The sequence below is a fragment of the Adiantum capillus-veneris genome, chromosome 30 (genome assembly GCF_014529385.1).
Source record: "Adiantum capillus-veneris isolate H3 chromosome 30, ASM1452938v2, whole genome shotgun sequence".
Taxonomy (NCBI): domain Eukaryota; kingdom Viridiplantae; phylum Streptophyta; class Polypodiopsida; order Polypodiales; family Pteridaceae; genus Adiantum; species Adiantum capillus-veneris.
Genome location: NC_140960.1, coordinates 114124556 through 114196644, shown reverse-complemented (window position 1 = coordinate 114196644; position 72089 = coordinate 114124556). Strand labels below are relative to the sequence as shown.

At 43.6% G+C, this 72089-nt stretch overlaps 1 protein-coding gene and 1 long non-coding RNA gene across 5 annotated transcripts; one reads left to right on the top strand and one right to left on the bottom strand.

Annotated features, from left to right (window-relative positions):
* Positions 1-18708: 18708 nt before the first annotated feature.
* On the bottom strand, positions 18709-42837 carry LOC147418634 (uncharacterized). 3 transcript variants are annotated; one of them, XR_015187342.1, is made up of 7 exons: positions 40561-42837; positions 39851-40049; positions 39197-39760; positions 38358-39006; positions 38168-38243; positions 19465-19712; positions 18709-19335 (listed from the first exon to the last, which is right to left on the bottom strand). XR_015187342.1 is itself a non-coding variant. In XM_086507364.1 (6 exons), the coding sequence occupies exons 1-6, from the start codon at positions 42472-42474 to the stop codon at positions 19599-19601; spliced, it is 3516 nt and encodes a 1171-aa protein (XP_086363490.1). In that variant the 5' UTR covers positions 42475-42837; the 3' UTR covers positions 18710-19598. The 3 variants fall into 3 exon arrangements, 1 of the variants encoding a protein (XP_086363490.1); XR_015187343.1 differs by having other exon boundaries at positions 18709-19332; XM_086507364.1 differs by having other exon boundaries at positions 18710-19712.
* A 10534-nt stretch (positions 42838-53371) lies between these two features.
* Positions 53372-54757, top strand: LOC147418633 (uncharacterized). 2 transcript variants are annotated; one of them, XR_015187311.1, is made up of 3 exons: positions 53380-53842; positions 53914-54318; positions 54521-54757. It is a non-coding gene; the product is annotated as an uncharacterized LOC147418633 (long non-coding RNA). The 2 variants fall into 2 exon arrangements; XR_015187310.1 differs by lacking the exon at positions 54521-54757 and having other exon boundaries at positions 53372-53842; positions 53914-54368.
* The last annotated feature ends 17332 nt before the right edge of the window (positions 54758-72089 follow it).

Below are 72089 nucleotides of genomic sequence, written 5' to 3'. Positions count from 1 at the left end.
TCTCCTAGCTGATGATCATCCATCGAAGGTTTCAAACCAGTTGCAAGAAAGTGGTGACTTGTGCAACCCATTGGCTCTAGTGTCATCCAATTTTCCTCCGTTTTAAGATAGTTTCTGCTCATCTCACCCAATTTTCATCCTTAAGGTGAGTTTCATGGACCGTACTGCCCCATTGACTGGCCATACTCCTAAGCGATGTTTTCTTCGAACCAACTTTTTAATCCATTTCAGGTCTCAGTTCTATAATCATGTCCTTGATCAAATAGCCATGATATTTGATATGTTCTCCCTTTCTAGGAGTCATTATAAGAAAGTTGTTATTTAAAACAATCCCTAAAAAGGTGCATGAAAAAGTTTGGCGATACTTTTACGCTAATCTTGAACATATACATGATCTTCAAACATATTGAGTGTCCTATGAGCTATCCACAAGTCTCTAGAATTACTTTTCTCCCAACAATAGACTCTTACTCACGGGTTATCAGTTGGGATAGGTTTTAGAGGCTTACTATCTACCGAATCACAACCTTCCAACTCTAAGTACATGTGGTCCCTCCTTGGTGGTCGTGTCTCGACTCAATCTATCAACTTCCAATCCCCTTGTATCCATAGAGTCTAGAATTACAATTTTCAAGTATTGCACTCCATTTCTATCCATGTAGACAGTTTCATGTTTGTTGGCTATAACCTCCTTTCATCTCAAAGGGACTCAGAAGCTCTCTCCTTGCCTGGCCCTGTAGAGCCTATCATTCGACTTGCTCTCTCACCGCCAGAGCAAGCGAACCTTGCAGCAAAGGTGGAGCGCCTCCAGGCCACCTATGTCATCTGAAAAATTATCGGCACACGACCTAACAAAGGCGAGATGCACGACCGCCTTCACGCCCGCCTTCTTTCGGAGGTGGGATAGATCATCGACATATAGATCCTTGGGCGCGGCTAGCATCAGATTGAGTTTGAGACTCAAGATGGCAACCAAGGTCATTACAATGAGCCCTTTCACCATACGAGTAATTAGAACCCATTTTCCACAGTGGCGCCATGGCTTCCACCCTGCTCCCGGCCTGAGAAGAGTACCTCCCACTACTATCCAGGATCCGCTTTGAGATTCGGCCCGTCTTGAAGACACCATGCACAGCAACGACTATAGGCATCAAGTATACCTACAATCCACGTTCTGGTTCGTAACACCCCCATTCTCTGTTATAGAATTGATATTTTATTATCTATTGCAGCTGACAGGTGGCAAGAGCATCAGAAGCAGATAATGGATTATGCAGAAGGATGTTACATTTTATGTATATTTGATTAGTCAAGTGCTCTTTGTGAGCTTTGGCCAATTATGTCCGGCCAGCCAGTTTGTACTCACATTGACCATTGAAGAAATCTATAAATGAAATATGTGCAAGAGGGAAATGGTCACTCTTGCACGGGGGGAGATTGCACCCAGTGTCTGCGTTGCTCTTCTCATATCTCTTCTCTTCTCTCTTGCCGTGCCGGCGTAGCACTCCGCTCTAGGAGGTGCGTCTGCACGTGCTCTTCTATTCTCTCTCGCTCTGTGTCTTTCTCTGTTCGCGTACGCCGTTGATTATGTGCATGTGTGACGATTCAGGTATATCGATTTATCGTTTTATGGTATGTATTGTGTTATCATGAGTATTTTGCAGGGCTATCGCGCATCCGTTTGTAGCAGTGGTATCAAAGCACAGGGCGTTTTTCTTGGTGAGCTGTGGATCATAACAACCAAGGTTTCTATGTGCGATAAAATATGGAGCTAAGTTGTACTTATCACGATTCTTGCTACTTTTCTTTTGTTTATTTCTTTCATACAAATATTAGGAGAAAGATCTTTTTATTAAAAAAATCTTGATGCTTATATTAGGTAGTTCGTGCATATTTGTTTCCTTGAAAATGTGTTTATATCATGAATCAGTAGTAAATAATCTTTTCCCTAAGACGAGAATATAACTGGAAGCTGCAACTACTACTATCGAAGCAATCAGAGAGATATTTTAGTTTCAACCACAACATGCATAAGAGTATATCTATTGATTGCATGCTTTGGATATGTATATATATAATAAGAGGAAGAATTTTTTTTAGTAAAGATAAATATGGAGAATTAGTAGTGGGAGAAAGAAAAAAGGAGCGAGAGATGATGTAGCATATTAATGAAAAGAAAAGAGAATTTTAATATGGTACAAACAACTCCGAGGCAACCTCAATGACTTATCAGATGAGTCTCGAACTCAAGACCAGATATTCAGGAGGGATGAAATTTCAGCATCATAGGAAAAAAAATAAATTAAAAAAATCCGAAGAGACCTGATAGATCTCTTTATTGAAGGCTTGCAAAGCGGAATAAGGATGTAGATTTGGGGAACTTTGAATAAATAAAGGTCTAACACCTTGGGGGATAAAAACGTCGATGGTTGTTTCGACATCAGGGCAGTCACTACTAAGGCTCGCTATCACCATGGCACATCCTCATTCAATAGCTCCAACCAGCGAGGCTTGTTTTTTTTTCCTCCTCCTTTTTGAGTAGGCAAAAGCCTGCATATTGCAACTTGCAATGCCAACTCTCACTGACTTCACAAACTCAGACCCGCCTGTAGACATGACAACCCACCCCCCCCTTCCACAAGCTGCCCTCTACGGCCCACAATTGTCCATGCAGCCAGCGAGGTTGTTTCCAACCGCTACATGGTGAGCCGCGTCCACAAAATTTTCATTTTTTTTCTGATTTTTGCTACTTTCGCCAGCATGCAACTGTCACTGTTGCGTCGTTTTCTTCTTGGTTGGCACACCATAGCGACCACAGAATCTCTGGCTCACCTACTCTTGACCACTTGCAAAAGTAGTAGTCTCGCAACCGGTTGCTCTTAACTGCACGACTCCACCATGCAAACTCATTTCTCTCTCTCTCATGTCGGACACAGCAGTGGTGTCCACCCACCAGCGTGTAGCCCACTCTCCTCCTCTCTCATCCGTTGCCCACACCTCGTAGATGGAGACAATCTCTCCCTCTCTCTCTCATTTGGTGGTAGACCACCCACCCAGCAGTTCCACTGCACGTCCTCAACCCCACCAACTCCCCCGACCGCCGTTGCTGCCTCTCATGCCATGCAACTCCTCGAACTGCAGCTCTCTCTCACTACAACCACAAGGCACTTCCACCCACTATGCATGCCTCTGTTTGACACCCACTGTCCTCTTCGTCTCACGAGCCGCCACTGCAATTCATGGCTCGCTGCAGTTGATTGGAGCACGAGCCATCAACATCTCTTACTCTCTCTGTATCCCTATACAGTAGCCGCCCGGATTTGCCTACTCTCTCTCTCTCTCTCTCTCTCTCTCTCTCTCTCTCTCTCTCTTTGGTCTACTGGCGGCCACACAAATAGCGCCTATTTTACTCTCTCTGTCTATTTTATTCCCATGCAACGTTTCAACTTTCTCTCTCTCTTCAGTGACCATCCGAAAAACTCTCTCCGACTCTCACTCGCACTACATGCAGCGCCTGCCAACCCAATATGCAGCACCCACCAATCCTTTGCATGCAACGGATTTTAACGAGGGCCACCAACGACTTGAGTCGTGACTCTCTCTCTCTCTCTCTCTCTCTCTCTCTCTCTCTCTCTCTCTCTCTCTCTCTCTCTCTCTCTCTCTCTCTCTCTCGGCGCAACCCGCCATGCACGACTGGAGCTGTAAAGCCACTAGTGGCACCAACCTCTTCAGGCTTTCAGTGCGTGGTAATTTGTTCTCCCTTGGATGCACTGGCTTTGCCAAAAAAAACGACCACACACAACCCAGAACCTCTTTACCCTCTCTCTCTCGCGTGCTGTGGACGGACCCCCCCCCCCCCCCCCCCCCCTCTCTCTACTTACAGAGACTTATCGACCACCATCCAGACACCCACACACACCAGACACACTAGCACAATATGCAGCAGCCACCTACTCTAACTGTAGGTGACAAGGGCTAATACTGTTATTAGCTGTAGGTGACAAGGGCTAATAATGTTATTAGCGGGTGAAAATCATGTGTCGGCGGCACTGTTTGTAGCTGATGCAGGGCAAGAAAAGCCAACAAGGGCATGTGGTTGTTTGGAAGGTGCAACTGGCAGTAATATTCTAGCCAGCCTTTCTCTCTCTATCGCACGACTATCTAGCACCATCGGGCATTGACGACAATGCTGATGATGATTTTAGCATGCAGATTTTAGGCTTTTGACTTAGTTGCACACTTCACTTCATTTTATTCTATATTGTATTAGATCCTTATGACATTAAATTAGATCATTAAGGATTGTATCAACAATATGGTCTCCTAGGCTTTTGAACACAAGTAATTTTACATTTCATTTCATTTCGCTCTCTTTCTCCAGTACGCCTACGTATAGGGGTGGACATTAATGACGCTCTTCAGTGCTTGCTGTAATATTCTATCCGACACACATCCATTACTGAGCATTCTCACGCATTGGCGATGACGATACTAATTTTCATCACGATATTAGGCTCTAGGTTTTATGCTTTCAATGGTACTTCAATTTGTTTGATTTTTATTTGTACACAGGCATTGGAATAGATACACAAAGACTGTATCAGTTGTTCTCACACTTAATTTTTACATTTTTAAGACGGTTAATATAACATTTCATTTTCTTTTCTCTCTCTTTTCCCCCCATAACCAAACTGTGGGCCCTACCTTTGTATTCAATTGTCCACAACCGGGCAAGTCAATGATTTTTTTGGCACCCACACACACACTCACTTGTCAATTTTGAATGATATACATCCAACACACACACACACACATACTGTACGTGTTCTATATGGTCTTTCATAGCTTGAAGCTAATGTTTGTGGCGACGTGGTGTACGATTTGTGTGTCTATACTTAAGGTGGCGATAAGTGCTGCTATGTCTCTTGGTATTTTAGTGTTATTGTATCCATTCAAAGATGATCATCCAAAGTAGTTCCTACGAAATTTTTGACAAGAAATTCCCTTTGGATCAGAGTACTATGTTTGTCGATCGAGTTAGGGCTTACCAAAAACAATTTTCCTAACTGAAGACAATGAGGACACACCTAAAGCTGTTTTGTTTTTAGATCAAAATTCAAAGATTTTCAGGTATTCACACTAAAATTTGAAAAACTTTGCTGATTTCCTTGAAGGAAATCATGGACTCTAGCTGAAGTTTTGCTATTTTAGCTAGTTTCAATAACACGGGTGAAATTTTACTAGCTTCTAATTTTCTTGTGACAACAATCAATGGTTTAAAAACTTACTCACATATACAATTCACCTCACTAATATCTGATACCCATTTGTATGACTTGAACTTTATGGCATTTGTACTTTGGGTTGTTCTAACTTGCATAACATTACTCAAATGATGAATTTTGCTGTTACCTTTGTTTTCAAGAAATTATTTAGCATTTGACGTTTTGGATACTAGTCACTTCTTCAAACCACCTCCAGGTACGTAATTTATCGTTGTTTTTCACGGTATTTTAATTCTCCTAATGCATCCATTCCTATAAATATATCTTTGGCTATCATATTTCTTAAGATCTCCTCAATTACACAACATATCTCATCTGCCTATACCGCAATGACATCCCAAAATATACTCCTACAATATTACTCACTTTCTCGACTTGCTTGGAAGTTTATTGGTGCATATATTTAAGGACACAAAGTCGAGCAGTTTGCAATAGGGATAATACCATTAGACAATTTGAAAGCAAAAAGATTTTTTTTCTTCTTCTTTGTATTTTCTTATGGCACATGCAATTAAGCATCCCTAAAGTTCTGCGTCAGTGTGCTTGCACTGCATGTACTTTCTATTGAGCGGATTTTGCATTAAGCTATGCAACTACTCATATAAGCCGCGGTGTTTTGAGTTAGTGAACAACAATTTGCAAGTCTAGCGCAGTCCATTGGTCACCAACACACAGATTCGCCGATTTAGGCAATGTGTAGATACTCATCTTGGTGCAGATCCGTCGATTTAGGCAGCACATTGAAAATTAGAGATTCAAGATTTTTAAACAATATCAAATGCAGATTCGCCGATTTAGGCCACACGTCATATTGGTGTAGATTCGCCGATTTAGGCAACACCAATCACAAAATCATGCTGCAGTGGCTGGCCACCACTATAACTGGTATGATTTTGTTACCCGGGTACATCATGAAAGTGATTTGGATTTTGACTTATATTGTGGAATTGGAATTGGATTGGGATTTGGTATCTGATGATTATTACAACAGTGTTTATGTGATGAGACTTGACATTATGAGATTGATGATGAGTGTGACCAATGATATCCTGACTCATCAGGGTATGACATATACTGCTTATTCTAGTGGTATGGGACACTAGAATAGGTAGTATGTGGATGACGGCGACAGGCATAAGCTAATGTTTTTTAGTTTCATAAATTTTTATTTTATTATGTGATGTTTTTGACACAACATACTAATCACTGTTTTTGACAAGTATTGTTTGCAGATTTTATCTTCGCAACTGAGGACAGTTGCTTTCCAACGGAGAGGTATGTTATAGAATTGATATTTTATTATCTATTGCAACTAACAGGTGGCAAGAGCATCAGCAGATAATGGATTATGCAGAAGGATGTTACATTTTATGTATATTTGATTAGTCAAGTGCTCTTTGTGAGCTTTGGCCAATTATGTTCGGCCGGCCAGTTTATACTCACATTGACCATTGAAGAAATCTATAAATGAAATACCTGCAAGAGAGAAATGGTCACTCTTGCACGGGGGGAGATTGCACCCAGTGTCTGCGTTGCTCTTCTCATATCTCTTCTCTTCTCTCTCGCCGTGCCGGCGTAGCACTCTGCTCTAGGAGGTGCGTCTGCACGTGCTCTTCTATTCTCTCTCTCGCTTTGTGTCTTTCTCTGTTCGCGTACGTCGTTGATTATGTGCGTGTGTGACGATTCATGTATATCGATTTATCGTTTTATGGTATGTATTGTGTTATCATGAGTATTTTCAGGGCTATCGCGCATCCGTTTGTAGCATTCTCCCAAAGGTAGTCCTAATTTCTAGGGTCTCAACCTACCAAGGTTGTCCAGGCGCGCAGCAAACAAAGACCAAGCATGCTCTAGTTGGCACCTCTTCAAAGACTCGTGCACTCGCAAATGATGGTTGGTAGCAGGTACATGGCCGTCGTCGCTAAGGACAGGCACACCGTACAACCCCTATTGGTGGCCGACCTACGACAGGCCAACAACATTGGGTTCCTACACGGAACCGTTTTGATCCTCTGCAAGCAGGATACCTCTGAGGAGACTCCTTCCACCCCAACCTCGCCCCCGCAAGCTCCCCCCCCCCCACCCCCAGGCCCCCTTCCCATCTCTCCTGCTGGACCCACAACCTGACCTCCCAGTCCCTCTCATACCCCTCCATCGCCCAAGGGGACAAGACATTTCTCTACAGTTAGGAGATCTCTTGGGAATGCCTTTGCTACGAGCCAACTCGCTGGGGAGGGGCATCCCTACTTGAGGACACCACTTTTGGTGGAGGCTTCCCCTTTTGCATTAGTCCTACACGAGCTGACCAATTTGACACTCATCGGCGATGCGGTTTTTTTAACTACGGCTTTACAAGCTTTCGTGGCCACCCATCTTCTGACCTTGGCACAGCTTGCTTCCGAGTTACATGTTCTTTTCCTAACAGCCAGAGGTGCAGGCGCCTTGGACACAACAATTGGTTTCTCTCTAGTAGATTGGCTCGATGCCGGGGTCCTCAAGTTCTCTCACCACATGGGTAACTTGGGAGAGACTGATTTGATACAGACCCTTTGGCCGCTCGTCGACTTTTTGGTGACGTCTCCTGATGCAACAAGTTGTAGAGACATTGTGGTATACTTCTTTGCAGACACCCAAATTGCGCCTTGCTATGTATAAAAACATCCACATTCTTGGACAGAGGATGCACCTATACGCATTGCACGCTCATCTTGGGCTTGGGCCTCTTCAAACACACCGTTCTCCCAATCTCTCACATATAGACTACTCTCCATCCAAGCCGGCCTCGAAGATTTCCAGGTTGGCAAATGGTAGCATCAGTTTTCTCTCACTAACCCCATGAGGATTGTCTCATGAAATGTCCAAGGGCTTGGTGGACCCCATTTTGTACGCCAGAGGGGTAGTTTGAGATGAGCTACAGAGTTGCCTTGTGGGCGGCACGATAGATATACTCATGCTTCACGAGCATCACCTTTGTGATAACCGTATTTGGAATTGTTGGAAGATATAACTGGGTCTCTAAGAGACATTTTCTCCGCTGCTTTTGGGCCTGGAGGCATCAGGGAGGTGTATGTATGACTATGCGGACTCATGGCAGCAAGCCATTGTGGGCAAAGGTACTAGTGTGTTAAGCAAGGCATAGTGGGTTACTATGCAAAGTTGATTGGGCCTTCCTCAAGGGTACTATGCGTCAGATGGGATTCTCAGATGCGTGGATTAGATAAGTGTCAACTCTCTACAAGTGTGCGCACAATCAGATGCTGCTAGCAAGGGGAAGAGAGAAGCGCTTCATGGTCACACAGTATGTACAACAAGGGTGCCCTCTTGCCCCCTTCCTTTTCCTTGTCTATGCCGAGGTAATGAGTAGATTCTTGGCATCATAGGAGGTGGGTTTGCGTGGGCTACAACTACCTATTCGGGGAGATGAGATAATAGACATTTGTGTTTGCTGATGACTCATGCATGTTTCTAGAGGGCTAGGAAGCCATTTTGTAGAGGTGTGAGTAGTCTCTTGAGGTGTTCTCTTGTGCATCAAGAGCATTGCTTAACTGGCTTTCTAGTTTAGTCATGCTTACACCCCCAATTGGTTGCCTGTAGAGGGATTTAGGTGGATCCCCCAAGGACACCGATTCAATACTTGGGTTGTCAGATTAGTTTGGATCTATCAAGAGAGCAATAGATCGCTCCTTTCCTCCTATCCATTAGGAGGAAACTCCTCCATTGGAGTTCGGCACATCTTTCTCTTACAAGCAGGGCTGTAGTGGCCAATCAGGTGTTATTGACTACTATGTGGTACATCACATCTTGTTGGATCTTCTCCAGTTCTTGCATCAGCAAGCTGGAGAGGTTGGTCATGAACTTTTTGTGGTCAAGGTGAGAAGCACAATTCACCCCGTCCAAAGTTTCCTTGCATGCCATTACTTTACCTTGCTCCCAGGGAGGGCTAGCAATCATGGATCAAGCACGGTAGAGTAGAGCTCTCCTTGGGAATTTCATGGTCAAAGGTCTCCGTCCAAGGGAGGAGCCCTGGAAGGAGTTGTTGCTTCACCGAATTCGTGCCCGAGTCCCACAGATGGGCGGGCAGCGCATGGAACCCTTCCACTCGTTGGATATTCACATAGTTGCACAGAGTGGGCTTGAGTAGGAGATGGAAGGATCGTTTTGCTACGAGCCTGCTTCGGTCTCAGGAGCAGGAGCAGCAACAATGTGGCCTTGAGCAGCACCATCCTACATGCATTGAGGAGCACCTGAGACAGCCACTTACATGGAACCCTTGGTCAGCACACAGCAAGGTCACATGGTTGGTAGCCGACCTCACGTCCCTTGGGGCCCCATGGCAGAAGGCCGAGCCCGTACTTTCGGTAACTGGCTACAGTTTACAGCACTTCCTAAGGAGATTCAAAGCTTTCAGCTGCGAGACTTGGCTACAATTTACAACACTTCCTAAGGAGATTCAGAGTCTTCTGCTCCAAAATTGAGAGGAGTGCAGAGAATGTGTCAAGATATTACAGAGGCTATACCAACAGAGTGGCACACCCATCTTGAGCCTACGGCTCCATGCTAGATGGGAACCTTCTTTTGACTAGCGGTCCTCATGGCAGTTATGGCTTGTTCAAACACATGTCCTGCATTTTTGAGGTTCAGAGAGACTCACTACCGAGGCAGTAGAGATAGCTGAGTGTTGTTTTCAATGGATCGGAGTATGGGTATCAATGGGAAGGTGTGTGATAGACCCTGACCCGTCTACTCTTGAGTCAGGACATGTAGGAGCCCCGTACAATTAAGAGTGCTTAATGCTTAAAGAACTTGAAAAAATATTAATCACAACACTTCAAAGAGACAAGAGGCATAATGAGGGTTGAAGATGGGCAACCCCCCCCCCCGCCCCCTCCCCCCCAAAAGGAAATAGATTTCTACTCAACCCAAGTACCTTAGGATTGAGCTCAGTTACAATCAACCCGAGAGTGAGTTTAAGTAGATTCACACTTGTACATCATGCAAGATGCCATGTGCACATGCATAAAAGTAAACATAAGTAGACTCTCAAACATATGTACAAAGATTAGATCATACAAGATTCCATGTGCACATGGATAAAAGTAAACATAGATAAACTCTCAAACATATGTACAAAAATAAAATTTAGTTGCTACATATGCTAGAGAAGAGATCTAGTGTCTTGGTGGCTTGTAGGATGAATAGAAGAGCGCAAAACTGAAGGGAAACAACAAAATTTGCAGATTTAGAAGTGTGCTGCCCTGGAAAACAACAAGCTAGAGAGAGAGACAGAGAGAGAGAGATGGCTTCTTGAGGATGAAGGAATAGTAAGCGTAGAGAGAGATGGTGATGGTAATGAAGGGGGTTTATTTTGGGTTGATGGTAGAGGAAAATTCAGCAACTAGGAGATGGGAAAATGAGAGGGAAAGGGGCTTTATTTATAGAGAAGTCGCCTCAAGAGAAAAGGAAAAAGTTGAAGAGGACTGTGACAAGTATTTAGTAAAAGATAATGTTGGCATGACAGGTATCCACACACTTGTCTCTTCTTCTAAAAGCTTTTTGACAAGTATCCACACACTTGTCTCTTCCTTTGAAAGATTTTTGACAAGTGTCTCATCTTTTGGAAAGTTTGTGACAAGTGTCCCGCCACATGTCCTCCTTCTGGAACCTTCCTTATGGAACCTTCCTTCGAGAACCTTCCTTCTAGAATCTTCTAGAAGCTTCCATCTTGGAACTGCTAAAACCACACATTAATATGGGTATCAATTGAAAGTCTTTCTGAGTACAATATGGTTTTTGCTTCAAAACATAGATTTAACATCTCTAGAAAGAGATAAAGGATTCAATGCATTCAGTTTACATATGCATAATGAGAAATCTTCATGATCATGCCATCTTGTTGATTGTAACAGTCTTTTCAAGCGGATCTAGCCCACACTCCAAGGCATCAGCCCTTTCTATGTGCAAGAATGATCCCGATATGCATGAGTTACAAGTCACAGACGCCCTATTGGGTTATCTAAGTGGAAGTGTGCACTATCTATGTTCTAACCCATTGGGAGGTCCATCTTAACCTGTGATTACTCATCGGTGATCATACTACGGTGCATTGTTCTAGCTATCTTGTTTTACAAAAGAAAAATACACTTGTAAAATTTAAGAACAAGATAAAAAGGATACAAGTTCTTTTCTATTGAGGTGTGATAGCCCACCCGCTCTTATTCAGCTATTCTCAGCCGAAAAGCTTCGTCATATTGTTTAAGAATCTCCGTGTAAGCCCGCATGAAATTTTCATCCGCCCACTTCGCGTCGGCTATGGGTAAATCTTTAAACTTCAATAGAAATTTCCGTGTTAGAAGGCCACTTCTTGTAGTTCAATCCTTATAAAAGAGGATTTGTTTGAGTTAACTGAGTTGCTCTGTGTCTTCAACTTTTGGGGGATCCTCTGTAGTAGGCTCCTCTGGTATTGGCCCCATGTAAGGCTTTTAATAGGCTTACATGAAACGAATTAGGCGTCGTCTTTCAAAAGCTACTGCATGGCCTTCTTGATTGAGCACAGCACCAATGCAATTGCCACAAGCATATGCTTCGACTATGAATGGTTTTGCACAGTCAGGGCTGATGAGAATTGGGCTTGCAGTGAGTGCAATTTTCATCTTTTGAAAAGCTGTCTTCTCTTTCTCCTTCCATTGAAAAGTGCTATTCTTCTTGGTTCTAGGTCATGTAGAGGAGAAGCAATGTGGGCAAAATGCTTGATGAAGCGGCGATAGTAAGAGCATAACCCCAGAAAAGATCGCACCTCATGCACATCACGAAGATCTGGCTATTCTTGGATTATTGTGATCTTCTCTAGATCCATTTGAATGCCTTCTGAAGAGATCACATGCCCAAGATAATTTATTTTATGCATGAAGAACTCACTTTTCTTACAATTGATGAGAAGCTAATTCTCATGAAGAAGTTGCAAAACAATTTCCGGATGTTGCCGATGCTCTTCTTCATTCTTGCTAAACAGAAGAATATTATCAAAGAAAGTGCCAACATATTGGCGATGACCCCTAAAGATGCACTCCATCATGCCATTGAAAGTTGTCGGTGCATTAGTCAATCCGAAAGGAATCACCAAGAATTCGTATAAGCCAAAAGAAGTATTGAAAGCAGTCTTGTGGATATCTTGTGGAATCACCCTGATCTGGTGATAGCCGCTGAAAATCTTGGCGCCACCTAGGCGATCCAAAATGTCATCAATTTGTGGAATGGAAAACCTATTCTTCACAGTTATTTTGTTGAGTGCCCGATAGTCGATGCTTACATCTGTTAATCTTCTCATTCTCTTTATACTTCTCACGACCATACAATATTTGAAACTGATGAACAAATTTAAAAAGAAGATTAGGATTTCATGAATCATTATACTACTAAACTTGAACTTCTTCTCAAGTTGCGAGAGTGACTTGCTCTTCTTCCTCTTGTATCTTCTTCCATACCTAGATCTCGACGTAGAGGAGGACGAACTTGTCTCCAAAGATGAAGAAGAGGGTGAAGAATATCGATGTCTTTGCCTTCGATGAGATTTTCTGTATGAATGAGGTATCTCCTTGTCGCTTGATGATGACACTTTTGAAGATTCACTAGATAGATTTGATGAAGAGGATGTACTCCAGCTTCGATGGCTTCTCTTCTTTGAGATAGAGCGTCCTCTTTTGCCTCGTCCATTCTCCTACTTCACGGCTAACAAGCTTAGTGATCGGCTCCTTCCATTAGAATTGCGTTGCTTTGCTCGCTGCTCTTTCTTAGCTTCATTGGGCTTCTCACCCTTGTCGAGTTTGAGAAGTTCTCGAATGGAGCGGTTCTCCTCTTGCAAACTTTGAAGAGCTTGTAAGATAGAAATGTTTGTGTCTTCCATTAGTAACATAAGAAATGATCATGCAAAGGTGCACACAATCAACTATAAGCACTAGTAGCGTAGGGGTGAGGATCAAGCCAAAGCTCTGATACCACTGTAAGAGCCCCGTACAACTCAGAGTGCTTAATGCTTAAAGAACTTGACAAAATATTAATTACAACACTTCAAAGAGACAAGAGGCAGAATGAGGTTTGAAGATGGGCAGCCCCCACGGAAGAAAATAGATTTCTACTCAACCCAAGTACCTTAGGACTGAGCTCAGTTTCAATCAACCCGAGAGTGAGTTTAAGTAGACTCACACTCGTAAATCATGCAAGATTTTACGTGCACATGTATAAAAATAAACATAAGTAGAATCTCAAACATAAGTACAAAGATAAAATTTAGCTGTTGTGTATGATAGAGAAGAGATCTAGTGTCTTGGTAGCTTGTAGGATGAATAGAAGAGCGCAAAACTAAAGGGAAACAACAGAATTTGCAAATTTAGAAGTGTGCTGCCTTGAAAAACAACAAGCTAGAGAGAGAGAGATGGCTTCTTGAGGATGAACGAATAGTAAGCGTAGAGAGAGATGGTGATGGTAATGAAGGGGGTTTTTTGGGCTAATGGTAGAGAAAAATTCAGCAACTAGGAGATGGGAAAGAGGCTTTATTTATAGAAAAGTTGCCTCAAGAGAAAAGGGAAAAGTTGAAGAGGATTGTGACACGTGTTTAGTAAAAGATAAAGTTGGCATGACAAATGTCCACACACATGTCTCTTCTTTTAAAAGCTTTTTGAGAAGTATCCATACACTTGTCTCTTCCTTTGAAAGCTTTTTGACAAGTGTCTCATCGAATGTTTGTGACAAGTGTCACGCCACATGTCCTCCTTTTGGAACCTTCCTTCTAAAATCTCTGTTCTATAATCTTTTAGAAGCTTCCATCTTGGAACTACTAAAACCACACATTAATGTGGGTATCAATTGAAAGCTCTTTCTCAGTACAATTCGGTTTTTGCTTCAAAACATGGATTTAACATCTCTATGAAGAGATAAAGCATTCAATGTATTCAGCCTATATATGCATATTGAGCAATCTTCATGATCATGCCATCTTGTTGATTGTAACTCTCTTTTCAAGCGGATCTAGCCCACACTCCAAGGCATCAACCCTTTCTATGTGCAAGTATGATCCCGATATGCATGAGTTACAAGTCACAGGCGCCCTATTGGGTTATCTAGGTGGGAGTGTGCACTATCTATGTTCTAACCCACTGGGGGGGGGGGGGTCCACCTTAACCTGTGATGACTACTCATTGGTAATCATACTACGGTGCATTGTTCTAGCTATCTTGTTTTACAAAAGGAAAACACACTTGTAAAATTTAAGAACAATAGAAAAAGAATATAAGTTCTTTTCTATTGAGGTGTGATAGCCCATCCGCTCTTATTCAGCTATCCTCGGCTGAAAAGATTCCTCATATTGTTTAAGAATCTCCGTGTAAGCCCGCATGAAATTTTCATCCACCCACTTCGTGTCGGGGCTGTGGGTAAATCTTTAAACTTCAATAGAAATTTCCGTGTTAGAAGGCCACTTCTTGTAGTTCGATCCTTATGAAAGAGGATTTGTTTGAGTTAACTGAGTTGCTCTGTGTCTTCAACTTTTGGGGATCCTCTGTAGTAGGCTCCTCTGGTATTGGCCCCATGTAAGGCTTTAATAGGCTTACATGAAACGAATTAGGCATCGTCTTTCAAAAGCTACTGCATGGCCTTCTTGATTGAGCACAGCACCAATGTAATTGCCACAAGCATATGCTTCGACTATGAATGGTTTTGCAAAGACAGGGATGATGAGAATTGGGCTTGCAAAAGGTGCAATTTTCAGCTTATGAAAAGCTGTCCTCTCTTTCTCCTTCCATTGAAAAGTGCTATTCTTCTTGGTTAGGTCATGTAGAAAAGAAGCAATGTGGGAAAAATGCTTGATGAAGCCGCGATAGTAAGAGCATAACCCCAGAAAAGATCGCACCTCATGCACGTCACGAAGATCTGGCCATTCTTGGATTATTGTGATCTTCTCTAGATCCATTTGAATGCCTTCTGAAGAGATCACATGCCCAAGATAATTTATTTTATGCATGAAGAACTCACTTTTCTTACACTTGATGAGAAGTTGATTCTCATGAAGAAGTTGCAAAACAATTTCCAGATGGTGCCGATGCTCTTCTTCATTCTTGCTAAACACAAGAATATCATCAAAGAAAGTGCCAACATTAGTATTTCGTGAATCGTTATACGTACGAAACTTGATCTTCTTCTCAAGTTGCGAGAGTGACTTGGTCCCCTTCTTCTTGTATCTTCTTCCATACCTAGATCTCAACGTAGAGAAGGACAAACTTGTCTCCAAAGATGAAGAAGAGGGTGAAGAATATCGACATCTTTGCCTTCGATGAGATTTTATGTATGAATGAGGTATCTCCTTATGACACTTTTGAAGATTCACTAGATAAATTTGATGAAGAGAATGTACTCCGGCTTCGATGGCTTCTCTTCTTTCAGATAGAGCATCCTCTTTTGCCTCGTCCATTCTCCTTCTTCACAGCTAACAGGCTTAGTGATCGGCTCCTTCCATTAGAATTGCGTTGCTTTGCTGGCTGCTCTTTCTTGGCTTCATTGGGCTTCTCGCCCTTGTCGAGTTTGAGAAGTTCTCGAATGGAGCGGTTCTCCTCTTGCAAACTATGAAGAGCTTGTAAGATAGCAATGTTTGTGTCTTCCATTAGTAAAATAAGAAATGGTCAGGCAAAGGTGCACACAATCAACTATAAGCACTAGTAGCGTAGGGGTGAGAATCAAGCCAAAGCTTTGATACCACTATAAGAGCCCCGTACAACTCAGAGTGCTTAATGCTTAAAGAACTTGACAAAGTATTAATTACAACACTTCAAAGAGACAAGAGGCAGAATGAGGTTTGAAGATGGGCAACCCCCACCGAAGGAAATAGATTTCTAGTCAACCCAAGTACCTTAGGATTGAGCAGAGTTACAATCAACCTGAGAGTGAGTTTAAGTAGACTCACACTTGTAGATCATGTAAGATTTTACGTGCACATGTATAAAAATAAACATAAGTAGACTCTCAAACATAAGTACAAAGATAAAATTTAGCTGCTGTGTATGCTAGAGAAGAGATCTAGTGTCTTGGTAGCTTGTAGGATGAATAGAAGAGCGCAAAACTGAAGGGAAACAACAAAATTTTCAGATTTAGAAGTGTGCTGCCCTGGAAAACAACAAGCTAGAGAGAGAGAGAGATGGCTTCTTGAGGATGAAAGAATAGTAAGCATAGAGAGAGGTAGTGATGGTAATGAAGGGGGTTTCTTGGGCTGATGGTGGAGGAAAGTTCAGTAACTAGGAGATAAGAAAATGAGAGGGAAAGGGGATTTATTTATAGAGAAGTTGCCTCAAGAGAAAAAGAAAAAGTTAAAAAGGATTGTGACAAGTGTTTAGTAAAAGATAAAGTTGGCATGACAAGAGTCCACACACTTGTCTCTTTTCTTAAAAGCTTTTTGACAAGTATCCACACACTTGTCTCTTCTTTTGAAAGCTTTTTGACAAGTGTCTCATCTTTTGGAAAGTTTGTGACAAGTGTCCCGCCACATGTCCTCCTTTTGGAACCTTCCTTCTAGAATCTCCCTTCTAGAATCTTTTAGAAGCTTCCATCTTCGAACTACTAAAACCACACATTAATGTGAGTATCAATTGAAAGCTCTTTCTCAATACAATTCGGTTTTCGCTTCAAAACATGGATTCAACATCTCTATGAAGAGATAAAGCATTCAATGTATTCAGCCTACATATGCATAATGAGCAATCTTCTTGATCATGCCATCTTGTTGATTGTAACTGTCTTTTCAAGCGGATCTAGCCCACACTCCAAGACATCAGCCCTTTTTATGTGCAAGTATGATCCCGATATGCGTGAGTTACAAGTCACAAGTGCCCTTTTGGGTTATCTAGGTGGGAGTGTGCACTATCTATGTTGTAACCCATTGTGGAGGTCCACCTTAATGTGTGACTACTCATCGGTGATCATACTACAATGCACTGTTTTAGCTATCTTTTTTTACAAAAGCAAAACACACTTGTAAAATTTAAGATTAATAGAAAGAGGATACAAGTTCTTTCTATTGAGGTGTGAGAGGATACTGGCGGTTATAGGATTGGGAGTGCCGCCCTTTGGTGCAAGTACAGTGGGACCCAAGGAAGTGGTTTTTACATGAACCCTTTGCCTCATTCGATCAACCGAGGACCCCCTTCTTAGCACGACTGGACGTCACATACTTGCAACAAGGAGAGGCTAGTCCTGCTACAGTGGATCATTGGCAAGAGGAGGCTCTCATGTCAAAGTTCTTGGTAGATTTTTGGGGGCGCTTGGGAGACAGCAGCAGACAGCCAAAGAGAGCCACCATGTTCCAATGGTTAGTTGCCCATCAAACTACTACAGTTGGGAATTGGCTGGTGCAAAGTGCCACTGTGCAGCTAGTACCACGTGTGACCACCCTCTTGAGACACAACGTGACTTTGTCGGACTCTCCCACGGCACAGCAGGATTGGCTTCGGATTCTTCGACTGATGCTCACACTTTAGGCAGCTAAAAAGTACACCTGGGGTGCTGCAACCTGGTCCACCCTCGCGGGCCCAGCACTTCATTTTGAGATGGCTTCAGTCACTCAGAAGATTGTTATACAGGGAGGCCCGCCTACTCTTCAGACCACCATAGCGCTTGTACCTCAAGAGTGGAGCAAAGATGGAGAGTGCAGTTGGGATCTAACTGACACTTTGGTTCATCTGGTGCTTTTGCATCTTCGAGACCCGTCTCACTGGCGGAGACTATACGTGACATCTCACTAGAGCTGATCCATACACTAGTTAGAGAGACTTCACGGCAACTCCGACCGCATGCGGGAGCCCAGTGAGGCCTTCTTGTGACTCGAGCGACCAGGGCCCTTCTTTACCTCTGTGGCTTTCTCCTCCTCCCATCTCTTGATTTAGCCGTCATTGTACATATCTTACCTTTCCATTGGGAGAGTCTTCCCCCAGTTTGATTTACCCTCTCTAGTAGGAGCAGTTTGTAGCCCATTGGGCAGTTTTCTTCATCTTTTTCTTGAAAAAAAAATATAAAGATAATACTTCCTGACCATCCACCCCAGTTTCAAATTTAAGCAACTGAGCCACTACAGTCTACAGATCAACTACAAAGAGAAAACAGTCAACTATTATCCAGTTGAAGACAATTGCATAGCAGTGGTCAATGCTCTTAACGATTTCTTGCTGGTATGTGGGTTTCATAATGCATGCTTACAACATCATATAAAAATGCTAAACGACCAAATTAAGTTCCATCAGACATATAGGGAACTTAGTAGGACATTCTCAGGAAGACCATAATCATATAAAGCCTACACAAGGGCCAAGGCTAAGGATGTAGAAGTTGATACCCAATTCAAAGAAGAATGCACATGCTAGAAAAAGAGTGAGTGGACATTCACCCAGCGGTTGGTGAGGACAATCCTGCGCTGAATTGGAAAAACATTTCCAGCACCACAGGCAAGATTTACTCTCATCCATCAGCTCGAAACTATAAACTAGCACTAATATCATAATAGCTCAAAAATACAGGTTTACTCATGGTGTCCTTGGTACATTGCCGTGATAAATGAGCAGTGTGCATGCATTTAAAGCCCCAATAAGGAGTGCAGGCACCACATTCATTGAATATTTTAGTGAACCGCTGGTTTTATGAAGGCAAAAGGGTTTCAAGAAATGCATGTGTACTCCATTTATCATAAGCACTGGCTTTGTTTGAAGCTTAACTTGCCCTTCATTGTGACACTACCAAACAACGGTAAGACATCATGGAATACTGGGCACCTCACAAAGAAATAGAGGCTGAACAGGCCATATACCAAAATATGGACTCAATATGCCCAAGTCAACACACTTTTGAAAGGCAGAGTAGGCTACTTTACTCTTTGCACATTCAGCACACAACCAACGCCTTGAATCACTTTCAAAAGAATCCTCAAATTGACAAGAGACACACTTAAAGCAAAATGCTCGAACCTCGTTTCAAATGAGCTGGCGTATTCTACTCCAATGATATTATACAATGATTGAACCTGCTGCAGATCCAATGTAAACAATCTATATACATTACTGCTGTATAATTAATCATACAAAGAGCACAGTAATCCCAAATAATAGACAAATGGTAAGTGGTGGGAAAAAAAAGAAGTCTATGGATAACTCACCGAGCAGCCTGATACATCAGCAAGACACCATGGCAGTTGTTGATTATCCTTATAGGAGAAGAGAAAATGCCTCCAGGATGCCTTGCAAGTAGTAAGATGTAGCTGACAGTAGAGGGTGCTGAGAAGATCCCTCATCAGAGATGGGTGTCCGCATGCTGCTCTCGCTTGGTTCCACTTCCTTTTGCACATGGCACTAGTCTCAGCAGGAGCCTTCCTCTTCTTCTCCTCCGTCTCACCTGATGCCTCCCCTTTTGTCAATTCACAACACTAATTTAGTGGTACTATTTTAGCAAGAAAAAACTTTTAGAACAGAGTTTGTATATAAATCCACATGAGCACAACTTAGACAAAAACAGACAAGCCTAACTTGTCGCTCAATGTACAAATCGATGATTCTAGTTCCCAATATTCAAATTATTAAGAACCTGATCAGTTGGGCACAGAATGGTCAATAGCACATAGAAAAGATTTTTCCTTCAGCCTAGACAAACACACATCAAACCCAGATTCACCTACAAAAGGAGTGGACTCATCGTAGTCATCCACATGACAATATAGCCCACAGTTCCATCATCCAATGAAATTGATACTACAACTTCACTAACATCAGTACCCAATAGTGGGCTATAGAACTAGGCATCAATGTATGCTCCCCAACACCACATACGCACAAGAGCTTACATCAACACAAAGACCTGGCATGATCAGCTTCTCTAACGATTCTGTAAATGCAGGGTAGACTCAGGTCAAGTGTGACATGAGACGTTTCATGGTTTCATCTGTTTCGGGGTTTTGAGAAGTTTGGTTTCAAACATAGAAAAACAAAACTGCGTGCATGCCTGTGAGGCTGATGCAAATAGTTGGTTCTTGGCATTTGGGAAGGCACCATTGACCAATATGGAGAGCTATAATGAAAAGTTACTTTCATATAAAAAAATGTGTGTGTGTGTGTGTGTGTGTGTGTGTGTGTGTGTGCACGCGGGCGTAGGTTGCAAGCTAAATACATCAGCAGGCTTCACTTAAGAAATAAAACAGAGGGTGAAAAGCTACAAAGTTCAATAAATATGACTATGGTTTGAAATACAAAGCAGGGGAAGAAAAGGGAGGTGTTCCATCCTTAAGCCCGTAGAGCTCTTTTTTGCAAAAGCACTTAGTGCAAGGCTGACTTCTTTATTTGCCACCATCACAGCCAACAACAAAAGGATGAGTTATATAGTGGAAGGCAGGTGTCAACAACCCACATGTTATAGATGTCAACTCTAAACATAGTGCAAATTTTTTTTCTTAAAGTCTTGAAGGGGAAAACTTGAGCAGAGTTCTCCATAGCTGTCCTAGGTTGTATGTAGGAGTAAGGACCGAGAAGCTTCTCTGTGAATTCCATTGTCATTATGTCATGCACTACTGCTCTCAAGTAATAAGTCTCTCTCTGCACTAAGTCCAAGAACCAGACTTCCTTTAAAGCCATGGCCAGGCATGCACAAGAAGGTGGTGAGGTGGAGCCCCACCCTAACTACAACTACAGGGTAGTGGGGGTTGCAAGCCACGGGGTATCCTCTCGTGTCTTAAGCTTCATTTCCCTCTTTCTCTCAAGAGTCAAACTCCATCCTGCTCTCTCAAGCTCTTGAGATCATAAAACATGCCTAAATATGGCTCTAATTAGAGTGGTCGAATTCAAAAGCTTAGCTTTTAGTTTTCCACTAACATTTGAGCTTCAAATACATATAATATATATAGTTCCTTTAGTCTACGGTTCCCGCCCCGTTCCCGCTCCCGTTCGGGCCCCCCTCTTCCCTCCCGTTCCCATCCCATTCCGCACCCTTCCGTTCCCGTTCCACGTTCCCATTCCGGGTAACTTTTCTTTGAGTCAAACTAAGTGGGTGTTCTCTAGATTAGAGTAGATTCTTATGTCAGGTGATGCTCAGTCCAAGGTCCCTGAGCCTTAGAGTAGAGAATTAATGAGTTATTTGGGCTCAATTTTTGTATCCCTCCATCCATGCCCACACTAGGGAAATGAGAGGGGGCACTAAGCTCCTTCTCAGGGGCCCAAGTGCCCATCATTAAGAGACAAGTGGTTCAAGCAATCTTAAGGATCATGGGTGAAGATGGAGCAACCGTACCCATGTAGAGCCTGCCTTATAAGTCTCCACACCTTTGCATTTTCAAACCCATTTTTACAAAATGGAGTCACCAATTGATGGATGTCTTTAGTAGCATTTAGGGCATTGCTATTGCAAAACAAGATAGGTTTCAATTGTGAAAGGATAACCTTGTGGGCCCAATTACTATGTCTATTGCTAGCCCTGTGAAATTTTCTTATAGGATAAAAAGGTAACAGGGTATCTTTTTTGGTTAAAGTTTTATGCAGTCTCCCATTTTTAATAGTCAAGGAGAGGTTAAGAAAAGTAGCCTCTGCTGTTTTTTGCCCCTCAAGAATAAGTTCAGTGGGACAAATTCTCAAGCTAGTCAAAAAGAACTCCGGATTGTGACAGTCCATCCATAGAATGTCATCAAAATATCTATAACGGTTACACCATATAGACGAGCAAGCCAAGCCCATTGGGATTCCATTAGCTTGTTTGTAGAAAGTTTGGAAGCATTGGATGTACATGTGGTTAATTAACCACGTGTCTATGTTGATTACCTCATCAAGCAAAAAAGAGAGCCCATTCTTATATCTGACTTTTGAGCAAACCCCATCCTGAAAAAAGGTGGGGAAGGACTTGAAAAAGATAAAAGGGGAATCCCATTGTTTAAAAGGCATAAGTAATCAGGTTATTTATTAGGGGTATTAGCCCAAAATCACCAACATGAGGAATATTCTCATAACATATTTTTTTAATACCTGCTGAGAAGAAAGAGGAGGTTTCCGTTGGGAGATTCATAACACAATCATAAATAGATTCAACAATCCACCAAAATTGGATCTTAAGATTATGGCAAAGAAGAGCTTTTTGGTTAAGAATTCTTGCTCTCTGCTTTAGTTTTGGAAGGAAAATTTTAAAGATACAAGCCATGAGTAAAGATAACTCAGAGTAAGCACTCTTAGCACCACATGTAAGCCATCTAAAACTATCTTTGTGGATTTTGTATGAAGCCATAAGGGAAGGTAGAGGAGATGTGTAGGGTAAGTTCATCCTCTGCAGTATATCTCTCACAATAGAGGTGGGGTCCTGAGAGCAAGGAGAGAAATCCTTGCTAGAAACCCTTTTTAGAATTTTTGATTGAATAAACACTTTACAAATAAACAGTGGGTTACTCGGGGCTTTATCACTGCAAGTAATCAAAAAACGATTCTTGAGATTATGAAAAATCACATTCATATCTATGTCAGGAACATATCCAAACTTCTTAGGTAGCCAAACCAGACAATAGTCATAGAAGAGTTTCTAGATCATACCCATATCAAGCAAAGGAGGTGAGAAAATTACCTTTTCAGAAACAAGCTCTAGAATCACTGAAACAATTCTTCACACACTTTTTCCAAAACACGGAGCAAGAGGGAATACGATTTAAACCATATTGGAGAACCTGCTTAACTTTAGGCATTATCATCAGATTCGGTAAGTGCATGTCCAAGCTAAGATACAAAACCAGGTTCAGAAGATAAGACAAGAGCAGCAAGGGGCTAAGGGAGCAGCAGTAAACACATCCTTCTGATTACAAAGGATGAGCTTCAGGGAGGGCATAAAGCTCCATGTGAACATGCAGTTATCCCATAAAGGTATCAAAACAAAGTTCAACACAAAAAGAATAGACCAAAAAAGGATTTTAAACTAGGCAAGTCCATAAGAGAGTTACAATACTTGACAGTGATAAAGAGCCAGCAGTTTTTTCTTTGAGAAGGTAGTTGGAACCAGAGAAAATCTCCTAGTAGCATCTTTTTCCACCTGTAGCATTGTGGGTAAATAGTGGGCAAGCATCATCATCTTGTGGTGTGTACGGGCATGTGTGTGTGTGACCTTCTTCCTGCTGCTCCTAATGGGGTCTATGTGTGTGCGCGCACGTGTGTGTGTGAGTGTGAGAGAGAGCCGGGTGTGTGTAGCGCAAGCTGCTTTCTTCTTCGCTTCTTCTCTCCCGTGTGATTTCTGCCAGCATTCGTTTTCTCTTTGGAGAGCCTTCATAATTTTGTATTATCAGTTGTAGCCTTAGATATCACCAGTTTTAAGCCACATTTCATCACCATAGCTCTGCTCTATACATCATTTGTTTTCTGGAATCTGCTAGTGTGTTGCCTGTGTGTGCGCACGCGCGCGTGCGTGTGCGCGCATATCCAGAACTTCAGAAATTCTGTGCGCTTAATTTTCAAAACATCTCCCTTCAGTGCATGACGGATTCTGCCACGCCATCCATCTGCTCTTACAAACGCAATAAACAGATCGCCGCAGAGTCTTCGGAAATGGGTGAAATCCGAGCTTGCTTATTGGAGGATTTTGAGGATGCGCCGGATGCCTGGGAGGGTCAGGAACCCACCACCAAGGTGCTCATTCCATTCCAAGCTCTCATGGACCCAGTGGCACAGTATGCTCTCAATGCAGTTATTTTGTTCTTTCTGGGTAAGATGCCTATTGCACGCGACGTGGGCCAGTGGGTAGATTTCCTTCTAAAATGTCAAGCAATCAGAGGGGTCTACTTTGGCGCCAGAGGATTCTATGAAGTCTTGTTGGCAAGCACTCACGCTCGCAATATGTTGCTTTAATTATCCCCATTGTTTTTTGATACTCAGACAACGCGTGTATTGCCATGGGCTCTTACCAAAGACTACCAAAGCCTCATCTACCACAAGTGTCCAGTATGGGTGGAGATAATTGATTTCCACGCACCTGGCGACACTTTCTTTCGATGCTTGCTTCTCACTTGGGGAAAGTGATATGTCCTCCCAAACTTAATGCCAATACATATCAGTTTTGTGTGCTATGGACACGGATGTTCCCACCCCTGAAGGCATTATTGTTAAGTTGGGGGACCCTCTCATTGGGAAACGCCACTTCAAGCTCAAATGGGTAAAATTTGCAAATTCAAGCTTTTGTTGTGGGAAATTTGCACACACCCGATCTGAATGTCCTGAACCTAATTTGCAACCTCCTCCTTCAAATGTTCCTCAGTTTCCTGTTTCCAATGAGAAAGAGGTCTCTAACTCTAGATCAACCTCTATTGGGGCCTCTACCGTGCCTGATACTCCACGTTTTGATAAAGGCAAAGTTAAATATGCTAATTTCCCAAACACTCCGAGCAAGGAAAATCTTGCAACTGCACATGAAACCCGGAATAAGGGAAAGAATGTGGATTAGGCTAGAGGATCTGTCACGAGGATGTGGCAACTGCTAACCTTAGTTGTTGGTTTCTTTCCAATGGCAGTGGACAGTAAGGGAACTGTTTGGGCCTGAAAACAGGGCAAAAACCAGTAAATACAGCGTGCTGAATTTACTGTTTTTGGGCAGGAATCAGAGGGTTTATGCCGGTGGAAGAGAGTTCCAGCAGGGGAACTGGTTTCGCACAAGTTTTGGGGCTGTTATGCTGCCGAAATTTGGCCAAAGCAGGTGGTATCTAGCTCGATACAGATAAAGGATTCCCAGGACTCTTCTTTGTAATTTACCCTCCTAAAGAATAAAGAAATACCGAAAGGGGCGCCAATTTGGGACCTAAAGGTTGTCGGCGTCTACTCGGAGCATTCTAGCTTCCGAGCCGTGTGTGTGATTGAGTGTTAATTCCCATCGCAGGTTTCCTTTGCAAAGTGTGTGTGTGTGTGTGTCTAAAGTAAAGAATTTCGGGTGAAGGCCAAAGCCTACCGCCCTACAAGCCGGTTTCAAGGTTCCATTGCCGGGACATCAATCACTTTTTCCTCAAAGAGTGAGCCTCGGTTGTTTTGGATAAAGACACGAGTACAGGAACGCGGGATTACACTATGGCTGACAAAGGGAAGGGCATTATGGAAGAGGGTTCCTCTTCACAGGACAGACAAGAAATTCCGCATGTACGCCCTGCTAAAAAGTGGTCAAATTAGGGCTGATTTTCTACTACGTTTTTAGGGTTTGCAAGTATGAACCAAGATGAGATAGGGAGAGGTCTCACGGTGGTAGATTGGCCACTAGATCTCTTGCGAGAGTGATGTGGGTCTGTCAAGTGACACGCTGCTTGTCGATTCTCTGAGGCGATTGCTTGGATTCTATGACGCATTGGTAAATCATCTTGAAATTTGAGCTTCCTTGATCATGGGTGGTATGTCCGTGTTGTGGAATTATGCTCGTTTGCAGAGGCAAGAGCCTCTTGCACAGGTAAAAAGTTAAGGGACAGGTTGCAAGATGCTATGTGGTGAAGTTCAAGAACTATCCACCTATAGATGCAAAGTGGATGGAAGAGCATGAACTGTCAGAGTCACCAAATGTATTGCAACTTTACCTTGAGGCCTTTGGGTTACAGCCTACGTATGCCCCAACCCAATGTCTGCAAAGGAGGGGTAATGATAGAGCTAGCACATCAAATGTACTCATGGATTCAGTGCAACAGCAGTGTACAGTTTGACAAAAGTATGAAGGTCTCATTAAGTCATTTGTACATATGTTTTGACAGTCTTTCTTGCGGATACTTGCGATGATAAAAGGGTGCTTACCACACAAGACCATCTATGGCATGTATTTATGGTATGCAATCAAGGACGTTTGCGATTTCAAGAGGGAGGTATGTCCCGAGGACGTGGCAACTGCTAACCTTAGTTGTTGGTTTCTTTCCAATGATTTTTGTTTAATTTTTGAGACCCTCTTTTTGAAGTTGCAAATGGTCGGACATTGTATGGCAATGTGAACGGTAGTTTCATCCGCAGACGGGAAGTTGGTCGGCACTGGAACTCGTAAAGTAAAAGGATGTCTAGATCATGTAGGTTCCCCCGTCGTACTTAGCAAGTTGGTGGATACTAGGAAGTGAACTCAATAAAGGCATAAAGTCAAGGTGGGAGCACCAACAGAAAGTATCCGATAGTTGGGCCACATTGCACTTTTGGATGCGGTCCCAATGAGGATAGATGGTCAGATAACCAATGGGAGTCCAACGGAAGCATCCCCTAAAATTTAGGGAACTGCTATTTTGGGCCGTGACATGTGTTCGTGTCATTACCTTCGGTATGACCAAGAGAACATTTTATTACTCTTCTGCAAAGTCAACTGATGCACCAGTTGAGAGATTTTTAAGCATAAGCAGGAAGCCCAATGCAGGGAAATTGCATACATGAGTGCCAAGTGGCACCTTTTGGCCAATTTACCAAGTTTGGGAGAACAGATTTTGTAACTGATTTTTTGGAGGAGTTTTGGAGGCTGATAACTCTGATTTTCAGCCATTTCTCTCCATTTTTTAGCTTCCCATGACTTTGCCTAGGTCCAAGGAGCTCATTTTCAGCATTGGAAGGCATTAGATGCGTGTTTACAAGGCTGTTTTGCCGCGTTTTCAGCGATACGCAGGTTTTGGCAGCCATGGAAATCTTCCCCTTTTGCATCTATTTGTTCACAGATGCATAACAGGTCAAAGGCAAAAGAGGGGGCGCTCGATTTATGATGGGGGGATGCTTCATTGAGAACCTGTTCACAGGTTAAGAGCTATGGAGTGCTTTCTTTCCCTCTCATGTACAGTGTGGTGCTAGGAGTGATGCCCTGCACGCTACACACTGCTCTCTCTCTCCCCTACGTGCAGTTATGTGATGCCCCACAAGAGGACTCTTCATTTGACTGATGTACAGCTGTGTGGGTTCATGCTTTTGTGTTGAGGCAAGCGCCTCCTTGAGCAGGAACAGGGGTAGCTAGCTGCTACTCCAAAGCAGGCACCGGTGAGGGTCATAACCTCACCGTACAGGTGCAAATTCAGCGTTGTGTATGCGCAGAAAATTGACTGTTTTTCAGCCATACGGACGTCAGAACCCTTGGGAATCGTGCCCCAATGGCAAGACAGTTAGGGAACTGTTTGGGGCTGAAAACAAGGCAAAAACCAGTAAATACAGCGTGCTGAATTTACTGTTTTTGGGCAGGAATCAGAGGGTTTATGCCAGTGGAAGAGAGTTCCAGCAGTTTCACACAAGTTTTGGGGCTGTAATTTGGCCAAAACAGGTGGTACCTAGCTCGATACAAATAAAGGATTCCCAGGACTCTTCTTTGTAATTTACTCTCCTAAAGAATAAAGAAATACCGAAAGGGGCGCCAATTTTGGGGCCTACAAGTTGTCTACGTCTGCTCGGAGCATTCTAGCTTCCGAGCCGTGTGTGATTAAGTGTTAATTCCCGTCTCGCATGTTTCCTTTACAAAGTGCTCTGTGTGTGTGTCTAAAGTAAAGAATTTCGGGTGAGAGCCAAAGCCTACTGCCCCACGAGCCGGTTTCAGGATCTCCTTGGGTGAACCCCAAGAAGACCACTAAAATACGCATTTTAACAATGCCCCCGATTTATCTGATACCACCACAAGGCAATCTGTTGGGTGTGTAATTGCCAGCTCGGACAGATCTTATTGCATGTACATAGGATCTTGGATTTGTGGAGCCTTTTTTCTTTTTGCAAGAAAAAGATCCTTCCATTAATTAATAAAACCCCCCAAAGGGCTACAAACAACATCTGCAAGAGGGCTACATCAAAAACATGGGGGGACTCTCCCAATGAGAAGACAAAGTATGTACAATGAGGAAACAAGTTACAACCACATTGGTCGTCGGTAGCCCCTAGGCACACCCTGAACCATGTTGAAGAAAGACCCCAAGTGCCAAAGCCGCAAGAAATCCTCGGGCCACTCCTGCATGCGGTCGGAGCTGCCCTGAAGTCTCTCAAACCGACCCCTAAGTGTATGAATCAACTCCAGCCACATGTCACGAACAATCTCTCCCGGTGGGACAGGGCGAGCCTCGAAGATGCAAAAGCAGCGGGCCTGCCAGATGAACCAAGAGTGTCAAGCTGCAAATGAGCTCCCAACACCACTCTCTATCATTGCACCAACCCTGGGGGATGAGCTCTTTGGCAAGCTGAAGTGTAGGTCGACCCCCTTTAACCAATATCATCCTACTGGTAGAAGCCATCTCAAAATGGAGCGTTGACCCCCAGAGTGTGGACCAGGCTGCAACACTACAAGTGTACTGTCGGGATGTGGAACGTGCTGGCATCAACCGAAGAATCCAAAGCCAAACCTATTGTGCAAAGGGGCAATCCCACAAACAGTGACGCTGACTTTGAAAAGGGTGGCCACAAGCTGCACATGCAGTCGAGAAGCCGCTGTGTACAAACCAACTCCCAGCTGCAGTAGCTCTATGCGCAACTAGCCACTCAAAGATGATAACTCTCCCCGACTTCCTGCTAACCCGCTCTCGGAATCGTGACAAGCACTCGGCTATGAGACCCTTCTCCTGTGAGTGAAGTGCTGCAGCAGGGCGAGCCTCGCTCCGTATTGCCAGTATGTGTCGCCCCAAACGAGCAGTGTATTGAAAGAAAGGAGTCCCTCGGTGATCAGTCCACTCTCCTAGGTCCCACTACACTCGTACCAAAGGGCGGCTCTCCTAAGCCTAAAGCCGCCAATGTCCTCACTCAAGATCTGCCGGGTCAAGATCTATGACATTAGTCCTCCCACAGATGCCCACAACTCGGATCCTCTCAAAACAGCACTATGCAATCTGTGGTGCCTTAAGTGCTCCTCCATGCATGTGACTAGTGTTGCTCCAAGCCATTCCGCACCTATCCCAGGACCTAAGCAGGCTCGCAGCAAAGCGGTCCTCCCAGGTCCTACTTAGGCCAACTCGGAGCATCCCTGTAAAAATCCACTTGATGGTCGGGCTCCAAGGACCGCCCGTATGAGGGACTCGGGCACGAAGCTGGTGTAGCAACAACTCCTTCCAAGGCTCCTCCGTTGGAAGAGCTTCCCCAGGAGGGCTCTGCTCTGTCGTGCTAGTTCGATGATCCCAGCCCTCCCTGAGAACATGGTAAGGTGATGACGTACCAAGACACTTTGGCCCGGGCTTACTGGGTGTCGTGCCTTGACCACAAAAAGCTCTTGATCAACCTCTCGAGATGGCTAATACAAGAGCTCGAGAAGATTCAGCAAGACGTGATGTACCACATAGTAGCCGAAAGCACCTGGTTGGTCACTACAATTGTACCAACCAATGAAGAGTCGTGTCGGGCTCCAATGAAGCAGTTTTCTTGTCACGAGGCTGTGACAACCACTAACCTTAGTTGTTCGTTTCATTCCCTTTTTTATTTAATTTTGGGGATGCTCTTTTTGAAGTCACAAATGCCCAGACATTGTATGGCCAATGTGAAACGGCCGATGGCCAAGAGTTTCACCCGTAGCAGTGAAGGCCAGGTCACCACGAGTTGGTCAAGCCAATCAACACTAAAATTCAAGCAGTAAAAGGTTGGCTAGGCTCACTTCAAAGTACTAGGAAATTAACTCAAAAGAGGCAAATTGGACACATGGTAGTAGGAGAGCAACCTGCAGGCCAACACACACACTCCAGAAGCTTATCCCAAGAGAGGGCGCCCAAAATTGAGAGGGGGCTGAATTTTTAGCTCATTGTTGACTACAGTGTGTTTGTGAGTAGTGGGTGCACGTGATCATAGCTTTAATGGAAAGCTTGCCTTCTTCCTTGTCTCATGTAGCGCGATAATTTGTTTTTGCGCATCTCTCTCTACCCTTTGCACGTATGGTAATGCCCCACTAGTTGGGCTTCTCAGATGACCATGTACCATTATGGGGGTTTTATGCATGTTTGCCTTTGTTTAAGAACCCGGTTAGCTAATTGCTAATGCCCCACAAGTACGCACAATTCCATCATGAAGGATTGCAAAAAAGGAGAGTCTTCACGTGTGGAAACTCGTCCGGTTCAAAGCGGAACTGTCCCATTGCGTGCGGGAGCATTTGAGATATGCCTAAACATGTTCGCTTAACTCAAAACGATCCAAAACAGAAAATTACAGCCTGCTGTGTTTTTCTGCAGATTTAAGGTTTTGCACCTAAAATGCAAGAAATCACCAGGGGAGCCCCGGGAAGGCCTTGGGATGCTTAGACAAGACTATGGGCACCTAACAGTGACAAAACAAGCAAGTACAGCATGGTGAAACTGACTTGCATCTCACTGGAAAGCTTCCAAAATGCCAAGGAAAGTGTCATAGACGTGTACTGGAAAGCTTCCAAAATGCCAAGGAAAGTGCCAAAACGCGAATGACACCAGGGAAGAGGGTTCCTCTTCACAGGACAGACAGACTGTTTCCTCCAGTGTTTGAGGTTGGCGAGGGTCTGCGGCCACCACTGTCTACACCTTTTGTTGATGTGAATGCTCGACAAGTTGAAGGGTTTATGACTGGGCAACTAGACAAGGATGCGTTCAAGACACACTTGGTTGTTGCTGTAAATGTGCTTTCCCTGTTTTGGTGCAGAATCCTAGGTTTATGAAATTTCTGCAAGCTCCACCAGTGTCACAGCAGACAAGGCAACTTTCTCATGCAGTAGAGCCCATCGAGGCTCAGGCCCAGGTCCCTTATGCGTCCCAACAGGGCAGGGAGCACTCGCATATTGCGGAGTCAGTTGAGAATTCCTTCTGTCTACAAAAAAGTGGTTAGGATGTTGATTCCACAGGCTTTACCAGTTCAGCCAGCCACCTTTCAGAGTCCAAATGTTGCATTAAATGGACACGGAGCTACTTTCCAGGCTATGCATCAGGTTTTTCCACGATCCACAGTACATCCCAAGAATTTCGGGAGTGGATTTATGTTTCAAAGCATGGTTGGTTATGCGCGTGGAAACCAGCTGTACATGCCAGGAACAGTCTTTGGGGGTATGGAAGGCATGATGTCAAACCCCATGTATGGTAATATTGGCCTCCAACAAGGGTTTTAGTGCAATCAGGGCCAATTTGGGATGCCGCATGCCGTTTTTGGTATGGTTGGCTTTTTCGAGCAGTAGACAAATATAGCACCAGGGAACCAAAATGTCGATGGCCATGGGGCACAGATGATCCCCACCGTTGTACCCAAGTTGCAGACACTTCGCTATGATAATTTGGAAATGCTGGAAAAGCCAAAACCATATAAATAAGGTGAGGCAGCTGTGAAGTGTGATACTGTCAGCGGATTTAAGGACAAGACGAAGGCTCTCACTTTCGTCCAACATTTTGACATGGCTTATGCAAGAGGGAATTTTATAGAGGCCTCTGAAATCTGCCACCTTCTTGAAAGGAAATGTGCGTTCATGGTGGACAACGTTGTTGATGCAAGAACAGACACACGCCACATGGGTTTACTTCAAGCAAATGTTTACATCTGCGTGGCTGCCATATGAATTTGAAGTCGATGCCATGGCAGATTGGCACCAACTCACTGCGGCTACTTGCAAAAGCCAAGAGGAATACAATCGGAAGTTATGCTAACTTCCTACAAGTTCGTTCCATTGACAGAGTAGATTGAGAAGTATTGTTGTGGGCTGCCTAAAGGGCTTAGAAACTACTGTACAAAGAACAGAGTGGCTACCCTTACTCATTTTATCGAAGTTTCCAACACTGGTCATGTCTTGTTGAAGAGAAAAGACAATAGATTTCAGGGCAATGTGAAAGGGGGGACGGGCAAAGAAAATTTCAGCAAAGAAGCCCTTTGCAAAAGCAGCTCCTGCAGCATCTCACGGGTTAGAAAAGGCAGAGAAAGCTAAGGACTCAATCGAGATGTCTGAAGGACAGGCTAAGAAGGAGAATAAGAAGCCTTTTGTGCGCAAGTCCTTCGAAGAGAAGAAGGCCCTAATGGCTGAGAACAAATGCTTTATTTGTAAGCCGCCTGTCATTTTGCTGCAGATTGTCCACAAAGAAAGAGGCCACCTGACTCAAAGGACAAAGACCAAGAAAGGGAAGAAGTCCGAACCGACGGCCGAGTTAGTGCCAGATATGGTGGGTGATAAGCCAAACTCAAGATGCCAGTGAGTTATGCAGGGCGTGGGGTGAAGTTAGGGATCAGACAACCCTTATTTTCGTTGATCAAGGTGCTAAGGCAAACTTTCTCTCACCAGAGTTGGCTATCAAGTTGGACATCAAAGCTGAGAGATGGCAGAGGCAGGTTTCGCATGGTCATTCAGAGTGTGTTATTCCCACCATTGGAAATCTGCGTCTGCATATCCAGTCGTATGTGGACGCAAAGGAATTTTATATCATGCGATCATGCGACTAGAAGGATGCAATGCGCTGTTGGGAATCCGATGGATGTTTCGTATACATGGAGTGTTTGATGTCTTCAACAAAAAGATCACCCTTCAACGTAGGGGCAAAACTCACATACTGGATGTAAAGCTTAAAGGGGAGACTATCACTATTGTATCAGGTTTAACTATCACTTTTGTAATTAAGAATCATCTTTTTGCGCGCTTGATTTTTGCATGTGATGTTTCTAGATAATTGTCAGTCAAATTTATCTATGTTGGATAAAGAAAGGTCAGCATTTTCCCGAGAGTTTACTGATTGTTTTTTTGATTCATTACCGTCTCGGTTGCCGCCAAAGAGGCCTGAGGATCATTTGATAGATTTGGTGCCAGGTATCTATAACCGGCCTATACACACTAGAGGGCGGAACTAATTCAATTACCTGTTAACTTTACACAAAGCACTGAGAAGAAAAGAGAACACAGATGTGTCTAGCAACTAGACCGTCACTCCGCACAGGAAGACCGTGATTTGCATAATTGGGTGCCAAGCTACAAAACACGATTAGAAAAGGACATCACTCAGATACCATTTGCTTCAGATTGCGCCAATCTTCCTTTACCGCGGTAGGTACTAAGGTGGCATGAACCGCGCCTTGAGCTTGTCTTGGAAGTTGGCCCAATTGAAAGAAAGGGGCTCACCTTCCTCGGCTTCCTCTAGGTGAGCGGCCAACTGTGCCTCTTGCCACGCTTGATAGCAATTAATGGCATCACTGGCAAGATACATGGCTGCTGTCAAAACTTTGTTATTTCCTGTTTTCTTAGTTGTCGCAAGATAAGCATTAAATTGATGCAACCAAGAATGAATAACATTAGCATCCATCTTACCGTCATACTTACTGAATGTCAACTTCTCAGTGATAGGATTGTTGGAGTCTGGATCTCTGTTTGTGCTACCTGATGAACTACCCACATCTTTGATCGGCTTGGGCTTCGAGGTGAGTACCTATAGGACCAACTCTTGCATGCGTTGGTCTCTCTACGCCTCACGCTCTAATTCCAAGGCCGCTCGTCTGTCTTCTGCCGCTATGCGTTGGGCTTCGCCTGCTTGCTCACGCTCAAGTTCAATAGCTGCCTTTCTTTCTTCAGCCGCCAAGCACGCTTGCTCACGCTCATGCACCAAGGCTACCCTTCTTTCTTCGTGCTCACGATCCAATTCTGCTTTTCTTTCTTCAGCCGCCAAGCACGCTTGCTCACGCTCATGCACCAAGGCTACCCTTCTTTCTTCGTGCTCACGATCCAATTCTGCTTTTCTTTCTTCGTGCTCGCAATCCCAAGGCTGCCTTTTTTTCTTAACGCTCGCGATCCAAAGCACGTTGCGCCTCTTGTTGTAGCATCATGTCCATCATCAACATGACCAAAGCCTCCATAGGATTTGGTATAACCCGTGGCATAGATGGGGAAGGGGGAGGGTCGGAACAAAGTCCTCCTGGTGGGGAAAATTTTTCTTCACCACCTCCATGCTCATCACCTTCACGCAAAGTATCCATTCCGCTTCAGGTGATGACCATACACTGAGATCTTGGGACCGCCAGGACCTGACTCAGCTAGACATCAGGAGGACATTGACACAGCCACCACAGGAGTTGGACACGAAGATGGCTTTCTACAGAGAGCATCTTCTCCAGCTTACGGCGAACGGTTTTGTGACGAGGCCCAAATACATGGACACCCACTTGTCTCATGGGATACGGTGTGCTATTGGCCAGATACGCACATCTTCACACCAGCTGTGGATCGAGACTAAGAGATACAACGGAGTACCGACAGAGGCCAAGCCATGACCCCTGTGTGACATGGAGCCTGAGACAAAGTTACACTACACATGCCACTACCCCGTCTACTACGAGATACGAGGCCGCTTCCACTGCTTACATTTGGAGATTTCAAAGGTCTTTTGGAGGGCCTTTTAGAAGAGAGAGGAAAAAGCGCTCCTCCAATGAAAGAAGAGCTTACGTCACGTAGAAAAAAAGATTGATATTAAGAAAAATATCAAAAAGGTGTCAGTGGTCCTTGAAAACGGGCGCCTTTTCATTCAATGCAAATGTCTTTTTCATGAGGTAGGCGACGCTCATTTAATATGGCTTTCGTCATCATTGAAATTGTAAAAAATCACAAAACTATCAATTGGTGTTGGAATTTGAAGCTCTTGACACCGCCAGTGCATCCGGAACGTCCAAAAACCTAAAAAACGCCCATCTACTTGCCTCAGTCTAACACCCGAAGAAGGAGAAATCGCCAAAAACCCCTAAATTGGGGATTTTGGATCATGGCGCGCGAAAGACAATTTTGAGAATTCTAGATGACCCTCTGCGCGCTGTGATCCACTTTTTTTATTTTTTGTCTCACAGCGCGCGGAGGGCCATTTGGAATTTTCCAGGTGGCCCTCCGCGGGCCGTGAGACAAAATCTCATTTTTATGGGTATTTTGATAATTTGTCCCTCTTTGGCTATTAGAATGAGGCAAGTAGATAGACGTTTTTCAAGTTTTTGGTCATTTTGAACGCATTGGCGATATCAAAAACTTTAAATTCTAACACCAACTGATAATTTTGTGATTTTTTTAATTTCAATGATGACGAAAGCTATATTGAATGAGCGTCGTGTACTCCATGAAAACAACACACGCATTGAATGAAAAAGTGACCGTTTTGAAGGATTTTTGAAAAGTTAGGTTCACTTTTCAGAGTGTTCAGTTTTCCTTTTGGACGTACGCAACAAGTGCAAGTATATTTTAAGAACATTTTCTAAAGAGAGGAATAGAATTTCTTAGAAGGCCCTCCAAATGACCTCCGAAATCTCCTAATGTTTAGAGAGGGCTTTAGACCACTCTCCAAAGTCATGAGGTACGAGGATCAGAGATGCCTGGGTTTGTTTCTGCTCGAGCTGCGCGAACACAGAGAGAACCTGATGAGAGGAGAGGCCAACCAGTCTCAAAGACACATCACAGACTTCTTTAGAGCAGACACTCAACACCCGGAGGAGCTACTACCACAGCAGATCTTGTCGCCTCACACCAGAGGCACACTGATCGACCGAGCGACTGCGCTGGGGAGATCCAGATGCCCACGATTGTGGAGGACTACACAACATCGACGGAGGCTACATCAGAGGATTTGGATCACTTTGGCCCGATATGCAAGACGACCGGTCAGACTGCTGACCATGGAGGAGATTGATGAGATCCGCCAGCGACCAATGCTGGATCTCTTGTGACTTGTGATTTAGCTATCCCGGCTAGCTGCTTAGTTCACACCTACCAATTTAGAATTTCATAGTATTTATATTTTATCATTTTGTTATTTCATTTTGTTACTCTGACTTTGTATCAGATCCACCACATTGTAACGCTCTAGTCTCATAGGTCATTTTGGCCTTTTGAAGATGTTAATATAACATTTCATTTCATTTCTCTCTCTCTCTCTCTCTCTCTCTCTCTCTCTCTCTCTCTCTCTCTCTCTCTCTCTCTCTCTCTCTCTCTCTCTCTCTCTCTCTCTCTCTCTCTCTCTCTCTCAATAACAGGTCTTGAGTTCAACTCTCCTCTTCGGATAGATCTCTAAGGTCTCTTGGAATGGTTTCCTACGTCGTTAAAACTCTCTTCTTCTCCTTCTTCTCTCTTTTGCATTCTCTCCCTAACTCTACGCTTCATCATCAACTTTAACATCATCCTTGGCTCCTTAGCCTACTCTCCTTCATTTGGTCAAACATCTCGTGTCAAGTAAATGGCTTGAACAGCTACCTAACACTTCTCTTACAATCTTTGCACTAAACCTACTTGTTGATGAAGCTTTCTAATAATTCCCTAGTAGGATCGCCAAATATTGACACTCAAGCGTGTACTTAAAGTGCAAATGTGCCAACCAAGGGGCGTTCGTGTTTGACATCAGCCTCTACAGTGGTTAACTATGAGGTCTTGGTGATGGCGTGGCTTAGACTTGACTACACGTGATCAGCATAAGCAGAACAAAAGCTTAGTAACAAAGCAATAGACATAACTTCTTGGTGAAAAGAAGACAAAGACAATCAGAGTGAAATGAAAGTTTTGTGGTTTCAATCGTTTCAACTTTCAAGGTTTTGAAACGTTTCATTTCAAAGCAAGAGAAAAATGAAACAAAGGTTTCACTTTCTATTGTAATATGTATGTATGTGTAGCTATTTATATCAACATCCGTATAGAATATCTACTTATATGCGCTTGCAGGTATGTATACATGAATATACATAGTGTACACATGCACATACACAAAATGTACATAACTACATAAATAGGAATGCATTTATAAACTATCAAGGCAATTTAAAATTATCATTCCCCAAGGGGATCTCAATATGGATGGTACTAGGTACATGTTCATTTGTTCACAATTAAACTATGAAATAGAGCAAAGCTTAAATAAGAAACACAACAACATATGATTTAACAAAGGAAGTAGACTTGTAAAGTGAGAGAGAAATGAAATGTTATATTAACGTCTTCAAAAGGCCAAAGTGACCTATGAGACCAGAAAGTTACAATGTGGTGGATCTGATACAAAGTCAGAGTAACAAAAATAACAACATAACATAAAGAGAGAGAGAGAGAGAGGGAGGGGGGGTGGGGGGGTTGATTCACAAAAAACAACAAAAGCATTGCCTAGCTCCAAATTAGATAGTATACATTGCAAAACAAAAACTTTGAAAACTTGTTTCTGGAAGGCTTTGCGTTTCACGAGGTTTCATAGAAACATTTCGCAAGTTTCAAGGTTTCAAACACGCAAAATAGGTTTTTCTGTCACTATGAAAACAATGAGACGGAAGATTAAAGCTGGATTGATATCATATGAACGCTACAACCGCCCAAAGACTCGCTGCCCTTGACTGATTCTTGTTCACACATACCTAACTCAAGGCCGCCCATTGACTCGCCTTCATCACCACCTTTCCATTCAAAGCACTCAACCCCAAGTACCCGACATTGTCTTTACTGAAGGAGGCAACACAAAACCTAACAACTTGGGTATCACAGTGGAAGCCCACATCAGTGTACACACATCTACATAAGCCCTCAAATACATTTCAACATTACCAAGTATCTGGACCCACATAAACCATACTCCACACAAAATCAAAGACGAAAATGCCTCATACACACAAGCATAGTAGCCATGGACTTTTGAAACAAGTTGCAGAGGTTTCAGGAGGCTTTGGTCCATGTCTGAAACGTCATCCTAGCCGTTTCGTAAAAAAATTGAAGATAAACATTGACAAAAATACATGCACACCAAAACACACTTCCACATGTCAGAGTAAGACACATTTTATATGTGCTAGAGAACCCATGGCTTACTCGAAACTTGAAACGTCAATAGAGTATATGGAACTACAGAGGTAGTCTGTAGAAATTTTGGGCTTCCAGAAAATGACAGGTTTCACAAACGTTTCTCCAAGATCTTTTGTAAAACTTCAGTCAGCCTTGCCAGAAGCCAGCTTCATGCAAAATAAGATGAACTTTCAAAGAGAAGAAGTTTTCCATACCTTGCTATCACTGATTCGAGACCCCTTCCAACAAAGAGCCCCAGGGTCATCTCTGTCTAGAGAGACCCCTGAATCCCTGCAAAATGTAAAAAGGAACAACTCTGATAAAAAAATCATGTGTAAAACTCACGAATGCACATTACAACTATGTAAGTAAATAGGACCATGGAAAACCAAAGAGCAGACTTACGAGCTATATTCTCCACCATGCATGATGTCAGTCTCTGGCATGTTTGAAGGAACTGCTCCTTGATCCATACCCTTACCGGCCCGATCATTGTCTTCATGAACACTTCTTCCCTGGGCATGCTTAATCAATCCTCTTGACCTCTCTCCTGTGATGGTGTCTATGACATCCTGATCATGTGGCTTAATAGCCCATGTTGCCCCTTCTTTTGACCTCCTCCTCTCAAGGAGCTCAAGATCCTTAGAAAACACATCAATAGCTCCTTTACTACCTGCCCTACGTTCAGCTTCAAAACCATGTCTTGGCCTCCTACGGTTCAGATTCTGCCATAGAGGACTAGCAATGGCAGAAGCCATATTCCTAGATGAGCTAGATGAGTCTCTAAATGAGCCATCTTTCCCTCTCATGGTGTCTTCGAGTTCTTGATCTACGAGATTTCTGTGCCGGTTTTGAATGTCTAAATTCCTCTGTACGTATGAAGTGTTTTCCCTGGAGACCAATTTATCTTTATCCGACAGACTACATAAGCTAAATTCTAACTCTACTGGGCAACCGAGTGCCATTTGAAAAGAATGTGCAATGCTTGTTCTCACTCTTTCGGCCATTGATTTATGCTCAGGATGCTGAAACTCCAAGCGGGCAATAGAATATGCTGCAAGCAAAGATTTCATTTTCAACATGAAAAAAAAAATCCTTACTGATAATTGTGTCAAATGTCTCTACCATCACAATAACAACGAACAGTCTAAACATCTGGCAGCGTGAGTGAGAAAGCAAGAACTGAATGAGCTAATTGACCTATGCATACCATGGTTACAAATAAGTCACAGGACTCAGCTTACCTTCACTGACTGCAATGGAGATAAGCTTGCCCTCTTCTTGCAAGAGCTGCCTAGGCATGCTGGAGTGAATTCCCTGTACGACTTTCTTCCAAATGCTGTCCATTGTACACGGGCTTGCAGTACTTGACTCTCTGTGAATTTTCTCTCTTAGCCTATCTGCTGCAGGGACAGACATCTCACAATCTTGAAAAAAAGTTCCAGAATCGTGATTATTGTTAGTGTCGCATTGCCTTTGGGAAACAACTTCAATTCTACATGGGCCTCCTCGGAGAGATGAGGGCGCCACTTCTGGCTGGAGTGGCAGGGAGGGATCCCACCTCTCATCACCCCCCCATGACTTGGGATCTAATGTCTCCTTCTCACTTGTATCAAATAGGGTCATGGGACTAGGAACAACACTTGTACCTCGAGATGATGATGGTAACATGCAAGGTTCATTAGGAGAAAATTGAAGAAAGGCTGCTGTCAGCCAAGTCGTCCGGTCACTGCAGAATCGTAGCTGCTTTTCGGCATCCGACAAAATCTTCAATACCTGCTTGAGCCTCAATTGTTGCTCCTCTCTCACTGAGGTACAGAAACATGGAAAGCAATAAATTTTTAACAGATAATTTACTAGAACTTCAAATAAGGAGCTGGATAGCTTTGCAAAAATACCTCTCATGGTTGTACTCCCTAAGACGCTCTTCTTTCCCGCAAGAATGTCAGTGATCAATACAGCTAGTTGAGATGTGAGTGCCAGTGGTTCTACCCCCGTCTCCATAAGCTCTCTAATGGTATTCACGGTATTGACGGTATCAGCTGATAATGCCCACTCTAGCAGCTTAGCGAGCTTCTCATCAGAAATCAAACCAACCTATAATACCACAAAAGACAATAGGCAAAATAAAGTTAACACGAGAAGTAAAGAATATGAACTAGTGCAAACCTACAAACAATCCAGCTTGTATTTCAATTTCTGTGAAGGGCTTCTAGTTCCCATTACCAGAGCTCCCTATTCAAGAAATGTGTGGTGGTGTAACTCAAAAGTTAAACCATTTGCAATTCAAGTTATTAAAGGAGAAGGAAAATTGGACAAAAAACGTATCGTGAAGCAGCCAAGTGGTTTCAATCATATTACGACTCGAAACCACCCACTTTTGGTAATCTTTAAGGGGGCATGAAGTCACCAATCAGCAGCCTAGATGGAAGTATATTGCACGGCCGTTATGGCTCCTCTCTCTTAATGGTATGCCTAGATGATGCTAGAAGACTCTCTCCATTTATTTAATTTCGCTCCTTCTGTGAATTAGAAACAATGACCTATTCTCTTGTTTCAAACAATAAGGGGGTCCAAAAAAGACTCCTAACAAAACACAAAAACTCACCATTTCTTGAACCACAGCTAAGGTAACTCTGTTGCCAAGTAAGCTTAGCTGATCCAACAAGTTCTCAGCCTCTCGAAAAGACCCATCTGATCTATTGGCAATAAACTGAAGGGCTTCAATATCAATGTCTATTTTCTCAAGAAAGGCAAGCTTCCGTAGCCTGTGCACGATGTCAGACTCTCTAATTCTTACAAACATAAATTTTTGGCACCGTGATATAGCAGTGCGAGGAAGCATCTCTAGATCTGTGGTAATAAGAATGAATACAACAAAACTTGGTGGCTCTTCCAGGCTTTTCAACAGGGCATTCCATGCTTCAGCATTCAAGGTATGGCAGTCATCCACAATAAACACCTTGTACCGTGACCTTGTGGGTGCCTGTGAAATATTTGAAAGCAATAGCCTCATGCTTTCGACATCATTGTTTCCTGCCGCATCTACCTCCTTGATATCATGACTCTGGCCTGCATTAAAAGAGGCGCATTCTGTACACAGACCACAGGGTCTTAACTCCTCTATGGACAAACAATTCATAGCACACGTGAAGATCTTGGCAGCTGTCGTTTTCCCTGTTCCTCTAGGACCATAGAAAAGATAGACAGGAGCTATTTTGTCCCTCAAAATTGCATTAGACAAGGCTTCCATCACCATTGCTTGTCCTATGAGATCCTTGATAAGTTTTGGGCGGTATTTCTGACTCAAACTTCTATGCTTCCTAGCTACACTTGGCTTCCTTGACCTTACATCCTCATGATCTCCGGACATGCAATAACCAGAGTCAAGAGTGCCATATCTTTTAAACTGATACTCACCCACATTAGCCAAATGAGGTGTCTCACTACTTAGCTCCACAGAGGAGGCCGCAAATTCCTCACTATACTCATGGAAATGCTCTGGATCAGTCATTAGAGGAGCTGATTCAGAGTCTGAATCAAAAGAAGACACCGATCTCTTAGAGCTGAACTTGTGACCCAATCTGTTCCTGCGAACGGTTCTCTTTGGAACTCGGAAACAACCACCTCCTGAATCTGTCTGTGCATCTTGCCGCAAGCGCTGACTGCCTGGCCAATGCCACGGCATTCCACATGCAGATCTCTCCGAATGGAATGACTCAGTGTCATCACTGTCATCATCGCATTCTGCTTCGACTGCAGAACCATAGGTCTTCAATAGCATCTCAGCCTGTTTCTTGGCACTTACATTGGCATAATGGTTAAGTGGGCCATCAGAGACAAAGCCTAGTTTATGATTGGAGAGCATTGTCTTTGGACTTCGCATATACGAGGCATATGGCACCTCGTCAATCAGGAACGAATGTCTCCTTGGAGTGAGTTCCCTGTCCCTCAGGAATGAAGCTTTGTCTACAGGACGCCTTCTGGTGTTCTTCTCCTTCCTAAGGAGAAGAAGGTCCCTCTGTGAGGGTTTGCGCCTACCTTGCAAGTCGGTAACATAAAAGCCCTTTCTTCTGCCTCCTCTAACTGTGGGGGGATTCCTCTTTACTCGACCTGCTCCACCATCTTTGATCAAATTGCTGTCGAGCTCGCTGACCCAGCCCCCTTGTCTGCCAATTTTCAGCACTGGCTGTCTGACAACAATGGCGGACTTCCCGTTCCCGATGATCAATTGTTTTGCATCGGCATCAGAAAGAGGATCTGCCTTAGCTAGCTGATTGATAGGGGGGTCATCAGGAGCCCATTCCCTTGCTTGCCAGTCCCAAGCCACCCTTTGCTCAATATTATCACCATCATCGAGTCCACTGGAGTAGGGAGGCTTCTTCAAGATGGGCTCCTTGGATACCCATCGTGCAGCGGGCTCGGTGCTGGAAGGGTAGCTTGGGGGCTTGCCATTCCTGAAAGGGATAACCGGAGAGCTTCCTGATGGTTTGGAGCGCCTTGCCTGGCATGTGGCGGCCATGGGCGGGGTGAAGGTGTAGCTCTTAGCTTCACATTGCGCGATACCCCCGGCTAGTTACTGCAGAAGCCCATTGCTGGAGAAGAGATTGGAAGGGCAATTACGAACAAAACCAATTACAAGCACTAGTAGAGCAGGAGACCCAAATAGGGAATGATCAGAAATGGGCAAGGCAAGGGGTTCTTCAATAGTTCCTCAAATGCGCTAGTAGCCGCCAACGGACAAAGAGTATCTGTGCTGCTCTTGAGAGCGAGGCGAGCCGAAGCAGAGATACAAACACTGGCCACTTCGCGAGTAATCAATTGTCATTAAGAATTTAAGAACAGCTACGCCAAGTAGTATCTACTTTGCAGAGCCGCAGGCGTATTTAGTGCTAGCTGCTAAATTTGAAAAAAAATTTCCTTAAAATATTTTTCAGGTTTCAACCGATGACTCGGGAGTCGGGACTTAAAAGTTGGGAGTCGGTGATCAGTTTCAGTGTCAACTTTCAAGGTTCACAACTTCACAATCACAAGATCCTCATCAATGATCACGCAGCTCGAGAACTTTACCTCACGTGCGCATACTCTCTTGCTTAGAGTATTTGCACACACCAAGGAGCTTATAGGTATTTCAAATGCAGCAGGGCAGGGATAGAGGTGAGGCACGCAAAATTGTCTTTTTGCTGCTGAAACAAAAAAATGTGGTGGGGCTTCGTGTAATTCTGGCTCTTCTTGTAGTGAGAGGACGGCGATGGTGAAATTCGGTAATGACATGGGCAGCCGGGGTTAACTCATGCGCAATGCAAAACACCTCTTAGGCTATGATCACGCGAGACTTAGTTTCCTCCAGCACTCTCTGATGGCGAACAGCTTTCCACCGGCATAGTTTTGTAATTGTGCCTAAAAAAGGCACAATTACAAAACTACGCATTTCCACTGCCAATCAGCTCCATGTTTCTCTCTCATGGATGCACATTGCTTTCATGTCCCAGGCTTACAAATAAATAGGCATTGCGTGACCATGCCCTTGTATCAGACTAGGCTTGGGTCATAGCCTTTTCGTAATGAAGAAGAAGAGAAACTTTAATGTTGTGCAAACACTCCCAATAGACCTCAAAGATCTATCCGATGAGTCTTGAACTCAAGACTTGAGACTCCATAGTACAGCATGGAACTATTACGCCTAGGAGCAAATGTGAACTGTTAAAGCTTGTCAATTAGTGCCACTTGGCAAGCTATCTTTCTATTTTTTGTAAGAGAAATATTAACTAGGCATTTTCTCATGTAGGCAATTGTGACATATACATGTTTATGCTTGTTAGAGATCCGCACCACCTTAAAAGAAAATAACAATCATTATTTTTAACGGGAACTAATTAAAAGTCGGAGTAAAAAAAAGTGTCACTTATATAAATAGATAATGTTGTTATAAAAGCTACCATGTGTCTCCCTCTCCACACCACCCCCACCCCGATCTGTTGGGTGCCACTTCCCTCAACCAGCTCACCCACTGACTCCAACCCTTGAGTTGCAGGAACTCTCCTCTTTGCCATTAACAAGAGAAAATTTTAACATGGTAGGAACAAGCCCAAGAAACCTCAAAGATCTCTCTCTCTCTCTCTCTCTCTCTCTCTCTCTCTCTCTCTCTCTCTCAGAAACCTTGAGCTCTGATACCAATGTAACATTTAATGGCCTAAAATCTTATGTGTAGCGGAAATTAGCATGAACATAGTGAGCATTTCATTAGAGTTGATTCCTAATGAGAATTACAAGAGTGCTTGGGTGGAGAGAGCAACAAAAAGCATAACACCTAGTTAGATAGCATCGACAATACTTTCAAAAGAGAGAGCAATTAAGCTATTGACAACAGTTGAGGACCGGATTTGCATGGAGCCGGTCCCCCCTCCAAAAGGCTTTGTATTATGGTTTCTCCCATCAAGAGAGACATTGTACAATACAATTCTTTGTGTTCCTTCAAGACTAGCTAGTGCAATGAAGATGGAAGCTTCATACACCAAGCAAAACACTTAATCAAACACAACTTGAATTATCCCCGTTCTCAGACCCAAGACCTCACACACCTTCGAAGATGGTGAGAGCTAGCAAGGTATGAGAGTAGATTGAGAGGAAAAAGAAGTATCTTACGAGAAAGAAGTACATCTCCTCACATAATCACTCATATTAGCATAGCTTAGCTTAGTAATTAGCTTGGTAGAGAAGATGAGCATGCATTGAAGCTTGACTCTTGGTTGGATTTGCATCCACATGCCAAGAGAGTGTTGATGTAGGCTTCTATCTCACAAGCTTGGAGTAGGTGATGAGCTCTCCATTAAAGCTTGGGAGGAGATAGAGTATTTTCCCTTCACACATGGTCCAGTGTGAGAGTGTGTGTGTTTCTGCCAAGCAAAAATCAGCCCCCCCTCTCTCTTGGGCGAGCCCTAGCTACTAAATTAGTCTGGCTTTTGCCTCATTGGACCTCCCCAGGTCAAGCCAATAGGGATTAAGCAGCATAAGTGATAGCCTTCAGACATGTGTCCCCCTTTCCCCTTTTGTGAGAGCTTTAGATAATTAAATAATTAAACTAAACTCTCATTGGACCCCTTTGCCTCCTGGCCAATAGGAATCAGGCAAGCCATGGGGCTCCTGAATGCTCATTGGACCCCTTGGGAGACTGCCCAATAGTCTTCTAGGACACTTAATTCTTATTGGTTTCTTTTATTAAATGTTTTTAAATTAATTAAACTAGATTTACTCTAGCCTAATTCTCATTGGTCCACTTCAAGGGTCTTCCAATAGGAATTGGGCACACCTTGTGGGCATCTGGCCTAGGGAGCTGACATGTGTCCCTCATTCCCTTTGTGTAAAGGGAGCCTGTGTGTGTGTGTGTGGCTTTCTCTCTCATCCCCTAGCTTTGGGGCTCGCCCCCTCCCATGTAGGGATGTAGAAAGACTTTTTGTCACTGCTAGTATATCATTGTACTCCAGCTACCTGTACCTGTGTGAATCACCTATACCTGTACCTGTAGCCTGTAACCTATAACCTGTAATCCCGAATCTCGAAGCTTGAAGCTCGAAGCAGAAGGTACTCGAAGAAGATCCTCCGTGGGGGCGCCAAAAGAATGTGAGCGGGATGAAAACACACACAGTGCCTCTATAACGACCCGAAACACACTCTTGGGAAGATACACACTAAGCATCCAATTTTCCCTAAGGTTGACCTTTGGACACAACCTTTGAATTTTGGAACCTTAGCATTTTGGAAGTCTTAATGGGCTGAACCTTAGGGTCTTTTTAGCCCATTGTTTCACATGGCTCTTTTGCAGATGGCCCCCCCTTTGGATCCCTATTTTCCCTCCTTTGGATCCCTACTGTGGCCGGTCTGCTAACTTAACCAATATTCTAGCTTTTTCTCCCTTGGCACTTCCCCACATTAAATGATCAGTTTAATATGAGAAAATCATTTAGGAGAATTAGATATTGATTATTATGACAGAAAACCTCCAGGATACATGATGAGCTAATGATGGAGAAGGTCCAGGTGATGCTCAAATCAGAGCTAAACTATATGAGGGATGACACCAGATACCGGGACAGCTTATGCCACATGTGAAGGGTTATTTATGGGAAACAGCTGGTCGACCAGACAAGAGATCTCTACGGGGTAGCCGGGGTTCAGGAGGACTAGCAGTCTTATTTAAAGAGGAGCTGAAACCACTACTACAGATTATCAGGAAAGATGAGCAAGCAATGTATATGTGGGTGAGAATGAGAGCCGAGAGAGGTAGATTTCTATATATCGCTATATGCTACTTCCCTCCAAGTACATCAGTCTACTCCCCACCTAAAGGACAGTCCCCTTTCTCCATATTGAATAATGACATATGGGAGTTCTCTAGAGATGAGACATCGTTCTCTTAGGAGACTTTAATGCCAGAACGGCCAACTCTCAAGCAGTATTCTATGATACTTATGAGGAAATGCTCAGAGAAGTGGATTTATCACAGAGGAGGCTTACTAGAAACTCAAAGGATAAAGAACACACTGAATATGGGAGACATCTCATGGAGATGGCAACTATACATGGTTTGGCCATACTTAATGGTCTAGAGAATTTCCCTTTAGCTGGGGGATTCACAAGCTTCCCGCACAGGCATGGGGCCAGTACAGTGGATTATGTCATGACTTCACCAAGCTTTATTTCTAGTATCGAGGACTTTAAGGTGGGACCCAGACCGGTTGGGATTGCAGTGGATCATGCTCTCTTGACCCTATCAATCTCCTTCCAATACAATGCCTCTCAAGCACAAAGGAAGAAGACACACACAATATATACTTTCACGCGAGAGACTGATTCAGTCTATGTGGAAAAGATCTATAATAGGATGTGGGCAGCAGAGCCAGTATAGACTGTAGAGGAGATTACTTCTCAGTTAACAAAGATACTACATGGAGCAGCACAAGAGGCATACCCACATACTCAACCTGATCAGAAGAGAGGATCTGGGAACATGCCTCAAAACAGTTGGTATGACAAGGAATGCAGAGAGACAAGAACCCAGGTCCAGAAAGAGCTTACACTTGGGATCATCACATATAAGCAATCTCGGATTGTTCTTCGGCGTATAGTACGTCGCAAGAAAAGAGCATTCTTAGCCAAACTGGAGAAGGATTTATATCAGCTCTTCTTGAGTCAGGACTCACATGAGGCCTGGTGTTTAATTCACGAGCACTCACCGCCTCCGACGATTACTTCTCTTGAGATTTGGGGTCAATATGTAACATCATTATATATGGTATTTGGACAGCCTCCATTACCAGATCCGCTAGAGCCATGCCCTGCTACTAGTACTTTCTTTACTACGAAAATGGTGAAAAAAGCTATTGATAAGATGAAAACAAGAAGAGCATATGATCATGATGGTTTAGTAGCAGAACATCTGATCCATGCCAGGGATCTACTTTCAGAAGTCCTTGCTCGTCTGTTTAATCGGGTCATGTGTGAAGGATTACCTGAATCTTGGAAATTATCTACTATCGTACCTATTTTTAAATCAAGGGATTCTATGATACCCGGGAACTACCGTACCATTTTGGTAGGTCACACATTGACCCGACTCTACGCATCCATTCTTGAACAAAAATTGAGTAGATGGGCAGAGAATGAGGGCATAAGGGCAACGGGACAAGCTGGATTCGGGAGGGGTTATTCCACTTTAGATCATATTCTCACACTCAGAGCCATTATTGAGGAAGGAAGAACAAGCGGGAGAAGGATGTATTGTTGCTTTGTGGATTTTCGAAAAGCTTTTGATACAGTACCAAGGGCCAGATTGATGCGCAGGATGCAAGAGTTAGGGGTCCCCAAAGAGATTATTTGGGGGATCATGGCCTTATACAGGTCAGTAACTGGTTATGTACGTACTCCAGAAGGGGATTTCGACATTGCTCATTCCACCGTTGGAGTAAAGCAGGGATGCCCACTGTCCCCTACTTTATTTGGTATGTACATAGATGAGGTATCAGATTACAATGATAGAGAGGGTGACATAGGTGCTCAACTTGGAGGGTCATGGATCCCTTTGTTGTTGTATGCAGATTATATTGTATTGATAGCAGAATCACCAAATGGAATGCAAAGGCAGCTAGATGCATTACATAAATTCGCGGAGGACAGTGAACTGTAGGTAAACTTGGGTAAAACCAAAGTTGTGGTGTTTAACACCACACCGCAGTGGGTTAGGAGATCGGCACCTACATTTGCATATGGTCAAGATACAGTAGAGTACACAGATGCATACACATACCTTGGTGTGGTATTTGCAGGACCGAAGTTTACTCTTAAGAAAGCAGCGGATGCTAGATTTTCCAGAGCCTCTACGACCTTGGGAGGGTTGGAGAGGATGCGTTCACAAGTGCAGTTTCAGGAACCACAAACAAAACTTTAGCTCTTTGATACTGTGGTGGCTTTGGCTATGCTTTATGGGGTCCATATTTGGGGACCATCTGTGGATCAACATAATTGGAAGTCAATGGAGAGACCTTTGGTATCTATGATTTCCCGAATGATTAGAGCCAAGGCCTCCGTACCACACGTGATTACCCGAGCGGAACTAGTTGCCCCTCCGATAGAAATTGAAGCTCTTACAAGATCAGTGTCCTTTATACATGGTTTGTGGGATACAAATAATTGTTGATATACTAGACTGGCCCTCGAATCCGAATTAGGTGAAATTTGGACTCACAAAGGGGCCCTTTAAGGAGTTTGACTTTACCTCTCTCTACCAAAACGGGTGCATGGATAAATTTTTACAAACAAACTCCAAAGTTAGCGGAGGTTTGACAGTTAGAATGTCCTCTTCAAGCTCTATCTACTGATATATAGCACGCCATGAGATTCCTCATATTTTAGAAGATTATTTTTTTGATTCACCTATGATGTGACAACTCTGTCGAAATCTAAGTGAATCAAAAAAAGAATCTTCTAAAATATGAGGAATCTCATGGCGTGTATATATCAGTAGATAGATCTTGAAGAGGACATTCTAACTGTCAAACCTCCACCAACTTTAGAGTTTGTTTGCAAAAATTTATCCATGCGCCCGTTTTGGTAGAGAGAGCTAAAGTCAAACTCCTTAAAGGGCCCCTTTGTGAGTCCAAATTTCACCTAATGGGCTCTCGACAATTAGCAATGAAAGGGGATACATCATGCTGGTATGCGCAACTGTCCTCATGGTTTCAGAGACACGGGTTCAGTATGGAAAGATTACCCCCCTTCCAATACTCTCTTGAGGCTCCATCACTAGCAATTACACGAACGGAGATTAATAAAATCATTCGTCAGGATCTTATACAGTTGGATACTAAGAGGACATGGGTAGACCCTACACAAGAATTGGACATGAAGATGGCCGACTACAAAGAAAACTTCCTACAGCTATCTAAAGATGGATTTGTGATTCGCCCGAGCTACATGGATACCCACCTGTCTCATGGTTTGAGATGTGCTATTGGTCAAATTCGTACATCCTCACACCAGCTGGAAATTGAATTTGGCAGATTTAGGGGAATCCCACCTGCGAGCAAAATTTGCAAGTTATGCGGAATGGAGCCGGAGACAGAATTACACTACATATGCCATTGCACCGTATACTATGAGATACGTGGGCGTTTCCATTGACTATTTAAAGAAGGCTTTGGACCTCTAGATAGAGTCATGCAATACCAAGATCAAAGATGCTTAGGCTTGTACCTACTGGAACTACATCGGCACAGGGATAATCTAATGAGAAGACAAAGAGCACTACAGCCTTAGAGGCAGATCACATATTTCTTCAGATCGAGAGAAGCAAGAGTGGAAGGAGAAGCAAGAGGCCAGCAGCCAGCACAAAGGAGTACCCACATTCATACCAAAGGCACCCTCATTGAGACAGGGCGATTGAGCTTAGGAAATCGAGACAACCACGACCGAGATGCAGAAGCACACTTCATCGGAGGAGACTACAACAAAGGATTAGAAGCATTCTAGCTAGACACCCAGAATGCTCCTAAGAAGTTTATTTAATACTTTGTATTTAGTTTTTCACATTTATTTTCACACTTTTCACTTTTCACACTTAGTACTTTAGTACTAAGGTACCCAGACATTGTAACAGATTCACCACTTTCGTATCAGTTTGGTCTCATAGGTCATTCTGGCCTTTTGAAGACGTTAATATAACATTTCATTTCATTTCATTTCTCTCTCTCTCTCTCTCTCTCTCTCTCTCTCTCCAAAAAAAATGAATAGATTTGAAAAAAACCAGATTTAGTATGATTCAATCTACACATTATGAAATTTCTTCTAAATTAATGTAGTGATTCCTCCAAATATTTTTTTCTAAAATTTAGAGGTCTTTCCTTTACAATTTAAATTCAAAGGTGAAAAAACCTACAAAATTCTACTCTCTCTCTCTCTCTCTCTCTCTCTCGTCATTTTTTGACGTAGTAGACAACAAATCACTATTTTTATCATAACTTCTTCATCCGAACTCTAATTTGGGTGATCTATAGCCTCAATCGAAGAGCACAATGCCCTCTATGCATTGATTTAAAAATAGAAACTTTTTGAGCAATGGAAGGCTTTTCTACAGCAACATATTTGAAGAAAATAGGTTTGAGGAAGTTGACTATCATCTTTCGTTTTCCATACAATGTCTTCTGGCACTTGTAAGGGTTTTTCTTCTTCCACAAGGTCCACAACCATTGAAGAAAATGGTCGAATATCTCTTAAGTATGGAAATAGCAACCCAACCACTCCACCAACGATATCAAAAACTATGACTATGGCATACTTGGTATCATTGCAAGAGACTATAAACAAAACAAGGTGAATACTTATGGGCACTTGCAATAGACAATGGCATGCTAAGGGTTCTTGTTGTTGAAAATAAGAATCTCAAAAGGACACTTGAGATACAAACAATACGTTTGATGCAACTTGAAGAGAAAGTCAAAAAATGTCAACGCTCTCTTATGGACTTGAATGCTTGGAAGGAGTGCATGAGCAAAGTGGAGAATGACCATGTATTGAAAGAGGAAAAATTTGACACCATGAGTCGTGATGTATACAAGATGAAAAATGTATGCACAAATAATTCTTGGGCTGATGTTTGTGGTAGCAATGTGGTTTCCAATTTCTCTCTCATGCAATTCATAGCCCAAACAAATAATGTTGAGAATGTGGATGTAGAGGAGTTGAAAGAACAGAGGCGACGTTCCAAGAACATTATTATTCATGGAATTCCCAAAAATAAGTCAGAGACACCTCTTATTCTTGCCATTATTATTGAACATTTTTTCAAAGCCCACATTGGCATGTCGGGAGTTATCGTTTATGGGGCACATAGAGTGGGTAAGCAAGGAGCTCCTAACTCAGGAGAACGATCAATCATACACACCATGTTGGATGAGACCAAGTGAAAGAGTATCCTCGCTAATAGTTGGATTTATTTGAAAGATGCAAAATTTTTTTGTTTGGAAAGATCTCACTCTTATGCAACAAAATGTGTGTCACAAGGCATATGAGGATAGGAATAAGAAAAACAAAAACATGTCTCATGAAGAAAACATAGCCAAGGAAGAGGCAAGTCCCTCAAGAAAATAGAAACTTTTGGAATTGAAATGGATACCCCATGGAATTCAAGGACTGGCATAGTTGAACTAACTAGCAAAGCCGATGGTGTACTTCTTATTAAAATGTGGGAGCGTGATGCACAAAGGATTAATGGGCTCGAGGAATACAATGTACATACATTTGTTGGGGTAAAGGCAGCATGTCTTTGCCTGCAGCCGGACATCTAGTGTCTGTTCATTCACTGACCACACTTACCCTTATTCATTACACATATACATGAATAAGGAGCACTCTTACTTCTTCTCTTGAGAGGTATGTTCCACCCAGACAGCAAATCCCGCACGATGACGATCTAATTGGAGCTCGATAGTAGAGTGGAAGCTTGAATCTCGAGCTTGGTATGGATCAAGCATGACAGAGGTCTCAAGGCATGTGAAAGACCCTTTTGCACACACTCACAACTGAAAGGTGAGTCTGCAACACCAAAAGCATTTTTTATTTTTACTAGAGTCTAGGATCTCACCTTTCGAGAGTTGAGAGAGAGAGAGAGAGAGAGAGAGAGAGAGAGAGAGAGAGAGAGAGAGAGAGCAAGCGACCGAGATAGAGCTCTACTATGCTTGATACCTGCACACCCTTACCCCCCACACACACACACACGCGCGCGAGTTGAAACACACTCCCACCTCTCTCTCTCTCTCTCCCCTTCTTGTCTTCACACTTTCTGAGGCTTTGTTTCTCTCTTTTTGTCCTACCCAAAGAGCTAAGGCCATACCCGTTTTGTTAGTGAAAAATGTCATATGTATTTTTAATTGTTTTTAAGGCACTTTTTTTTTCATTGGGTGATAAGTTAGTGGGCACTCATTGTGAAGCAAGAACACTATCCAGGAAATGATGAAGCACCAAGGCAAGATCCGGGTGATCTCAAGAAACAAGGAAAGCGATAGAGTGAAATTTGAATCCTCTATGTGTGTGTGTGTGTGTGCGTGCGCACGTGCGTAGGCCATTGCACTGAGAATTGAGAGCGCTATGAGTAGGGTAGAGATTGGGTGGCCCTTGGGCCAAGGCCTAGGGCCTCCCACCCACACCTCTAGAGTCTAGTCAAAACGGCATTGCCTTCGGTGGCGGCATGGCCCCTCTTACCCTCAAACCCCTTGCTCTTGAAAAATTTCATAAAAGTAGATCAATAAAGGTTCTCTCTCTCTCTCCGCCCCCCTCTTACCATAGGTTTAGGGTAATCTCTTCTCTTTCTAAATATTTTCATGCTCTCTATCTATCCCTATCAATCTCCATTCCCCTACTTCTCTTTGTATACTTGCATCTATTCATTTCTCTCTCTCTATCCCTATCCCTCTTTCTTCTCTCTACCTATCTCTCGACTTCTTTTCCTCCTCCACCTCCTCTCTCTCTCTCTCTCTCTCTCTCTCTCTATCTATTTGCCTCTACCTAAATCTCTCTATCTCTATCACAAAAATGCAAAAAATGATTATCACAATTCAATGTAATATTTAGTTTCAGTGATCACTCATACCCAACCATGGTATCAAATTCACGAGTTTGTAATGGTCATTTTGGCCTCTCTATATCTCTCTTTTTCATTTCTCTTTCTCTACCCCTCTATTTCCCCCTTTCTCTCTACCCATACCCCTAGTTAAACTCCTTATATATCTACTAACATAATATGGCGGAGGGGAGTACCCTTTACACGTGGCGCAAGCTGCGACGTTCCAAAAGAGGGAGAGAAAGAGAGAGAGGACGCGTGATAAAGAGTGGGGGAGAAAGAAAGAGAGGCCGTGAACCTCAGAGGTCAATGAGGCACGACACAGCTTTGGATTCAGCTAGAACGGCTTCTGTCAGCCTCAATTTGAAATGTTCTCTCTCTCTCTCTCTCTCTCTCTCTCTCTCTCTGTCTCTCTCTCTCTCACTCTCTCTGTTCGCTTCTGCGACCCCCAATTTGAAAGGTGCTCTCTCTCTCTCTCTCTCTCTCTCTCTCATCACACATATATGCACCATCCTTTGCGACACAGAGGTGGAGGAAGGCATGCATAGCCTTGAGAGAGGTATACTCGATGATGGCATAGCAGGTTGATGAGGGATGCAAGCTCCTACGAGCAGGTCCTCCTGTGGCATTCTCTCTCTCTCTCTCTCTCTCTCTCTCTCTCTCTCTCTCTCTCCCCGTCCAGTCAAAAGATTGGTGGCTGGATACAACTTCAAGTGCAGGCAGTCCCATTACTTCAATGTGCTCAACAATGCTGCGATAGGACCTAAAAAGCCACCTGCAGGTCACTATGCTTATATTCTGTCCCTAGTTTTTCAGCCATTCGCCCCGCTGAAGCAATACTGTGTTTTGCAGAAATACCGTCTTGGAAAGCAGCCTCACAAAGAAGTCAATACTGAGATAAATAAATCAGGTACTGGGTCTGCTGACAAGATTGGGGAGGCACACGTCCACTCTCTGCGTCTTCAACAGATAGGCCACCCCAACCCCCTCTCACCTCCAAAGCTCCGCCCGGCTGTTAAATGATTGATATCCCCTTCCTGCGCTCACTCTCCAAGTAAGCATTTTCTCGGCCTTTGCCTTCTTGGCTTCTCTATCATGGAGCTAAAGATAACTATCCAGCATGGCAAAAGCAGTGAACTTTCAAAGTTCAAGAGCCTGGCAGTATGATGTGCAATAGTGTTAGCTAGATGGCAGGTCCACATCTACACTTCAGTATGCATTTCTCAAAAGCAGCAAGTTTCCATCGTTTTCCTAAGGGTATGAATGTATGACATTAATGAAAGTGTATTTGTGTGTCTTTAGAAGCTGCATAAGATCTTCAGAATGTCTTTCAATTTCTCTCTTTGGTCACATCTCTCAGCCATCATGCAATGTGTTCTTTTTGGACATGATTTAGTATGCTTGCTTGCCTTAGAATTTATTGGTAGTTGTGATTTTAAGTAGTGATTACTTTTGACAGGTTTGCTTGTACTTTGAAAAGGATTATTGCATGCTAATTTATACGAGTTTGTAGATGTGGTCTTGGGCCCAACCTCGCCACTCAATAGTAATGATACATTGTAGCCCATACAGGGCTAGGGGCAGGACATGTGAACCAAGTTGGGGCTATGTGGAGACCTTTTTGCTGGTGGCATGATTGCGCACACAATTCATCACAATCATCACGTGCACAGATTTTGAGCCACTTGATAACGAAGTATATATCTACTGACCAGCTTTTGATAGGTGAGTGAAAAACAGTGATGTCACCATCTGGCCATTGATCATCCTCAACGCCATGTTGCCTTAGGATCATTCAACAACTTTGACAAGCTGGATGTGTGTGTGAAGCTCCATGCTGCTATCATCAGCATCATCTCAAGGATGAAAAGGGGTGAGAAGCTCCAAGGAGTAGTTGCTCAATCATTGGCTTTGTTTGTATGCAAGTTGCTTAGACCTTCTATTTCTAATGCCAGTTTTGATGCCATATTAGATTTCATGGCAACTTTGGTTCACATTGATGGATTGGCTTGCACGGCTTTGGAAGAAGGTGTTTGTCTTTTCATTGGGATTTTTAGTTTACATCAGCAAGGAAAGGCCGTATGTTACACCCCATTGTCCTGCAGGAAAGGAAAATAATTTATTTGATTGTCGTTTGCATCTGAATGTGTGGTCATGATATGGTTTTCAAGTGCACGTTTATCTTGCTATATGCACATATCCACTGCTTTGAGTGGATATGACATGTACTTAGAGGCTTCATAACCTAGGTTGATTGAGGATGTCTTGATTTCCATGGTATCACGACTTGCACCTTGAAGGCATGTGGTGTTACACAAGATGCTGATATGGGCATTACACAAGCGGGCAAGAATTCTGGCCCCTCCCCCAGTCACGTGTTGCAACCAGCTTTAACTAGCAAGTGTGGTTTGGTGCTCGGCAATAGAGAGAGAGAGAGAGAGAGAGAGAGAGAGAGAGACAGAGAGAGAGAGAGAGAGAGAGAGAGAGAGAGAGAGAGAGAGAGAGAGAGAGAGAGAGAGAGACCCCGCAAGACTCCGTAGCTTCGTAGCCAACCATGAGGAGCAAAAGCACGATGCAGAAGGGGCCAGTGCCAACGCGACTAGAATGAGGTGAGCGTCTTCAGCACGACGATAGCCGAGGGTCTCTCCATTGCTATCTAGCGCGTGCAATGCACCAGGGGTGGTGTCACCGTGTGTGTGTGTGGATAGGGGATGGAAATGGGATTTTGTAATGGGAGAGTAGGTGAGAGATGGAGTTGAGGGGCTTTGGACCAGCAGAGAGGCTCTCGCGTGCACCATCGGGGGGTGGGTTCACATGTTTGCAGGGCTCCCTCTCTCCTAGCTCTCTGTGACACACAACGCCATGCCGGCAAAATCTTCTATCTCCCATCTTATGTAGCTACGCAGGCAGCACGAGGGAGATTGTTTGTCGCTCTATGGGTGCCAAATGTGGTGCACTTTGTAAAGCACAAAAAGTGCTTGAGGAGGGGATGTCGTATCTTGAAATGCATTGATTGTGGGATATGCCCAACTTGGGCAAGGCCATGGAGCTTTGGGTTGCTTTTAGCAGATGCAAAGCGAGGGTGTCTCTCCAGATGCAATCTCATACACTCTGGGCAGTTTTCAACTAAAGTGAGGGTGTCTTTCTAGGTGTCTATATAGATGCAATGATTGCAAGATATGTCCAATAGGGTCAGGGTAATGTATGCCAAGTGTGGTGCACTTCATAAAGCACAAAAAGTGCTTGAGGAGCTTCCTATCCGAGATGTCGTATCTTGAAATGCATTGATTGCGGGATATGCCCAACTTGAGCAAGGCCAAGGAGCTCTGGGTTGCTTTTAGCAGATGCGAAGCGAGGGTGTCTCTCCAGATGCAATCTCAACACTCTGGGCAGTTTTCAACTAAAGTGAGGGTGTCTTTCTAGGTGTCTATATAGATGCAATGATTGCAAGATATGTCCAATAGGGTCAGGGTAATGTATGCCAAGTGTGGTGTACTTCATAAAGCACAAAAAGTGCTTGAGGAGCTTCCTATCCGGGATGTCGTATCTTGAAATGCATTGATTGCGGGATATGCCCAACTTGAGCAGGGCCAAGGAGCTCTGGGTTGCTTTTAGCAGATGCAAAGCGAGGGTGCCTCTCCAGATGCAATTGCATACACTTTCGGCTGTTTTCAGATAATACGAAGTGAGGGTGTCTCTCGAGGTGTCTCTCCATATGCAATGTTGTCTCATGGAGTGCATTGATTCCAGGATATGTCCAACAGGATCAGAGTCAACAAGAGAGCTGTTTTTAGCAGATGCATGGTGAGAGAGGACATCTCTCCAAATGAAATCACGTAAACTTGCACCTTGAGGGAAAGTCTGGATGTCGTCTCTCGAAATGCACTTAATTGCAAGATATACCCAACTTGGGCAGGGCTAAAGAGCTATGGGTGTTTTTCAGCGTGTGTGCAGAGAGGGTGTCTCTCAAGATGCAATACATACACTCTGGGCTGTTATCAGCTGATGCAAAGCGAGGGTGTCTCTTTGGATGCATGTTGTCTCATGGAGTGCATTGATTGCTGGATATGTCAAACAAGGTTAGGGTCAAGAAGAAAAAGATCTATTTTGAGTAGATGCAGAGAGAGGGTATCTCTCCAAATGCAATCATGTACACTTGCACCTTGAGGGCATGTGGCATTACACAAGCGTGTCTTCAAGTTACACAAGGAGTGCATGGATTTCAGGATATGTCCAAATGTGGCTTTCTGCAGTGGATGCGAAGCGAGGGTGTCTCTTCAGATGCAATCACATACGCTTTATGTCGTTTTCAGCTGATGCAAAGCCAGGGTGTCTCTCCAAATGCATGTTGTCTCATGGAGTGCATTGATTGCAATATATGTCCAACAAGGTAAGGATCAAGAAGAAAAAGAAATGTTTTCAAAAGATGCAGAGAGAGGGCATCTCTCCAAATGCAATCACGTACATTGCACCTTGAAGGCATGTGGCATTACACAAGCGTGTCGTTGGGTTACACAAGGAGTGCATGGATTGGAGGATATGTCCAAATGTGGCTTTTTGCAGTGGACAAAGCCAAGGAGCTTTGGGAATTTTTCAGCGGATGCGAAGCGATGGTGTCTCTCCAGATGCAATCACATGTTACTGATGGAAACAACAACACCCTAGACTGCAGTGGCAAAATACGATTGTGAGCTTCCATGGTCGTGTCCTAGGAAAGGCACTGTAGATGGCGCAAAGCAAGGGCAGAAGGCTGAGCACTCTAGAGCAGAATCTGTGTACTTTAGAAATGGTGCACGCAGCCAATCAAGTAGGTCTCCGCATAGCTTTCGTCTTGCCCAATTGCAAGCTAACCGGGCCCAAAGTGCCACCAAAGCGCCACACACCTCCCCCTCTGTCAATGACCAAGAATTTTGTTACTCCTTACTCCGACCAACTAAGCAAAGAAATCATGAGCTAACCTCCCATTTATGCATTTGTGCATGTCTTCAACTTCCATCCCCATAACAAGCCATATTCTTTCAGCCAGAGGCCGAAAGCTTTCCACATTTTGCCAAGGTGTCTCTCCAGCAACAAGATGTCTCATGGAGTGCATTGATTGCAAGATATGTCGTGCTTCGCACTGCCTTGGTCGACATGTATGCCAAATGTGGTGCACTTCATAAGCTTGAGTAGCTTCCTGTCTTGGATGTCGTCTTTTGAAATGCACTGATTGCAAAATGGGCAAGGCCAAGGAGCTCTGGGCGTTTTTCAGTGGATGCGAAGCAATGGTGTCTCTCCAGATGCAATCACATACAATCACGGCTGTCTTCAGCTGATGCAAAGCGAGGGTGTCTCTCTAGATGTCGTCTCTTGAAATGCACCGATTGCGAAATGGGCAAGGCCAAGGAGCTCTATGCATTTTTCAGTGGATGCGAAGCGATGGTGTCTCTCCAGATGCAATCACATACGATCTGGGCTGTTTTCAGCTGATGCAAAGCGAGGGTGTCTCTCCAGATGCATGTTGTCTCATGGAGTGCAAAGAAATCATGAGCTAACCTCCCATTTATGCATCCGTGCATGTCTTCAACTTCCATCCCCATAACAAGCCGTATTCTTTTATCCAGAGGCCAAAAGCTTCCCACATTTTGCCAAGGTGTCTCTCCAGCAACATGTTGTCTCATGGAGTGCATTGATTGCAAGATATGTCGTGCTTGGCACTGCCTTGGTCGACATGTATGCCAAATGTGGTGCACTTCATAAGCTTGAGGAGCTTCCTGTCTTGGATGTCGTCTCTTGAAATGCACCGATTGCGAAATGGGCAAGGCCAAGGAGCTCTGGGCATTTTTCAGTGGATGCGAAGCAATGGTGTCTCTCCAGATGCAATCACATATGATCTGGGCTGTCTTCAATTGATGCGAAGTGAGGGTGTCTCTCTAGATGTCGTCTCTTAAAATGCAATGATTGTGAAATGGGAAAGGGCAAGGAGCTTTGGGCATTTCTCAGCGGATGCAAAGTGATGGTATCTCTCCAGATGCAATCACATACAATCTGGGCTATTTTTAGCTGATGTGAAGCGAGGGTGTCTCTCCAGATCAATGTTGTCTCATGGAGTGCATTGATTCTAGGATATGTCCAATAGGGTCAGGGTTAGGAAGGAAAAGAGTTGTTTTCAGCAGATGCAAAGAGAGGGCATCTCTTCAATGCAATCACGTACATGTGCACCTTGAAGGCATGTGGCATTACACAAGCGTGGTGCTGGGTTACACAAGGAGCGCATGGATTGCAAGATATGCCCAAATGTGGCTTTTTGCAAAGCGAGGGTATGTTAATGATGGAAGCAGCAACACCCTAGGCTGCAGTGGCAAAATACGGTTGCGAGCTTCCACGGTCGTGTCTCAGGAGGCTGAGCACTCAGCACTCTAGAGCAGAATCTGTGTACTTTAGAATTGGTGCACGCGGCCAATCAGGTAGGTCTCTGCATAGCTTCCATCTTGCCCATTTGGAAGCTGATCGGGCTTAAAGTGCCACCAAAGCGCCACACACCTCCCCCTCTGTCAATGACCAAGCATTCTATTGCTCCTTATGCCGACCAACTGAGCAAAGAAATCATGAGCTAACCTCCCATTTATGCATCTGTGCATGTCTCCAACTTGCATCCCCATAACAAGCAGTATTCTTACGTCCAGAGGCCGAAAGCTTCCCACATTTTGCCAAGGTGTCTCTCCAGCAACATGTTGTCTCATGGAGTGCATTGATTGCAAGATATGTCATGCTTGGCATTGCCTTGGTCGACATGTATGCCGAATCTGGTGCACTTCATAAGATATAGGAGCTTCCTGTCTTGGATGGCGTCTCTTGAAATGCACTGATAGCAAAATGGGCAAGGCCAAGGAGCTCTTGGCGTTTTTCAGTGGATGTGAGCAATCATGTCTCTCCAGATGCAATCACATACGATCTGGGCTGTCTTCAGCTGATGCGAAGCGAGGATGTCTCTCTAGATGTCGTCTCTTGAAATGCACCGATTGCGAAATAGGCAAGGCCAAGGATCTCTGGGCATTTTTCAGCGGATGCGAAGCGATTGTGTCTCTACAAATGCAATCACATACCATCTGGGCTGTTTTGAGCTGATGCGAAGCGAGTGTCTCTCTCCAAATGCATGTTGTCTCAAGGAGTGCATTGATTCCAGGATATGTCCAATAGGGTTAGGGTTAGGAAGGAAAAGAGTTGTTTTCAGTAGATGCAAAGAGAGAGCATCTCTCGAATGCAATCACGTACACATGCACCTTGAAGACATGTGGCATTACACAAGCGTTTCGCTGGGTTACACAAGGAGCGCAGGATTGCAAGATATGTCTAAATGTGGCTTTTGCAACGAATACGATGCGAGGGTGTGTTATTGATGGAAGCAGCAACACCCTAGGCTGTAGTGGCAATACCTGTGTGAGCTTCCATGGTCATGTCCCGAGAAAGGCACTATAGATGGCGCAAAGCAAGGGCAAGAGGCTGAGCACTCTAGAGAAGAATCTGTGTACTTTACAAATGGGGTAGGCAGCCAGTCAGGTAGGTCTCTGCGTAGCTTCCGTCTTGCCCAATTGCAAGCTGATCGTGCCCAAAGTGCCACCAAAGCGCCACACACTTTGCCCTCTGTCAATGACCAAGCATTATGTTGCTCCTTACGCCGACCAACTGAGAAAAGAAATCATGAGCTAACCTCGCATTTATGCATCCGTGCATGTCTTCAACTTCCATCCCCATAACAAGCCTGATTCTTTCATCCAGAGGCCGAAAGCTTCCCACATTTTGCCAAGGAGTCTGTCCAGCAACATGTTGTCTCATGGAGTGCATTGATTGCACGATATGTCATGCTTGGCACTGCCTTGGTCGACATGTATGCCAAATGTGGTCCACTTCATAAGCTTGAGGAGCTTCCTGTCTTGGATGTCGTCTCTTGAAATGCACTGATTGCGAAATGGGCAAGGCTAAGGAGCTTTGGGCGTTTTTCAGCGGTTTTGAAGCAATGGTGTCTCTCCAGATGCAATCATATACGATCTGGGTTGTCTTCAGCTGATGCGAAGTGAGGGTGTCTCTCTAGATGTCGTCTCTTGAAATGCACCGATTGCGAAATAGGCAAGGCCAAGGAACTCTGGGCATTTTTCAGTGGATGTGAAGCTATGGTGTCTCTCCAGACGCAATCACATACGATCTGGGTTGTTTCAGCTGATGCGAAGCGTGGGTGTCTCTCCAGATGCATGTTGTCTCATGGAGTGCATTGATTCCAAGATATGTCCAACAGGGTCAAGGTTAGAAAGGAAAAGAGTTGTTTTCAGTAGATGCAAAGAGAGGGCATCTCTCCTATGCAATCACGTACACGTGCACCTTGAAGGCATGTGGCATTACACAAGCGTGCCGCTGGGTTACACAAGGAGCGCATGGAGGGTAGGATATGTCCAAATGTGGCTTTTTTCAACGGATGCGAAGCAAGGGTGTGTTACTGATGGAAGCAGCAACACCCTAGGCTGCAGTGGCAAAATACAGTTGCGAGCTTCCATGGTTGTGTCCCGGGAAAGGCACTGTAGATGGCGCAAAGCAAGGGCAGGAGGCTGAGCACTCTCTAGAGCAGAATATGTGTACTTTAGAAATGGGACACGCAGCCAGTCAGGTAGGTCTCTGCATAGCTTCCGTCTTGGTCAATTGTAAGTTGATCGTGCCCAAAGTGCCACCAAAGCGCCACACACCTCCCCCTCTGTCAATGACCAAGCATGATGTTGCTCCTTATGCTGACCAACTGAGCAAAGGAATCATGAGCTAACCTCCCTTTATGCATCCGTGCATGTCTTCAACTTCCATCCTCATAACAAGCCATATTCTTTCATCCAGAGGCCGAAAGCTTCCCACATTTTGGGACAAAAATCTAAACTTTATAATTTTATACGCTAACGGCTCCTCAAAACCACCAAGAAGGCGCGTCACGTACTCACATGCACAAATTCACATTTTCTACGACTCTGTAGGTTATTGCTCTCATATTGCATACAATATTACCCACATGCAGGTTTCTTTAACAACTATGGTGCTCTTCCCATTTACCTCCTTCTACAGGAGCAAAATGCCGCATCCTCGAGTTTCAAGCTCACACTCCTCCTTATACCATATCCTTGATTTTTGAGATGGAGACTCTCACTGATGCGTTCATGTCAGAGCTTTTGACCAAAAGAGATAAGTGAGTGGGATTGGGGTGGCAGCTGCAGCTGGTCAAATGGGTACTGCTTCATATCATCCCTTTAGAGGCAGAATGCGGCCCCACAGGTAGTCTCTTATGATGCACAATACGTTGGGGTGGATGCCTTCCTTTCCCTTCCCAATAAGATGTTCAATCAAATCCTCGCATGGTTGCATATCTCAAGCATCTTTTGTTCCAGTGCGGTGTGCACTCGATGGAAGGCTATCAGGTCATCAAGGCTATTCAACCATATGTAGGGCTCTATCTGCACCTTGGTATTTCATTTCCTAAGGACAGAGGGATTATTATATGACCCCAAAGCCAAAAAATGGCATAGCTTCAGTCTTTTTATCATACGTGACAATGCGGCCTTCATGGCCTCTTTGCATGGATTGACATGCTTTGTAGACAACTCAAATGGTTATTGCCTCTACACATGCAACCTTCCCAAGTGGTAGGCATGGAGATTCTCTCTCTCTCTCTCTCTCTCTCTCTCTCTCTCTCTCTCTCTCTCTCTCTCATGCATGCTCATGCTCACTCAGTATTAGCTCCCTTTTAGGAAATGGGCTCCCAAGAACGTTAATAAAAAAAAAGGAGAGAGACATTATTGTGCGTTGGAATGAAATGTTGTATTAATTGCATCTTCTGAATGCTGAAATGACGTATAAAACCAAATGGTTACACCATGGTGAATCTGATACGAGGTTTGTAGAGAGAGAGAGAGAGAGAGAGAGAGAGAGAGAGAGAGAGAGAGAGAGAGAGACATTATCGAGAGCTGGAATGGCATGTCACATATTAACATCTTCTAAATGCTAAAATGATATATGCTGCAACTCATCCTCGAACGGTAGAAAATAAAGAGATAGAGACTTGATAGGGTAGAGAAAGAAAGAGATGAAAAAGAGAACAAAGAGTAAAATTGGAGAAGGAGAAAGATCAAAAGAGAGAATAAAGAGATAAAAATAGAGGGATAAGAGAGATAAATAGATAGAGATGTCATAAAAATAGAGAAAAAGCATAAAAGTGTAATGATGTATGAGTATGAGGAGAAACGTGTGACATCATGTGGGTGTCCTCTAGAGAGAGAGAGAGAGATTAACTAAAATGTTATATTAATGTCTTCTGAAGGCTAAAATGACTTGAGACACTTAAGATAATGGCCAGTTTGGAGGGCCTCCGGTGATCTTGCGACTTTCCATTCCTCTCTCTCTCTCTCTCTCTCTCTCTCTCTCTCTCTCTCTCTCTCCCCCCCCCAATGGCGAAGTGGGACAAACTATCTGGTACTTAGAATATGGTCATATGGTACCCACTTTGTACAAGGTCATACACCAATGAGATATGGGTTAAAGGCATTTTTTGTGAGCAATGACAAATCCAAGTCTTATAAACATCATGTGTGTCATGGTAAGAGCGAGCAAGATTTACTTAAGTTGGGTCCAAAAAATAGATTTAAGAGAAGTGTGTAGTAGAGATCCAGCTCAATATCTTGATCCTGTTGAAATAGCGCGATTAAGAGTGCTATGCGGATAAATTCCTTAGCCTTTTTGGCAATAATGTAGACAAAAACTTTTTTTGTTTGAAATATGTCTCTTTAGTGATGTTCTTTTATGTAATCTCTGTGTGTGTGTGTGTGTGTGCGCGCGCGCGCAAAAGGGGGAAGGAGAAGAGAAAGATGCAAAAAGGTTAAATATAACAGGAGTAGTCTCAAGGGGCCAAAGATAGAGTGAGACAAGAACTGGCATTTGAACAATGGATAAAAAAGTATCCGTAGGTTATTGGTGATAGTGTTGATCGTGTGTGTGTCATTTTAAGAGCGAGCGAGACCCGCCGGTAGGCGGGTCGCGCGAGCTAGTATATATATATATACACACACACTATCTCACCATATCTATCCCTCTATTTCTCCATCTCTATCTCTTCTCTCTCCACATTTCTTCGTATCCCTGCTTCTCTTAATTTCTCTCTCTCTATCCCTATCCCTCTTTTTCTATGTACCTATCTCTCCATTTCTTTTTGTCCTCCTCTTCTCTCTCTCTCTGATCTCTCTCTCTCTACCTTTTTTCTCTCATTTGTCAATCCCCCCTCCCTATATCTATATCGGCCTTTTGAAGACATTAATATATCATTTCATCTCTCATCTCTCTCTCTCTCTCTCTCTCTCTCTCTCTCATTCATTCATTTTATTTTACTTTATTTTATGTACCCAAACATGGTACCAAATTCACCAATTTGTACCGGTCTGGTCTCATTGGTCATTTTGACCTTTTGAAGACGATAATATGTCATTGCATTTCATGTAATCTCTCTCTCTCTCTCTCTCTCTCTCTCTCTCTCTCTCTCTCTCTCTCTCTCTATTTTTGCCAGCTATTAGTAATTTGGATAGATATTGAAGTCATTTTTTTAAATTTGATGAAGCGCCATCTTTTGTGCACTTGGTCTTTGATAATCGAAATCAGAATTCTTCATCCAAGGTTTAGTTTAAAAAAATAATAATTCGAGCACCGGGTGATAGTATTAAAAACCTCTCTCTCTCTCTCTCTCTCTCTCTCTCTCTCTTTGTTGCCAGCTATCGGTAATTTGGATAGATATTGAAGTCATTTTTTTTAAAAACTTGATAAAGCGCCATCTTCTGTGCACTGGGTCTTTGATAATAAAAATAAGAATTCTTTATCCAAGGTTTAGGTTAAAAAATAATAATTCCAGCACCGGGTGATAGTATTAAAAACCTAGGTTTAGTGTGCATGATAATGAAAATCATTTTAAAAAAACTTTGGGGAGGGCGGAAACATGTCAAGTTGTGCGATGACTACAACGCAAGATAGAGGCAGCACGGGAGCAACGTCGACGCCAATCTTGTTGGAGGGTACCGAGGTCGAGAGAGAGAGAGAGAGAGAGAGAGAGAGAGAGAGAGAGAGAGTGGTCCAAGGAAACGCGCGCCAAACACGATAGTGTTGCAACAACCGTGCATGCCATGATAGAGGGAAGAATCGACGGGGTGAAAGCTTGCATAAACTTGGTAGTTCACCACTGTCGAATGACCAACCGGATCAAGGTGCTCATCCCAACAATCAACATGCAGTGAGATCCTCCGAAAGAGCTGTTCTATTAGCTAGAGAGCCTCCTACATAGGGAGAAATCAAGTAGTAGTTTAAGGGATCAGGTAGTGGAATAGAGCGCCAGTTGTGGAATAGAGCGCCAGTTTTTTCCGCAGAAGATAACTTCAAAAGGGATTGCAGAGTAGCGTTCTTGGAGGGTGACATCTACCAACGTCTCATCTAATGGAGCATGCACACCCGCCTTGCAGTGCTACAACACCATGCAACGGGACCTCGAAATACATACCAGAAATTATAGTAGGTATCTCTCAGGGTGTGAGGACGTCAATAGGGAGGAACTAGGGAGACGCTACATGCTGTTTTCCTCTCTCTCTCTCTCTCTCTCTCTCTCTCTCTCTCTCTCTCTCTCTCAATTGGCAGCCCCCCCAGCTCTGGTAGGAAATATGACGTAGCTAAGTAGATAATTGAGTAGATTACTTAATGGAGAGAGATAATTTACACACACAAGAGAATTATAGAGTAGAGAGAGAGAGAGAGAGAGAGTACACACGATATACGTGGTTCACCCAATGTGGGCTACGCCCACGAGAAAGCAACCACTCAATGGATTTAGTACTTCAAGACAAGAAGTAGTTTACAAAGGGATTATATCATTAATAGATCTTCCGCCTTGCTTCACTCTCACCACCTCACACTCACCTTGTTGCATCAACTTCACACTATAAAATGTGTGTAGAAATGGCCTCCTTTTATCGGCCAAAAGGGTTGCCCTCTCTCATGAGAGGCAACCATGTGTAGCCGCCCTTGTGTAGATAAGTCCAAATCGGACCCTCCAATCCGCCCATGTGTGGCTGCCCTTGAGAAGACAAGTCCGCTTTTGAATTCGGCCATCGGCCATTGACTTCCGACCATCGGCCACCGGCCTTTGACAACCGGCCAACCGGCCAACCGACCGGTCGTTTTTCAACCACTTTTCGGCTGCCGTTGGCTGGCCATACTATTCCGGCGAAGCCAATTGCTCGAGATTGGCCGTGAAAATTTTGGTTTCCAGCGAGTGATTTTATTTTTCGGCGAGTTATTTTTCTTCATGCACGATGGCTTCTCCTCATAATGGGGGCCTTACAAATGTGCGTTTTTACCACAGAAAATTACAAGGGGTAAATCAGGCTCCATACTTAACAAGCTCTTCGGAGGTGGAAAATGCCTCCCAACAATTCAATTTTCAGGAGCTTTTGACTCTCTCAAACACTCATACTCACTACTTGCAGAACGGAGTCGTAGGTAACTCTCTCTCTCTCTCTCTCTCTCTCACACACACACACACACACACACACACACACACACACACACACACAGAGGAGCTTTTGACTCTCTCAAAATGATTTTTACCTGAGTACCTGTGCAGACAATTGTGGAGAAGCAAAAACAGGCTCTCGTAGATGTAGGGATGTAGCGAAGATATTGCACTCAGGCCAAGGCCAGCGTGAGGGCGACGCTCCAATGTCTGCAATTGTGCCTTCTCTCTCTATGCTAAAGCATCTTGCCGATAACGATCTCCCATTCATGGCCTCTGCCTGCATTCTATGGTGAGCAAAAGGCTGTAGGTTCTCTCTGTGAGGCACACTCATTCTCAGCGACTCATGGTCATCTCTGCAGCTAAAGAAGAGTGTAGCTGCAAGAAAGCCCTCATGATTGAACGGTGCAGAGAGCTTACTTCATAGCTACCCCTTGGCGCACGCATCTCTCTCCCTCTCTCTCTCTATTAGCTATGAAAAGCTCCGCATCTCTCTCTCTCTCTCTCTCTCTCTCTCTCTCTCTCTCTCTCTCTCTCTCTCTCTCTCTCTCTACAACCGGTCGGGACTCGGCTATGAAAAGCTCTGCATCTCTCTCTCTACAACGGGTTAGGACTCGACTATGAAAAGCTCCGCATCTCTCTCTCTCTCTCTCTCTCTCTCTCTCTCTCTCTCTCTCTCTCTCAGTCGGCATGATCGGAGAGAAGATGGCTACATCAATGCTTCTGGCTGATCTGACGGCTTCCTGTTGTGAGCTCCAAACTCTAGCTTTCTAAGCTTCGAACTCTCTCTCTCTCTCTCTCTCTCTCTCTCTCTCTCTCTCTCTCTCTCTCTCTTAGCACGAGCACAACGAGTGCAGCCAGCCAGCCAAAACAAATCCTACAGGGGCGAGAGTCTACGTGTGCCTCCCCCTTTTTGGCCGGCAATTGGCTGGTTGACCGGTGTAGCCCATGCCCCACATGTTCCAGTTATAGCTAGCGTCTGCCTCCCACCCAATCAGAGCGACGCTCTTCACAAAAAATCTTTGGAGTGCTGGCCAGAGCAGTTGTGCTCAAGAATGGCAACCAACAGTGGAAGATTCCTGAGAATCCTATTGTGGCTGGAGACTAGCCGCCCGGCACGTTGTGCTAGGGCTATCTCTCTCTCCCACTGTTTCGCTCAGATTACACTGCCTGAAAGTGTCTGAGTGAGGAGCTTATGACGAGTGTCAAGGGGGGGGGGGGGGGGGGAAGGGAAAGTCGGAATCCCTCCCCCTTTTATTATAGTATAGATAGATAGATAGATTTTAGGGAAAATTACCAAAATACCCCTCTAATTGTGGAAATTCCCAAAATACCTCTCAAATTTCAAAAATTCCCAAAATACCCTTGTATCTATTTTAGTTGGATTGTTCACGATTTTCTAATCTTTATTCTTTTTTTACAATGGAGATCCGTTGTTTAGTGCTTAGCATGTAATTTGTCACAAATTACTTCCCGAAAAAAGACAATTATGTCTAAAAATAATGAAGAAATTCATCTCCAAAGCCTACATAACCAGCTCAAATTCTTGTATTGATAGACAATCGGTCTTCATATGAAAAGCTACAAATGTTTTTATCTTTGGATAAATTTACTCTCACAACCAGGGGTATTTTGACAATTTGGAAAATTTGAAGGACATATTGGGAATTTTTGAAAATTGTAGGGTATTTTGGGAATTTCCAAAAATTAGAGGGGTATTTTGGTAATTTTTCCTTTATATATATATATATATATATATATATATATATATATATTGGGAGGGGAGAAGTCGGGCATCAGCAGGTAGCGGGCATTTGCAATCCAAAGGCAAGCAAACCACAGAGAAGACATAATTGAGGATAATAGCGAGATCTACAAAAATTATGGCAGCTTGGACAAAAACAAGCAGAGAAATTTTGGGGGAGGTTGAAGCCTTAAAGCAAAACGAGCATATGGAGCAATTCAAGCAAAGCAGTAGAGAATTTGGGCAAATTCTACAGGCAGTGCAAAGCTTGGAATCTTAGAGAGAATCAAGCAAAAGGAATCTGTACGAAATTCTCAAGCAGGCCGGGCATGTGAACAGAGTAAATCAGCAAGACTTGGGAGAAAAATCAAACAGGAGAGAGAATTTGAGTCGTGCAAGGCATCACGGCATCGAGAGCAACTATAGCGTTGGGTGCACAGAATGGGCAACTAGGGCAAAGTCGATAGGGTAGAGTAGAGCTTGGAAGGTGGAAACGAGCGAGAACTCCGGCCTAGTTGCTAGAATTTGAGGACCTTCAACAATTGGGAAACACTTTTTTCTTCTTCTTGAAGTTGAACCATACTTCCTTAGTGGCTCCGCTTTAAAACAAGGTGAGGACTCGCGATGGGTTGTTGAAGGTAAGGGGGGAGGAAAGATTTATCGAAAGTAGGTCTTCATCAATGTTGTAATTGTATTGTTTTAATATAAAATTGTATTGTATTATCCATATACACACACAATTACAAACTAGCGGTTCCAGAACGGCTTATTGGTTGATTTGACCCCTGCCATTGTCTTCAACGACGGATTATGCTATAAACTCTCAACCTAATGTCTTGTTATTTAAGGACTTCTTTTTTAATGCCTTCATAAAAAAAGGTAGGTTTAATAGACATTAGTACATAAATATATGTGTGTGTGTGTGTACATTTCTGATGTATGTATATGTGTATATATGTATGTCTGTATAGAATTTACTAGAATTATGTAAGGTGAAGCTTCAATTTAGCATTCTAGAAGAATAGAATGCAAGAGAAGTCAAGCCATGTGAGGATGCGAAACGAAAGGTGAAATAAAAAGATCCATTTAATATTATAAACTCTAAATAACATTTAAGGCAAGTCTCAATCATGTCATTTTTTTTATTTTCTTTTAGTCGTATCCGCTACTCGCAAATGGCCTATATATTATGAAGGGGCCTCAATAATAAGGTAAATGGTGCACATTGCACATCAGTATTTTGAAACAAAATAAAACAAAAAGGAAGTAAAATAAAAAGACACATTAAAAATCAAAACAAAAGAATATTTTAATGCTTTTAAATAAGCATAGAAAATAATTGAACAATTTAGTGAAGTGAATTTTTTAGAAATCCTCAAATGAGAGAATCGTTTATCAATACCTCAGTGTTTGAGAAAGGTGTGTATGAGCTTAGGCTTAAGCCGATTGAAAATCGAGATTAGCCGGTTGCAAAGGATGGCAAAAGGGAAAAAACCTGATAAAATATACTAGAAAATAGTTCAAATATTTTGCAAATTTGAAAATTTCTACTAGTATTTCTAGTTTGTATTTGTATCAGGAGGAAACTTTCTGCTTAGACAAAAAGACTTTCTCGAAGACTTCATCATAAGATAAAACTCCTATTAATATTTTGTTTAATGTTTTGATCTCTAGAGTCATTTTCAAGCATGCAGAGAAAGTAAATGCTACCTTGGAGAATAGATTTATATTCCAAAGTTTTAGCTTTCTATTCACTAGAGTTTTGAATCCCTTAGGGATACTTGTCTCTCAAAGAAGGTGTAAGGAAACGATTGAAGGGACAACAAAGCTATTTTACAAAGACCCTTGCTATGTGGCGCTCATCCAACCAAAGAATCCAACGGCCTCAGTGTTGCAACAACCTTGCACAATGAACCCTATGGCCTTTCACAGGCAAAAAACCCCAATAGTTTGGAGATACCCTTCTCACATTCCCTTTCCCCACCCCGGCATGCCCTTTGTCCTCTACTGTCTACAGAAGGAGATCACGCCTTTCCCAACAACCTCCGCTTGCAGCCTCGCCCACAACCATCTAGCAAGAGAACGCAGCTTGCTTGCGCACCAACTATTCAACAGCCAACGGTGGGTGTAATGTGAGGTAGCATGGTCGCTGGTCAGGCTCACAAGGGATGCCGTGAATAGGAGGCGCACAGTTGTGTGTGCCCAGTTAGACATGTGGCTTGTGTGCCTTCTTCCAAGTAGCCCCTCCTTAACTCCTGTGCGCCTTCTCCCTTGCGGGCAACTTCAGTCTGCAGACGAGAGAGAGAGAGAGAGAGAGAGAGAGAGAGAGAGAGAGAGAGAGAGAGAGAGAGAGAGAGAGAGAGATAGAGATTTTTTATTCGCCTCTACCTTGTGAAGCAGACGCCTTTGCATCACATCTTGCTCGCAAGGCATCCCTACATGCATGCCTTTGTCAACTCGTCCTCTCTCTCTCTCTCTGTGCGTCTCTCTCTTCGATATTCATATAGTTTGCATGCAAACCTCCTCCACGTATGCATACATCCATAATTATTATGAGGACTGTCATAATAATCAATATCTAATTCTCCTAAATGATTTTCTTATGTTAAACTGATCATTTAATATGGGGAAGTGCCAGGGGAGAAAAAGTTAGAATATTGGTTAAGCTAGCAGACCGGCCATAGTAGGGATCCAAAGGAGGGAAAAAAGGGATCCAAAAGGGGGGCCATCTGCAAAAGAGCCATGTGCAACAATGGGCTAAAAAGACTCTAAAGTTCAGCCCATTAAGACTTCCAAAATGCTAAGGTTCCAAAATTCAAAGGTTGTGTCCAAAGGTCAACCTTAAGGGAATTGGATGCTTTGTGTGTGACCAAAAAAGTCTTTGTACATCCCTACATAGGAGGGGGCGAACCTAGCATGTAGGGGATGAGAGAGAAATCCACACACACACACACACACAAGCTCCCTTTACACAAAGGGAATCAGGGACACATGTCAGCTCCCTAGGCCAAATGCCCACAAGGTGTACCCAATTCCTATTGGATGACCTTGGAGGTGGACCAATGAGAATTAGGCTAGAGTAAATCTAGTTTAATTAATTTAAAAACACTTATTAAAAGAACCAATGAGAATTAAGTCTCCTAGATGACTATTGGACAGTCTCCCAAGGGGTCCAATGAGCATTCAGCAGCCCAATGGCTTGCCTGATTCCTATTGGCCAGGAGGCAAAGGGGTCCAATGAGAGTTTACTTGAATTATTAAATTACCTAAAGCTCTCACAAAAGGGGAAAGGGAGACACATGTCAGAAGGCTATCACTTATGCTGCTTAATAGTCATTGGCTTGACTTGGGGAGGTCCAATGAGGATAGAGCATGAGCAAAATAGCAAGAGGGCTCGCCCAAGAGAGAGAGGGGGCTGATTCTTGCAAGGCATTAACACACACACTCACACACAGTCTATGTGTGAAGAAAAGAAGACTATCTCTTCCCAAGCTTTAATGGAGAGCTCATCACCTACTCCAAGCTTGTGAGATAGAAGCCTACATCGACACACTCTTGGCATGTGGATGCAAATCCAACCAAGAGCCAAGCTTCAATGCATGCTTATCTCCTCTACCAAGCTAATTACTAAGCTAAGCTATGCTAATATGAGTGATTATGTGAGGAGATGTACATCTTTCTCGTAAGATACTCCTTCTTCCTCTCAATCTACTCTACCCTGCTAGCTCTCACCAT

Coding starts and splice junctions, on each gene's coding strand:
- LOC147418634 (XM_086507364.1), bottom strand. CDS start 42,474: ATGGCCGCCACATGCCAGGCAAGGCGCTCCAAACCATCAGGAAGCTCT. Junction 40,050..40,560: donor TAGCTGTGGTTCAAGAAATG/GTGAGTTTTTGT, acceptor GTGGTATTATAG/GTTGGTTTGATTTCTGATGA. Junction 19,713..38,167: donor CTCGAATCAGTGATAGCAAG/GTATGGAAAACT, acceptor AATTGACAAAAG/GGGAGGCATCAGGTGAGACG.